Source organism: Scardinius erythrophthalmus (genome assembly GCF_964197995.2).
Source record: "Scardinius erythrophthalmus genome assembly, chromosome: 8".
Taxonomy (NCBI): Eukaryota; Metazoa; Chordata; class Actinopteri; order Cypriniformes; family Leuciscidae; genus Scardinius; species Scardinius erythrophthalmus.
Genome location: NC_138228.1, coordinates 16,598,038 through 16,670,126, shown reverse-complemented (window position 1 = coordinate 16,670,126; position 72,089 = coordinate 16,598,038). Strand labels below are relative to the sequence as shown.

At 38.3% G+C, this 72,089-nt stretch overlaps 2 protein-coding genes across 3 annotated transcripts in view; one reads left to right on the top strand and one right to left on the bottom strand.

Moving 5' to 3' along the window:
- Positions 1 to 10,652, top strand: part of elapor2a (endosome-lysosome associated apoptosis and autophagy regulator family member 2a) — a 26,291-nt gene extending 15,639 nt beyond the window's left edge. Inside the window, exons 17-22 of the mRNA XM_081373153.1 lie at positions 1,699 to 1,795; positions 1,957 to 2,058; positions 2,566 to 2,692; positions 3,677 to 3,855; positions 3,953 to 4,127; positions 10,006 to 10,652. Coding sequence (XP_081229279.1) covers positions 1,699 to 1,795; positions 1,957 to 2,058; positions 2,566 to 2,692; positions 3,677 to 3,855; positions 3,953 to 4,127; positions 10,006 to 10,071 — 746 coding nt within the window. The 3' untranslated portion in view covers positions 10,072 to 10,652. The remainder of the gene's footprint in view (positions 1 to 1,698; positions 1,796 to 1,956; positions 2,059 to 2,565; positions 2,693 to 3,676; positions 3,856 to 3,952; positions 4,128 to 10,005) is intronic.
- Positions 10,653 to 19,324: 8,672 nt separating this feature from the next.
- Positions 19,325 to 42,928, bottom strand: grm3 (glutamate receptor, metabotropic 3; the record flags this gene model as incomplete). Of its 2 annotated transcripts, none has more annotated exons than XM_081372327.1 (5): positions 19,325 to 19,401; positions 23,270 to 23,477; positions 25,558 to 26,633; positions 38,492 to 39,365; positions 42,473 to 42,928. In XM_081372327.1, 5 exons carry the CDS (start codon positions 42,926 to 42,928, stop codon positions 19,325 to 19,327), a joined length of 2,691 nt encoding a protein of 896 aa, XP_081228453.1. The 2 variants fall into 2 exon arrangements, with proteins under 2 accessions (XP_081228453.1, XP_081228454.1); XM_081372328.1 differs by having other exon boundaries at positions 23,300 to 23,477.
- Between the last annotated feature and the right edge of the window lie 29,161 nt (positions 42,929 to 72,089).

Below are 72,089 nucleotides of genomic sequence, written 5' to 3'. Positions count from 1 at the left end.
CTGGTTAGGTTTGTTGAGGTTCATGTATTGACTGCATGTTAGAAATATCAAAAGAATTGTCCAAAAAATTTAGAAGATCTCATCGCCCTTCATGAACAAGGAACAGGATACAAAAAGATAGCTAAGGCACTAAATGTTTCTAGAGACACCATTGGAAGCATAGTTCGCAAGTTCAAATTCAAAGGAAAAGTGGTTACACTACCTGGAAGGGGCAGAAAAAGGAAGATATCAGTGGCTGCTACCAGATTTCTGAGAAGGCAGGTTCAGAAAAACCCACAAGTGACTGCAAAATACCTGCAGCAAGACTTGGTGGCCGCAGGCACTGAGGTTTCAGCTTGCAGCACCGTAAGGCTCATACCAAATGCATGCCAGAACTCCAAGACGTACACAACTACTGACCCAAAAGCACTAAAAAGTCAGCTACAATTTGCTCAAAATCATATAAATAAGCCACAGAAGGTTTGGGATTCTGTGGAGTGGTCAAACAAAACTGGAAACTTTTCGGCTTTATGGATCAGCGGTATGTCTGGAGGAAGAAGAATGAAGCATATGCTGGAAAGAACACTGCCTACAGTTAAGCATGGTGGTGCTCAGTGATGCTCTGGGGCTGCTTTACATCCTCTGGGACTGGAAACCTGAAGTGTGTGGAAGGCAAGATGGATTAATTGAAGTATCAGGAAATCCTAGGAGAAAACCTCATGCCATCAGCGAGGAAGCTGAAGCTTGGGCGTCACTGGACCTTCCAACAGGACAATGATTCCAAGCATACCTCTAATTCCATCAAGACTTGGTTGCAGAAGAAGTCCTGGAAGATTCTTCAGTGAACATCACCTGACATGAACCCCATAGAAAATCTCTGGTGGGATTTGATTTGAAGGCGGTTGCAACACGCAAACCCAAGAATATGACTGAACTGAAGGCCATTGCTCATGAGGAATGGGCTAAGATTCCTCAGAAACGCTGCCAGAAGCTGGTGCCTGGTTATTCATCTCATTTGCAGCAGGTCATAACAACAAAAGGGTGTTCTACTAAGTACTAAAGATGCTTGCCATGAAGGGGTTGAATAATTTTGAGTCTGCAGAACTCATTAAAAGTTGCATTTTCAGTTGAATTTGGGGAAACGACTTGAAACATTTGTTGTGTTGAGCTATTTCAATTACTTTTTGTTTGATTTGTTCATTGCAAACAGCTGAAAGTCTACATTATGCCAATAAACCTAATTTGCAATGGGGTTGAATACACTTTTTACAATTGATTACAACTGTATGGTTTCCATTACAACTATGCTTTCAACCTTTCAGTGAAGGGTTATCAGCACCTAGATGGAATACAGTATTTATATAAAAGCACTGTTATATGGTCTTTGTACGATTCAAAAGTGAATACATTTTTTCGTTTAAATATCATAAAGTCCTGACACTTGGAAAATTCTCTTTTCATAACCTATAATATTAGATGAGCATTAGATAAAATGTGTTTTAGATTTGTTGTTTTAGAATAATTCTACAGTGTTTTAATTCACACTCTTAGTTATAAAACTCAGCGTATCTAAAACAGGCCTTTTGTTTAGTGATAAACATGATTAATTACTCAAATGTAAGGTTGGACTGTGGAACTAAGGAACTATGCACTTCCTGCTGTTCTGTCACCCACATGTGTCCTCTTAAGACTTAAGTTGTGCGTGTGTTTGTGCCACAGGAGCCACAGTGGAGAAATCACTTAACGGAATAAACGCCAGACCAGAACTATTTCCATCTCCACCCAAGAGAATCCCAGATGTCCACTTCTTCTATCGGTACTGGCAGTTACGCCATCAAACTTAAAGTGCTTCTTAAAGTTCCTCTCACAGATGGTTGTCTAGGGTTTTAGTTTTAGGGGTTTTGTAATAAGGTGTGTGGTTTGTCCTTTTCCCTCTATCATCCATTGTGTATAATGGTGTTTTTGTTATTCGTAAAGATCTCCACAGGTCACAACGTCATGTAAGAAAGGCAGAAATGCAGTGGTTTCACTTCGCTGTAACCTGGAGAGAACTGCGAGGGGAGACATATCCGTGCCCAGGTGTACACACAAAGACAAAACACACACAAGCACACTGCTGTCAATTCAGTCTAAATTTGACACTGGACATCTCCAATCATGACATATCAATTGTATTTTCTAGACTATATTAATATTATAGTAATCAAATTATTATTGTTATATAATTATTAAATATCTCATATCATATCATATACTCACACACACATTACAATAATAATTATTAAAATTACTATAATACAAATTATGAAGACACCTAACTTGAGAATTATTTTCGATTATTCTATTCTTATTTTTAAATCTTTCCATTATTGCAGAAATGCAATAAATATTAGGTGAAATGTTAATTTAAAAAGTTAACTTCCTTGGAGGTCTTTTTAATTTTTTTTTACATTTTTTTTGTTTTGTTTTGGCTTTTAGATCCATAACCGTTGCTTTTAATTAACCTTTTGAGCCAAATTCTTTCTGCTACAGCGAGAGAGAGCATACTAAGATGTGTTTAGTTGAACTTTTTCTGTCCTGTGTCAGTAAGTGTCCTTCTGGGACTTGTGACGGGTGCTCGTTCTACTTCCTGTGGGAGAGCTCTAGTGCTTGTCCACGCTGCACTAATGTCGACTACCACGCCATTGAAGGAGCTTGTAAGGGAGGAGTGCAGGTACTCTTTCATTATTCTATTATATATATTATTGACCGAAAAATGTGTTATAATAAATGTGAGTATGCAGGCATCAAATGTCATTAAAAATGGGCTTAAGCAAGGAACTGCAAAGTAATACATGGTTTAAAACAAATAGTAAGAGTAATAATCTGATCCTCGCTGGTGTAAGTAATATAATAAAAGCTATTAAATTCAATCTACTAAAGAAAAGCATCTGTCATGACTTGTGCGACTGCTGATTTATCATCAGAAATCTATCTAGGGTAAGTTTGTTTTCTCCAGAACTCCATGTGGATTATTCCTCACCTTAAGCCACCTAAACAAAAATGATAAAAAAAAGCATAGTGTGTGTTCACATATTTGTGACAGGTGCAGTTTGAGAGTTGAAGACTAGCTTGAATATGATGGTTTGAGTGACACAAATGACTCGCTCCGTTTTTTCCTTTTATGTTTGTAATAAATTGCTGTTCAAAAGTTTGGGGTCAGTAAGATATTTTTTGTTTTTGAAAGAAATTAATACTTTTATTCAGCGAGGCATTAATAAAGTCATTTATAATGTTACAAAAGATTTATATTTCAATAAATGCTGTTTTCTCTATTAATTTCAAGAATCCTAAAAAGTATTCAATAAAATAAATGTTTCTTGAGCAGCAAATCAGCATATTAGATTGATTTCTGAAGGATCATGTGACACTGAAGACTGGAGTGATTATGCTGTACATTCAGCTTTGCCATCACATGAATAAATTACGTTTTAAAAATATTTTAAAATGCAAAACCGTTATTATAAATTATAATCATTTCACAATACTACTGTTTTTACTGCTTAAATAAATGCTGGCTTGGTGAGCATAAGCGACTCTTTAAAAAATTAAGAAGAGTTTTGGTAAGAAATATTTGTCATTTTTCTTAGTTCACTCTCCACTGACATCTGTGATTTAAATGACAATTTTGTATAAATTATGTGATTTTCATTCTAAGGACACGGTGTATATGTGGACTGAACCTCGGCTGTGTTCTGGCGGACTGACTCTCCCGCTGAAGAGAACGTCTCCATGTGAGGTGATTGATATCTGGCTGAAGATGGTCACTGGGTTTGGAGTGTTCTGTGCTGCTCTGCTTGTTTCATTGACCTGCTACTTTTGGAAGAAAAACAAAAAGTATGATTCCTGTGACTTTTAAAGTATTTGGAAACACAACATTTCTCTTTATTTATGCTAATATGGCTCATGCTTCTTTGTCTTTGTGTTCTGATAGACTGGAGTATAAATATTCCAAACTCGTGATGACGGCCAATAAAGAGTGTGAATTGCCGGCGGCGGACAGCTGCGGCATTATGGAAGGAGAAGGGGAGGAGAATGTGGAAGAGGATGAAGTGGTTTATGCCAACAATACTTCTCTTTTGGCTAAGCTAAAAGCTATCACTACCAAGGTTAGCGAAACCAGAGTAGGTGTAAATGTTTTTCTTAAAATGAGCTTCACAAGTTAGTAGGGCTTGCACGATTTGGGGAAATTTTTAAATGGCAATTTTCTTTCCTTTCTGTTGAAAATTGCATTTAAAATATGATAAAAAAATGCTGTGCTTATTTGAAAGGCCGCACAGTTAGGCAATTTTCTTTTGTATATTAATATGGCTATATAAGAATAAGAAATATAGCTGCATGCAGCAGTTATCGGGGCCAAGCACAAAGAACACGATAAGTAATTTACATTTTAATCATTTAGCGCAGACTCTTTAATCCAAAGTGACTTACAAATTAGGAGAGCAATAGAAGTAGTTATGCCAACTGTAATGCCAAAATGGCTGGTAGTGTCAGACCAAATGCAACAACTGACAATTAAAAACATATTGAGATGATTTTAGTCAAAATGGCTGAAAAAAATCAAATACAGTCACTAGTACTATGATTTAATGGTTTATCACTTTCGACCAATAAGTGGTTCTGTTACAAAATTGATGTGGTGTGGTCAGAGTTAAGTGTCAATAACACGTGCAAAGTTTGGTGTCAGTATAACAAAGCAGAGACACAGCCTAGGAGTCATTTTGGCGTAATGCTATAAATTTTGTCGTGGTAATCTTTAATCAAAATCTGAAAAGTTACTTCCGGTCTGGAATGGCATTCCTTTTCTGATGAAGTCAGTTTGACGGCTTAGGTTGAAAACGCTTAACCACTCCCCTCAAACCGTTAGTCTGCTATGAGTGAGAGATGGAGAGGAGGAGCGCTAAAGTAAAACCCTGCCCTCTGTTCAATATTCCGTTTCACTTGAAAATACGCCACAACACTGGAGAAAAGTCATTTGCAACTTCCGGTTCACAGGGACTTTAAGATAGATTCGTTGTTCATTACAATAGGTTAAGTTATTTGCATTTTTGGAAATTTCATAAGATTTTGACCATAGCATTTTAAAATGGCCATTAAGGGAAAACTGGGTATCGTTCGACTAGGCATGCTGCACCGAATCTAAAGAATTTTGTTATTTTTGGCCAAATCTTTCAGTAGTTAAAAGCAAAAATGTAAATTTCATATCACCTGACTACTAGGTGGCACTGTGCCAAAACTGTGCAGGGAACCTCAGGTCATGGTTGTCATAACACAAAAAGTTTGGTCAGAATACGCTAAAGCATTGCGGAGATATAGCTTCAAGTTAATTTTGGTGTGCTCTTCGTCGAATTCGTTGCGCGTTATTTGAAAACTACTTGAATTTCTATAAATTTGTCGCCATGGTCTGAAGATGACCTGCTTAAATTAAGTTAAAGTAGTTTTTAAAAAAAAGTAGGTTTTTTGGAAAATTCAAAATGGCGGAAAATTTAGGAAAAAAGTTAGGAAAATGTTTAAGTCAAGCCTGATGCCTTTCACATCATTTTGTATTTGGTATTTAGTTACCAAAAAACATTTGGTAACTAAATAGAATTTTATGAAGTTTAGTGACAACATGTTACAATGTTTACATTGTACAATGACTGGTAGGATACAGTTTTTATTATTGCTTGACAAAAATTTAAAGATTTCAATTCCATTCTTGTGATTTGATTCCGATTTTGATTCAATATTGACTCATTTGGATACATGTTTATTTTAAATTTTATTTAAAAAAATAATCTCACCTAATGCTGTAAACATAGAAGGCGTAATCTGCTGGTATTATTAAAGGTTAAAAATAACAAATTAAATATAATGCAGTTTTTGTTATAATAACAATTATTTAATGGCATAAGTAAAAATATAATAAATATGTAATATAGTGCTCAGCAAAATCTCCTCTCTAGCTATTATTTCTATTCAATTAACATGGTCATTAAATGGCTTTCCTGAGGTAAATGTAATGTTATGTGACATAATTGTTCTCCTGCTGTTATATATTGACCTCTTTCAGTGGTTGAAAAATCCACGAGTGGTCGATATTATTATGTATACTTTCGGTAAGTTGTACTGTATCTTTAAATAAAAAAGTAACAGATGATCGATTCACGTGCATTTGAACTGAGGCGCTCAGCGATCTGCCACGTCACATTTACAAGCGCCAAACGTATTTTTGTCTGAATTTCGTAATAAAATTGACGGAATCTAAGAGCTGAGAATTAGTTTTAATATTAAAAGTACCCCTTTGCTCTGCAATTTTTCTGTGGGTGAGAAAATGGATGTGTGGCGTGAGAGCGTGTGAAAAGTGTCAATTGCGTGAGTCTCACGCTCAATGCGTGAGAGTTGGCAGCCCTGGATAGTGTATATAGTAAAAATAATATTAGTTAATAATTGTTATTATTACTTAATGAAACTGTCTTCATTTCTTAATTTTCAAACATTAAACCATCCAACTTTCATTTTGATGGAAAGTTGTTCATGTGGAGCATTTACTGCAAAGCAAGTTGCTCAGAGATGCTGCAACAGTGTCACGCTTAACTCTGAAACACGTAGTACATTAAATCACAGCCTTTGCGATTTGATAATCACACTGTCATCTCATGATTTTGGCTTTATTTAAAAAAAAATTGTGAAGCCTTAGCAGTTAGCACGTATGCTAGCAATCTTTCCTTAGTTTCTAGTGTCACTCCGTCTCTTTATTACACAAAAATAGTAAAAAGAAAATAGCTAATTCTGAAACTTACACATTATCACCACTGAACTTCATAGCCATACAGCTTTTTAAAAAATGGTGCAGTGTTACGTTTCTGTGCCACTAGCATCACCAAGCAGAACTGCAAAGATAATGACTTATTTATTTTGTTTGAGCTTTCCTGTGGCTCAAACAGTAGTGCTTGCCACTAGCAAGGCCAAGGTCATGAGTTCAATTCCCAGGGAAAGCAAGAACCGATAAAATGCGGACCTTGAATGCTTTTTATAAAAGCGTCTACCAAATGCATAAATGTATTTAGTGACCTCTACTGGTCATTCACAGAAGTGTTTTTGAAAATACGCTTCAAGTTCTTAATAATTCTCCCTTCAAGCGTCTACCAAATGCATAAATGTATTTAGTGACCTCTACTGGTCATTCACAGAAGTGTTTTTGAAAATACGCTTCAAGTTCTTAATAATTCTCCCTTCCACGGACTGCAGTTTCTTCATAGCCTTTCAGTTGAAATGACCTCAGCTCAACCCTCCCTGTACTCCCGGTTTTATTTATTTATTTTTTATTTTTTTGTCTTTCCCTCTAGCAGCGACTGCATTCAGAAATTTTAGCTGAGAGTTTGCTTGAGGGTGGGTGTGTATATGCCTTGATGTTTAACTCAGGGCAGTTGAAGGAGCCGCTGAGGGACTCCTAGCAACATCTGTAAGATTAAAGACTGTTGAGCTGCATTGGCATATGCGGTGTGTCGCACTGTGTTCACAGCCAATTAGAAGGGAGTTTGAGAGGAAGAGAGTTGTATTCAAGCGTCATTCTTCAGAATTTCCATTGTCACTTAAAGTCTCAAGCGTTTTCTCCAGGAAGATGCCGTACGAGCTCCCGTGGGAACGTGCTCAGATTTCCTGCGGTATACGGAGTCAGTTTTGGTCCTGCAATTTTCATGGAAGTTAATTAAGAGAATCCAAATTGAGAGGAATTAATCAATCATGTTCCTAGTGACTGGTTTGCTTTAGATAAACCCTGCTGAATAATAATTAGAAAATGCTGGCCTCCCAGCCTGGTTTTAGAGGTGGCAACCAGCTTAAACACCAGCTTGGCCAGTTTGAGAAAACCGCTTAAACCAGCTATATAAAAAAATAACAGTTAGTATCTGGTGTGGCCAGCAGCTGCTTTAAGTTTTACAGAGCATCTCATCCTCATGGACTGAGGCAGATTTGCGTGCTCATGCTGTGAATTGTTACCCCACTCATCCACCAAGGCACTTGCAAGTTCTCGCACACGTCTAAGGGGACATATGGTTACATGTGGTCTGGCACTATAAGGACTATCAGCTGTCCTCCTCGTCTCCCTGTTGCTCTGTCTTACGCATCTTACATTAGACATTGCAGTTTATTGCTTTGGCCACATCTGGAGTCCACATGCCTCCTGCTGCAGGACTATGGCATGTTCACACCGGGTGATCAGGGACCCTGGGCATCTTTCTTCTGGTGTTTTTCTTTAAGTTATTGGAACTGCGACATTAATTTTCTTTCGCCTGTAAACTGTTAGTGTCTTACGGACTGTTCCACAGGTGGATGTGTGATAATTTTTTATGGTTCAGTGAACAAATATGCAAAACTTTCCAATAATATTCCAATAATTCCAATAATCTTTAAAACACAATATTCTCACAAAAAATGGGACGTTTCTCTTTTATGACACGTGAACATTGTAAAAAAAATAAATAAATAAAATAATTCAAATACATTTGTGCGCTGAATTTGTTTAAAAAAAAACTTTTACTTAGGGTTGCTAAATTTCGGCATTATTTTTAAAACCCAAAGTGCCCAGCATTGCAATTTTTCAGTGTTTTCCCAAATTATCCCCCAATGCAAATTTTGTCTAAGACAAAAATAATAATGAATATAATAAAATGGGTGGTTTAAGTGTTTTTTTTAATTTATTTTATTTTTTTTAACTCTTTTCACGCAGTGATAAAAAAAAAAAAAAAGTTGACAGCCACCGCCAGCGTTTTTGATCATTTTTACCAAATTGTCATGGCCCCCATAATATTTTCTTGTTTGAATGTCTGAACATGCAATATATGAAAGAAGACCCCCTGCTTTAGCTTTGTGCTTTTATCAACACGTTAATGTGGGTGAGTTTCATTAAAAAAACATTTTAAGCAAAAAGCGGAGAAAATCTGGATCGGATTCAGAACGATGATAAAAAATGAGATCGAGTCCATCAACACCACTAATGCCTGCACAGTCCTATAGCTCTTCCTGGGTCGACATTTCATTCAGTAACATTATAGGCAGTTTTGATTAATATTGATGATCACGTTTTTTCACATTTGCATAATTTGCATGATTACACACAAGATCGCTTGTTTCTGCATCATCTTCGCAAGTTTTTTTTGATCAGGAGATTCAGTACTCTTTCACAAGATGTCATAGCTCGCCCCACCATATAACAGTGAAAACCCGGAAAGCCGGAAATTTCGGTCAGTGGCGGGGAAGTGTTTTTTCACACATGACAGAAATGTTCATCAATGGTGGGGGAAAGAGTTAAAGTGAATATATTTGGTAGTGAAATCGTTTCGAGTTAAAGTTATGATGTGGTTTTAAAATTCAAAGAGATTATTTTTTTGTTAAATGTTCAAATGAATAATTTACAGTAAGACCAGGAATGTGTATTCATAAAGTAAAAAGGGTCAATTTTGATATTACATTTGTTGACTCACGCCACACAAGTTAGCATGTTGCTACGCTAACAACACAATAATAAATAGGCTTTAAAAAAAAAGAAATGTGTTTGCATTCTCTGTTTGTTTTTGCCAAAAACAAAATGTCTTAAAGGCAGAATAATGTTGCTGGCTAACGTACCTTTTAGAGCATCCTTTGCATAGGGAGCGTGCCTATGATGCACTAAAATACTTTCTATGTAGGCAACTAAGGTTTTGTGACCAGGCTTCTGTGTTTCTTTAGCGTTCCTGAAATCCGTACCGAGGCAGTTGCAGGTCATTTGTCTTTCTGTTTAACAGGCCTAGCTTACCGCAACTCGCTGTTTGATTTGCACACTGGTTGTCCTAGCAACGTGCAGTGTCCGTGGACAGTCCTTGGCCTTCGCAGGGCAGGCTTTTCAAAGGGAGGCGACCTTGACGAGGAGGGCGATTCTGCACTCTGTTTGTGTACATTTGTCGCGCCTGCGTTCAGTGATTTGTTCCCGTTTTGGCTGCGTTATCAAAACCGTGTTTCTGTTTCTAGGGCAACAAGAGCGACGAAGCCGTCCAACTGAAATTCTCCAATACAGAGAAGTCTGTGTGGGGATAGAGGAAGAGTGAAGAGGGGTAATGAAAAGAAAGGGATGAACTGAAGTTCCCTTCTCTTCGATATCACACGCAGTGGCCTTTAAAAAAAGGAATATAGGGTTGAACAAGCCTGCGACCCCTCAGGAACTCGGACGGATATGCTCATTGAATATTTCTGTCAAGATGTGTCACTATGCAGTGTATGTGTTTATGTGTGTGTGTGTGTGTTTCCTATTGTAAATGTGTACCAATCTCCTCCCTCTCCAGTCCAGAAGCTTTTTGGAGCGTCAGCCACGACTTTACATGAGTCTTGCTTGTCAGAGCGAATGTAGCCAAGGGTCAGGGTGAACACACAAATACACTCAGACGTTAAGCCTCACTGACAGGCGCTTCCAATCCCAGCTAAACAGCGTTGGAAAGCCATGTAAAGTGTGTTTGTGTTCGAGTATGGCCAAAATAGCCTTCTTTTTTTTACTTAAGTAACCTATTTGACTGTGATGGTGACATTCCAAATGAAATATGACATGAATAAAGTCTATGAATAAAGAGATTACAGCAAAGCAGGAGTCATTTTTGTACAGCTATTTTTATGATTTTTTTTTTACATACCTCTGCGTCATTCTACTTGGCTTACAGTATTAAGACAAACACAAGAGATTAAGGAGAAACGGTATTCCTTCAGAACAGCAACGGCAGACTGAGGTGATGAAACTTTCTCTAGATTTGCCATCTAATTAAAGAACTTAATGAACTGCCGGTGGGGTTTTATTCATGAAATTTTAAGACCCATCGACGTGAAATCTGGGTAAATGATCTGAATCCCATATTGATTCTGAATGAGGTGTAAACCTACAGTTACTGTGCCGCTGGGATTTAGTTGTTTTGTTTGGTCCACTGTTACTCTGAAGTGTTAGATGTTGGCAATATTTCTCTCTCTCTCTCTCTCTCTCTCTCTCTCTCTCTCTCTCTCTCTCTCTCTCTCTCTCTCTCTCTCTCTCTCTCTCTCTCTCTCTCTCTCTCTCTCTCTCTCTCTCTCTCTCTCTCTCTCTCTCTCTCTCTCTCTCTCTCTCTCTCTCTCTCTCTCTCTCTCTCTCTCTCTCTCTCTCTCTCTCTCTCTCTCTCTCTCTCTCTCTCTCTCTCTCTCTCTCTCTCTCTCTCTCTCTCTCTCTCTCTCTCTCTCTCTCTCTCTCTCTCTCTCTCTCTCTCTCTCTCTCTCTCTCTCTCTCGATATGTATTTTTTTTTATATGTAGGCTATAATAAATTGTTTGCACTCTCAAATGTCTTGAATTTAAGCACAAAACGCACCAACAACTCCAATATTCTGCAATATGATCAGGACTATTATTTTAGTATTATTCATATACTGTTATAGTATAATTCATATTTCAAATTGGCTTTTATTTATATATCTTCAGTTTTTATTCTTATTTTAATTTTATATTCTCTTTGTTTTATATATTATATAAAATTTGAGTTATTTTAACATTTCTATTTAGCTTTTAGTTAGTTTTATTCAGCTTAATAGCTGAATTGAACTTTACAGTTATTGATCCTATTGAATCAACACTGAACTGAATCAAAGAATTCAGCTGAATAATAACTGTTTGCTGATGTGTTTTTAGACAGAATTGAATTCTGTTTGCATTATTGAATCGTTATTTTACTGTTTATCACTGCAAAGCTGCTTTGAAACAATCTGTATCGTATAAAGCTATATATTAATAAATGTGGCTTTACTTGACTTAATTTTAGTGCTTCAACTTATTTCCTGTGTTCTCAACTAGGGTTTTTGTATGTTTGAATATTTTGTAATAATCCAATACAGTTCAATGATTTATACATGCACAAGTTTTATATTGTGATGCCATGGCTGATTATAGATTACATCATTTGCAGTGCTTCATGGGACGAGTAGTTCATGGCAAGTTTTGCATGATTATGCCTTGTTTGATTTATTTTTAAAATAAATATAATTTTCTTCCAATCAAATGCTGAAATATTGTGAATTTGGTTGTCTTTGAAGTTTTACTTATTTTGGAAATTAATGAACAACACCGCAAGAAGGAGGAAACTGGATGAAACAGCGGATAAAAAGGACGAAGACAAAAAAACGCCGTAAGTCCATACGTTTTTAGTTTTTTTTCTTAAAAGTTGGATTGTTTTTGGGTGGATTAATTATTTTAAAAATAAATGAAAAATAGTCTACAGCAAGGTAGTTGATAAAATGGGCAGACAAGCAAAATAACAGAATTTGATCCATACTGTATGTTTTGTGCACTCTTTTCATTGTCTTCTAAAGTCTTCATTTGTCATTGCAATATTGCATTTTGTATCCATTTAAATTAAAATCTTTAAATCTTTTCCTCACACGAAGCACATTACAGTATTTCATTTTTGTTTGTTTTTGAATGTGCTCAATATGAATATGACAAGCTGAGTAAAGATTCTTCGCTAAAGATTCTGGGCCCTATTTTAACGATCTGAAATGCGAGTAACTTTGTGGGCAGATATCGGAAATCTAAAATGGGTTGGTCTGAAGTAGCTTCATTATTCATAGGTGTGGTTTAGGGCATATAACGTGAAATAAACCAATCAGAGCAACATCTCTGATTCTTTCCCTTTAAGAGCAGGCGCACTTGTTCCATGGCGGATTGCTATTATAACGGCGGATTTGCCAGGCGTGCGCCAGGAGCGGTTCACAGCCGAGGAGACCGACGTTCTCATCAGGGCCGTAAAAGACAGAGAAGTTACACTGTATGGGGATGGGAGAAACCCACCCAAAATCGCTTCGGTTAAACAGGCGTATAATAATTTGGGTAAATGTGTAAGCTAGATTTATGCCTATTTTTTCACATCTTCATGGACTCCACAATGATTTCCCTCGTGTGGAATATTTATCCTTGTAATTATGTATGGTTTGCAAATATGGAAACTGCTGGGTCTGTGTGTAGATGAGAGAAGCAAAGTGTATGTGCGTTTTGCACACGCTACATTATGACCAAGCATGAGCCCTTAAAATAGCATCTGAATAACGCGCCACTGACTTTAGACTAGGTATTTCCTGGTCTGTTGCGGATTTTTTTTCTGAAACTGCAAAATAGCACCAGGGAACGTTTGCGCTGGAACGCCGCCTCATTTCACTGAACCGCCCCCGGGAGCGCAAGTTCATTCCCGAATTTACCAACGTGCGTCTGTCGAGGGAAAAGTCTGCTGTGCAAAATAGGAATGATATGCGTCGGTGTACAAAGTCAATTGTGCTGGGTGCAAGATAGGGCCCTCTGTGTTCACATCATCATGACAGTGATTCACAGTCATTTTTGGGTGAACTATCGCTTAAAGTAATGCTGCAGCGGTGCAGCAAACGCTTTGTACGTTCCTCATTAGTTTTCTCACTGTATCCGAATGTCACATCTCACTTTCTTTTATTCTGACTCTCCCTCATTCCTGTGATTCGTCGTCTCCCAGGGCTTCAGAAAAATTGTGTTGTAGTTGGAAGAGTTTCTGTCTAACCTGGAAAAGTGCAGCGGTTCTGATATCTCCCATAAAAGCCTTGACTCTAGCCACAGCCATTAGAATTCCACAGGGGACAGAAGAAGGGTGATGTGTACAATTCACCAAAAAAACTCTCACTATCTCTATCCCTCAGCCATCACTTTACCTCCCGTTCTCACGCTCTCATTCATGCAGTTCTCTCTCTCTTTCTCTCACCTGTCCTCTCTCTCCTCAGGCGAACTTATGTGGCTGATAAAAGGAAGGGTTTTCAAAGGCTTCAGCACTTCAGCACTTCCGATGTATTATTCTGGCCAGAAAATCCCTGGCAAAAATTGCATTCCATTTTCCCTACTCATAATCTCTTCTGCTTCATCCTCTTTAGAAAGCCAGAAGCCAGCTGATTGGATGTCAGCAGAATAATTTAGTAGAAGAGAGAACACGCGGGGACGTTTTTTTTTCTTCTTTTTTTGTCAGTGAGGAAATTCTCGTCTTTGTGAGACATCTGAATCCATCAGTCACCGAGACAGAAAGTGTTGAGAAGGTATTTCAGTGTGTGTTTGTGTATGTCTGAAGTGTGATAAAGATTTACTGTCATCCCACAACCCCAAAATGAGGAAGAACAAAGACAATTCATCATTTAGTTGATTTATTGTGATGTCATAATGTCATTTTTTTATTGCACACTGCACCGTGGGTACTGTTCTATTGCTTTGTGTTCAAACCAAAAAGTTCAGTGCCTTCCTGAAGTACGTTATACCTCTTTTACAGATCTGAAGGAGATTTTTTTTTAGTGAGAAATCTTTTTAACCCTTACATACAACTTTGAAATCACCCCAAATTGTTCTTGATACATCCAATGAACATGCTGTTTCAGAAAAACAGTTTGAAAAAAAGTATATGGGATTGACAAATGTACTGTTTTTACTAACAGATTTTAACCTCTACATAAAACAGAAAACAAAACCAATCCCATTCTCAAACTCTCAGGCCCGCGTGGAAGCAGTTCCGTGGATTTTCACAGAATTGGAACGCCTGTCCTTCATAAAGTAATACACACTCCTCCTGTGTTCATTCAATAAATATTTGGGCTAATTTGATGATACTTCAGCTTACGATAAGACAGAATGCCTAATACAGCTTTGTTTAACACAATTTTGCAAAAAGTACAGAAAATATGGGGAAAAAATGTGCAGATACCATTTGGACCTGGCCTTGAGTCTTGCCTATAACCTTAGTGACAAATAACCATAGTAAACATCAAGATTTGTCTGTATTATGTATGTATTATTTGGATTTAGTTTTTATTCTAAATATATTCTATATAAAATATTTTCGCAACTACTCCCCACAGTTTCGATCCTCTGTGTTTCACAGAAGAAAGATAGCATACAGGTTTGGAAAGACATGAGTAAATGATGACAGAATTTTCATTTCTGGGTGAACTATCCATTTAACAGGCGTTTTGTAGCTCTCTGATCACATGCTACACCCTTCGCTAGTTACTGATTTGTAGTTCTGCTCACACATCAATTGAACTCGCTCTTAAAATTCAGATGTGACTCCTGTAAGAGTCAAGTAGTCAATTTGATTGCCTAACCTGATTTAACCAAGTGCAACATGTTCCTGGATCAACATTACAATCAACCAATCAGATTTGAAGGACAAGTTTACAGTTTGTGTAAAGTTTAGGCTTACAGTAAGGGTTTGATGTCTTGTTCACCTCTGATTTTGGGGATAACTTAGGGGTAGGGGTAGGGTTAGGTTGAGGGGTAGGGATATGGTTAGGACTAAATTTTCGGACAGGAATGTCAAAATATGTTGACCCAGGAATGCGTCTAACTCGACTAGTTATAGGTTGTCTGTTTCTTTCACAACCAAACTGTTTATAAACCTCACCAAACAGGACTGACAAGCGTATTCTGCTGTGGTGTGTGAAGATTTTATGTCAAACATGAACATTTATATTAAAGTTTTCTTTAAACTTTTCCACCCAGTGACTCGTTTAGACACAGCTGGCTGATTCTGCAGTAAGACTCTCGATCTCCACTCTGACTTGAATGAAATTGCTGCAGTGGGTGAGGGAGGCTCTCTCTCGATTTGTGTTTATGCGCAGACTGCAGTCTCGCCTCCCTTCTAAACCATATCTAAGCCACTCAGATGAAACCGCACATTTGACTTTTTCCCTCTTCTCTCAAAAACATTCTTAAAGAGACTAAGGCTGGAATGAGGACCCCTAGCAACTTAACGTGTGGAAAGAGGATGTGTGCAGATTTTGGGGTGGTGTTGCCTCGCCACAAAAGCACAGAGTTGCTGAGTATCATGCTGGAGTTTATGGGGCAGCAAACTGCTTTACATAACTCCATGATGTTTTTCTCCCTACATTCACTTACTTGTTAACTTTCTTTGCTTGTTTTGTAGGAGCAAAGTATTGTAAGAATTTATACTGTAGATCTTGCCTGTGTAAAAGTGACCACCACAGTACTGGTTTCCAGGGTTTTGCTTTGAAGACTAAGGAGTTCTAAGTTGTTTTTAGCATGTTACTTACTATGCAGGTTCTAGGGTGTTTTGGGTGGTTTTTAGAATGTCATTGTGCTAGGATGTTGTAGGTGGTTTCCAGGGTGTTGCTATGCGGTTGCTAATGTGTTCTAAGTGTTTTTTTAGCATGTTACTTACTTTGCAGGTTCTAGGGTTTTCTGAGTGGTTTTCAGAATGTCATTGTGCTAGGGTGTTGCTAGGGTGTTGTAGGTGGTTTCCAGGGTGTTGCTATGCAGTTGCTTAGGTGTTCTAAGTGGTTTTTAGCATGTTACTTACTATGCAGATTTTTAGAATGTTCTGGGTGGTTTATAAAATGTAATTGTTCTAGGGTGTTGTAGGTGGTTTCCAGGGTGTTGCTATGCAGTTGCTAATGTGTTTTTTAGCATGTTGCTAAGCAATTGCTTTACTGCGTGTTTAACTCATGTTAGGGGCTGATCACACCTGACGCGTTTTTTGCAGTGAGAGGCGCCTATTTTCAATTGGTTTCCTATGGCAGCGAGCGTTCTGCGCGCTGCTTATGCGCCTGCTGCGCCTTGCGTTTTTGAAGTTGAAAAAAAAGCAACTCCGAGCAGAAAAAGCGCCCGACGTCATCACGTTTTTTTCCACTGTCCAATCGAGTGAATGGAGAGGCGGGCCTTCCGTTTTAGTGATGAAAGCTACAGTTGCATGAACGGCCGGAGAGTGCGGTGATGGAGGATAAACTTGTGGTGCTCTCGCGGGTTACCAGGAGCTTAACGACTTAACGAACCGTAACTACCACGATGTTAACAGAAAGTAAATAAAGTGAATAAAAGGCTGATTTGACGTTTACTTGACTGACAGGACAGCTGATTCAGTGGTTGCCTAGCAACATAAAAAACGCAGCGCACTGCTCGTTCTGTGTGATGGTGCTGTGCACCTCGCGTTTTCGAACCTGAAAAACGCGTTAGGTGTGATCGGCCCCTTACTGGGCAGATGCAAGGGTGTTCTGAGTGGTTTTTATCATTACTCTGCAGTTGCTAGGATGTTATAATCAGTTTCCAGGACATTGCTATGCAGTTGCTAAGGTGGTCTGAGAGTTGTTTCCCCATGTTACTAGGGTGTTTTGGCTGGTTTCCAAGGCTTTGCTGTCTGGGTAGTCCATATCTATTCTGATCCATGTAGATATTGCTTTAATTCCTGCTTCAATGCTAGTCCAATGGATGTTTACAAGACTTAATAATTTGTCAGGCACAAATTGTTGATTTTAATTACATAACGTCATTTACTTAGGGTTAGGAATTTCAACAAACCTAATCCTACTTTTCAGCAGTATTAATCACTAATTAGTGAGTAAAAAGGGGAAAAACTGAGGAGTGAGGAAGCATATATATATAGTAGCCTATATATATATATGGGTTTGGCTGCATTTTGATTGTATGTGTCTTGAAAGACTAAATCTGTCATCGATTGGCTGTTTTTCTGTTATCTGATTTTATCGCTCCTGCTGTGCATGTTCACCTCGTGGTACTGTTAACTGACACACAAATGTTTCCTTTGCTTCCATACTGATGAATTATGAATGTTGAGAGCTTTAGCATTTCTAGGTTACTGTTACATATTTGTTTACTATATCTCTTCATGATGGGCCAAGAATGGATGATCCTTAAATTACATGATACAGTTTGACACTTGCATTAGGTAACATGATATTTTACAGAATCCCTTGAGGCCAAGCGATGGCCGCGAGCTAAAAACATTAAAACTTTTAAAATTTTAGTGCTCCATAAATCGTCAGCTTGTCGAAGAACCCGAGCGTCCCTCTTTCTTCCAAACGAACCAACAGAAAAACATAGAAATGTATAAAACTTCTGAAATGTAAAAAAAGATGTCTGTAAAAAAAATGGCCCAGTTCCCTCTCACCAAAAGGCTCTGAGGAACCTCTCATATTAAAACTATAGGACAAATGATAAGGCACAACAAGCCGATATCGAACAACAGAATACATTTTACATTCACTGCATCACAAAGCATTTCCCACGTCAGAAACGTAACCGATAATCTATTTTTCCACTTGAATAGTGCCGGTGCCAGAGTTGGTTTAGCAACATAATAATAGGTCATAATTGAGCAGCAAATTAGCATATTGGAATGATTTCTGAAGGATCATGTGGCACTGAAGACTGGAGTAATGATGCTGAAAATTCAGATTTGCCAGTGCAGAAATAAATTACATTCAAAACAGTTCTTTTAAATTATAAATGCTGTTTTTACTGTATTTTTGATCAAATATGTATATTTTCAAATGTATCACAGTTTATGTTTTTGTGGTTTTGAAAACAGTTTTTGGAGAGGACATTAACCTATTGTTTGCCCTTGGACAGTACTGTTTCCTGGTTTGTAACAAGCCGGTTCAAGGGGCTTTTCTTTAGCAAATCAACTTTTATCCAATCCAAAAGTGCAGGACGGCAACAGCACCATGATGGCAGAAAAGAGGTAAGTGTCAACTTTGTAAGATTCACTTTACCTCACATGCTCATGTTCCAGACTTCCCATCCCTGAAGGCTACTCGTCACAGGCAGTGTAAACATATATAAGGAGACTGCATATCTGTGCTGCAACATAAACATGCATCACAGCCATCTCAGCGTAATGCTTATGAGATGCAGTTAATGTAATATGCTTTCAGATGTCATGACACTTTACTAAAATGGTGTTGTAACCTCTGGTATCAAGCCACTGCCTGTAATGAGACGACGTGAAGTTTGAGGCGGGAGCGCTCACTCGATGGTTTTCCTGCTCTGGACCTCATGACCAGCGTAATACTGTCGTCGTGTGCTGTTAAAACCATCGGTTAAGATTCTGTACAAAATGTACAACATAGAAATACACACAGTTTAGATTATTACAATGAGGCCTACAAAAGAAAACGACCACAAATTGTGTCCAGTATTGCAGGCGGAGCCATTTCTGTCAGTCTCTACTGTGGCCCAATCAAAAACTGGTTTGAGTTTTACATCATCACATCATGGCTGTTTACAACATACATAATAAAGCTATCAAAACAACAGTTTCCAAAATCTCTCTATAAAGGATTTTTTTGTTCTTTTGTTTCTCTACAACAATGTCAGTTAATATTTACAACAAGCCCTAAAAATAATTTAATAATAAATCATAATCATACACACTTTCTACACATTGTAGGCAGACCTAGTTCTTGGGCAGAGCACAATGTGTGCTGATTGGCTAACAGTCGCTAAGGAGCAGGAGTCTGGAGGAGGGGGCGGGGTCACAGAGAGGAAGTGGTGGAGTCAACAATCTCTCTTCCGTTGCACACCGTCGGAACGAAGTTGGCGCTCACGGATGCTTAAGGAAGGAAGAAAGAGCGAAAGGAGAATTAGACGAATGCAAAGAAGGTAAGGAAAAAGGCATGTAAAAGCGGTGGGACATAATATGAAGTAATTTTATATCAAGGTAAAGCTATACAGTAGTGGCTAAAAGCGATGTCCGGAGGGGATAATTGTTTTTAATGACCCTACAAGTTCAAAAAAAACATCAAAATATGAGGAAAATATTTTAAATATGAGGGAAGAACAAAATACTAAACTTGGTTAGGCTTTTAAAAATGCCTGCAAACTACAGCTACAGGTTTTATTTTAATATGCAAAAAAAGCTTACAGGAAAAAGCATACATTGACTACAACATAATCAGTTATTAATACTTTGTTGATTCTCTCGTTTATGCATGTGTTCATAATTTCTTTCTATGACAGCTAGGCCAAAATATAACAAATAACTCAAAGCATAACTGTGCAATATGCTTACAATTATTTTATTTTTTTTATATAATATTTGAACAAAGGGTGAAGATGTCAATTTTCTTAGGCCGGACATCACTTTTGGCCTCTCCGGTATATATCATAATGTAGTTATGTTTGCAAGAAATTGAATCCATATTGGTTGGTGATATTAAAGTCCTGTTTGTGGCACATTAGTATATGTGAGGGGGCAAACTCCTCAAGATGGGTGGTGACCATGGTGGCCATTTAGAAGTCGGCCATCTTGGATACAACTTTTGTTTTTTCAATAGGAAGAGGGCCATGTGACACATCAAACTTATTGGTAATGTCACAAGAAAAACAATGGTGTGCTTGGTTTCAACGTAACTTTATTCGTTCATGAGTTATTTACAAGTTTCTGACCACTTATAAAATGTGTTCAATGTGCTGCCCATTGTGTTGGATTGTCAATGCAACCCTGTTCTCCCACTCTTCACACACTGATAGCAACACCGCAGGAGAAATGCCAGCACAGGCATCCAGTATCCGTAGTTTCAGGTGCTGCACATCTCGTATCTTCACACCATAGACAATTGCCTTCAGATGACCCCAAAGATAAAAGTCTAAGGGGGTCAGATCGGGAGACCTTGGGGGCCATTCAGTGTGTGAAGAGTGGGAGAACAGGGTTGCATTGACAATCCAACACAATGGGCAGCACATTGAACACATTTTATAAGTGGTCAGAAACCTGTAAATAACTCATGAACGAATAAAGTTACGTAGAAACCAAGCACACCATTGTTTTTCTTGTGACATTACCAATAAGTTTGATGTGTCACATGGCCCTCTTCCTATTGAAAAAACAAAAGTTGTATCCAAGATGGCCGACTTCTAAATGGCCACCATATGGTCACCACCCATCTTGAGGAGTTTGCCCCCTCACATATACTAATGTGCCACAAACAGGACTTTAATATCACCAACCATTCCCATGTTATTACGGTGTATCCATATAAATGGCCCACCCTGTATTATATAACCATGCAGTAATGCATATTTTTTGATTAGCCAGTTCTTTTACATTTATTTATCTATTCATTTCTGTTATATACTGCAAATTTGACATATGGTAAATAGTAGGTCATCACTTAACAAGGTATTCCATGCATAATACAAATTTGCATACTGTGTGTGCATGCCATATACCGCAGCAAAAGTGATAGTATGTTAGAATGCGACTCTGATGGCCAACTTCAAAAAGGCACCACAAAAACTTTTTTTCACAAAGTTTACCGACAACTTTTCCCCCATTTGATTCTCCTCTCATCACCTCCCTCCCCCTCTTTTCCCTCCTAGCGTGTGACTGTATGTGATCTCTGCTCTGCACTCCGCAGCGTCTTCTCTTCTTTGCAGTGTCTGTCATGTTATTTATTAGACGAATGAAATGTAAATAAAGATGAAACTGTTTACCTGATCTGTTTTTGTGCTTGTGAATAATGCATCAGAGCAGAAGTTGTTGTCTGTGCACACATGGGCTTATTACCCACCATTAGGCGACAGAACGGCCTCTCCCTACCGCACCTTTCCTCTGTGCTCTTACACAACCGCTCTGTGTGACAATGCTGACATTAAAATCCTCAGTGTAAATTGGCATATCAAAGGGCTGTAATCACTACAAACCGCCTGTGTAAGCACTGCAGAAAGTTCAACATTGACAACCAGTTGTATTTAGAGCACAAATAAATTTCTTCGCAGCATTTTCTCAATTTATGCCATTTCTGTGGTTTTTTTTTTTTTGGGTCGTGTCATCATGGTTGCAATTCTGCATGCTTGTGTATGTTATACATATCACATTAGGCACATAATGCCATAACCATGGTGCAAAATCCACAGTAGCAAAACTGTGGTTGCTAAAGTTTCTGAGAGGTTGCTATGGCATTGCTTGGGTGTTTTGAATTGTTGTTAGTGTTCTAAGCATAGATATGTATACGTAGATTCCACATTCGACCGCTCCAGACACGCCATTGGTCACATCTGCAGAAGTATATTGCAGATGTTCATACATGCGTCTAAGTACGGTTGCAGACGTACAGTAGACTTGTGTCTCAAATGCAGCCATATCACCCTGTAGCCCAAGACTGGTTGCCCACTGAAGCTAAGCAGGGCTGAGCCTGGTTAGTACCTGGATGGGAGAAATCGCATTATGAAATAAATGTTTTTCTCCAAAACACGTTGGCCACAATTATTGACACCCCTAGAATTTTTCTACGAGTAAAAAAACCCCTATTAATATTTACCTTTTTTTTTTTTTTTAAGCACACCAGGGTGACTAGGAACATGAAATTGTCTAGCTATGACTTCTTGTTTCACAGGAGTATAAATATGAGGGAACACAAAGGCCAAATTCCCTTATCATTCGTCACAGTTAGTAAAACCAAAGAATATAGTTCTAATGTGAAGCAAAATATTGTTGAGCTTCAAAAAATAGTGTGTCTGTAAGAAAATAGCTAAAGAATTGAAAATCCCCATTTTGACCATCAGGGCAATAATTAAGAAGTTCCAATCAACTAAAGATGTGATGAATCTGCCAGGAAGAGGACGTGTGTATTGTCTTAATGCACGGCGAGGAGGAGAGTTTGAGTGGCCAAAGACTCTCCAAGGATCACAGATGGAGAATTGCAGAGATTACTTGAGTCTTGGGGTCAGAAAGCCTAAAAAAATATATCAAACAACCCCTATATCACCACATGTTGTTTTGGAGGGTTTGGAGAAAAATCCTCCTCGCTCCTCCAAAAACAGACTCCAGCATATTCAGTTGTCAGACATGACTGGAACTTCAAAAGAGACCGGATTCTGTGGTCAGATGAAACAAAAAAAGGGCTTTTTGGCAGCAAACCCACCTGATGCGTTTGGTGCAAACAGGGATAAAAAGTACCCCATGCCCACGGTTAAATATCCTGCTGGATCTTTAATGTTGTGGGCCTATTTTTTTTTGCTGGAGGTCCTGGACATCTTTTTCAGATACATGGTATTATGGATTTTAGCAAATACCAAGAGATAAAACATCTAAACCTGGCGGCCTCTGCTAGAAATCTTACAGAGATTCTGTTCTCCAAACTCATCAGGCATTATAGAAGAAAACACAGAGCTGTTATTTTGGCAAAAGGAGGTTGAAAAAAGTATTTAATAACAGGGAGCCAATAATTATGGCAAGTGTCAGGGAGGTAACGAGGGCAAGTAAATCGAGTTACCACTTCTGCTAGTTTTACTTTTCGAATTGGCCATTATTATTACAGATGTCCTGAGGTAAAATTACATTACTCCATCTACCCTTGTTAAGCTAATCCCGTCCGAATAGGGCTTAAGTCACACAATTTGCTGTATTTGTCCATGGCATAAATGTAAAGTAAAGGCAATACTTAAAGTCAGTGTTCAAATGTTTCTATCTAATATACAGTATCTGTTTGTTTGTGAGTAGATCTCACCATGGGACGCGTAGCTTGTGGCCGGCCCGCTTACACTGAACCGGTTCATGTTTAACCGATGACTGGTGACGTTCTTCTGAGGCTGGAACATGATGATGTGGACTTTGGGGGCAAACATGCAGCCCAGCACCACAAATCCGCTCAGACTGACAGATATACACATGGTTGTGGTTTGGACCTGAAAGAGAGAGGACAAACACAATTTATTTCTCACCCATCATTGTCTCTACGGTGACTCATTTATTCCGATAATCAGAAGCTATTAGTTGTGACTATCAAGAACCCCTTGGCTAATAAAGAGGTAGAGCACGGGGGTATAATAACAGTGACATTTAGCAAAGTGCTGCGTAAATAGCATTTGATTAGAAGTAGTTGAATGTCTCCCATTAGCAACAATTTTCCTCCCAGTTTTAGATCTTCGTGTTGTTCCCCGCAGTCCCCCGTCAAGGCGCACCGCTGTGAGTGAAGGGATAAGACGATGGATATAACACTAAACTGAACAGGGATCTCTCAACCCCAGGGGAACACAACGCTGTTCCGCTTAAGGAACAATTTCACAGGGAGCTAAATGAATGGTATGATCTGTTTCAGTTAGACCTTTATCTCAATATGAATTATCAGTGGGTTTAAATACTGCAAGTTCCCTATTCGCATACGTTCATGTCCTAAAAATACGCAAACCGATTAGATGTTCTATTAGTCTTGCTCATATTTTCTGCAGTGTTATCAGCATGAGCCATCTACAAAGCTGTCCTTATTCTGTTGTGTTGTACTCGGTTGATTGGTGGCTCTGATCATGCGGCTGCATGCATTTGCACTCGGGTTTCTGTATCTTTCAACTATCCTGTGCTTCCACAGGCATCAGCATTGTGGGCGAATAGTCTCTGAGGGCCATGTCTCTTGAGCAAAGAGCCTCTCTTCGCACTTCATTGACTACGGCCTAGTAAGACCCATTTTTGTCCTGCTCCCTGCAAGAAATCCTCCTTGCGTCAGCAGGCCATCTACGTCTGGCAATTCTGTTTGGGTACTTCAAGTTTCTATTGGATTCACTCGGTGTGGTGAATGACAAGCTCAGTTATAGACCCGCTCAGACACTGTCACACTGAATCACTCTATATGTTATATATTTGTTGCATCAACGAGCTATTGAGAAGTTTTCTGTTGAGGCTACGTGTTTGCTGAGGATTTAAATTTGTCAACAGATTTCTATCTGACAGATCTTCTTGCTTGGTGTAATTCCTAATACACGTAACAGCTATCTGAACAGCAGGCATCTTGCAGTCCCACAAGCACGGGTACAAGACAACATTGTCTGTTTTGCATGTTAATTGATTTTTTTTTCTGGTTCCACTTTTCAGCTCAGATCAGTTTGATTCATTCTCACAAAATTAGATTAAATCTAGCTTTGTTCAGTTAGCTTCAGGTACTTTAATTTGATTTGAGCAGAGTTTCTGCTTATGTCAGACAGGACAAGGCAAAGTAGTTATGCTAAGAATTGGTTACTTTTAAATTCATGAGTTGGAATTTTAATTTATTTGTCCAGACCCCAAAGGAGAGTTGAATTCATTTAGAATTGTAACAAATATGGTTGTAATTTAAGTGAAAAATTGAAGAACAAACCCTCAGAATTGGGACAGAAGGTCCCAAATGGCATTTCGTTGCTGGTGTTTTTATTTATATAATAATCTTTAACATTAATAGTTATTATTCATTTACTCCAAGAATTAGATTTGGCATATAGAAGGCATATAGATTTTTCAACATTTATTTTGTGTTTCATAGAAGAAAATAAGGCCCTGTTCCAAATGGCACACTCATACACTTTCGGTCTTGTGGACTTACAATGGCTGCTGCATGCGCGTGTCCGTTAAGTCCATGAGACTGTAGGGCGTCCCATTTGTCATTTTAGGTTTCAGAAGGGTGCTCAAGAGTGCCCCCTTTGCGGTCGATATGCGCCCTCGATGCACACTTTTGCCGAACCCACACTAATGCGAGCTCTGCAGCAGACTTCTTCCCAACAGTCAAAGCGCCGTTACATCACGAAAGTGCGGACTCAGAGGAATACTTCTAGTGTTTAGGGTGCTATTTGGGACAGGGCCTAAGTCATACAAGTTTGACACAATGTGAGTAAAGGGTGACCGAATTTAAAATTTTGGGTGTCTTACCCTTTAAAAGTCACTCTTATTGCAATTAGATGTTGGATGTTTCTTTGAATTTCAGTTAATTAGAATTTTACAGAATGTTAGGGTCAGACGTACCCTGTAGTCACTGGAGGTGACGTAGAAGATGGGCAGGAAGGCCAGCCAGATGATGCAGGTGGTGTACATGGTGAATCCTATGAACTTGGCCTCATTGAAGTTCTCCGGACATTTGCGGGTCTTGAAGGCATAGACCGTGCAGAGGACCACCAGAACCACGTTGTAGCTTAGCGAGAGCAGCATGCTAGAGTCCCGTACGTTACACTTCAAAATGACAGTCTGACGTTTCTCCGGCGTGGTGAACCGCCGCGTACCGGGAACTTCCAGCAGTAGCCAGACGGACACTAACAAGAGCTGCACTGAGATCAGCGACAGGCAGATGAACACCTGCGAGCTGGGACTGATGAAGCGCGGTCGCTGAGCCCCACCCTCCTTCACGCCGCTGAAGATGCGAGCGATTCGATTGGTCTTCGTGAGCAAGGCGGAGTAGCACACTGCGAACGAGGTACCGAGGCCTAACCGCCGCAGTGTGCACACGATAGGTGACGGTTTCGCGATGAATATGAAAGTCATGACGTACGACATGAAGACACCAAGCAGCAGGATGTAACACAGCTCGCGACCGGACGCTTTGACCAGCGGTGTGTCATTGTGCCGAATGAAAACGATGAAGACCATTATGGTACAGATGAAGCCAACGCATGCAATTGAGATGGGCCCGATGGCCCAAGCATCCTCCCACATGATGTAGTCCTCAGGAAGGTCGTAGCATCCGATCAGGTCAGGGCGGGGCCACTGGCCAGGTGCGCAGGGCATGCATGTGAACTCATCTGGCAGATATTCATAGGGCTCGCAGGGAGTGCAAATCCAGCAGCAGTATTCACCCGCTTGCATCTTCTTCATCTCATTAGGAGCGCAAGGGTCACTGCACTGAGACGTGGGTACGTCCGCTCCTCTTGGCCAGCCGATCAAGCCCTCGTTCAGAGAAAGAATCTCCGCCCACTCTCCGATCTGGATATAAGTGAACTTGTCGCTGCCTGGCACTCTCTGGTAGTTGAAGATGTTGTAGCGACCCATTCCGTCACCATATGCGTCAAATTTTACTTGGTTCTCCAAGCCGACAGGGGAAAATGGAGCTAGACAGAGAGTATGAGAAAGAGGGGGAGAAGTTATTTCACACATATTAAGTGGGATGAAACACATTAACTCAAGAACAGATAGTTCCCTTTATGACTGTCTTTGGTTATTATCAGTAAGTACGTAAACGGCTGCAGGCTCATGAAGCAGGCGAAGAAAAGTATCATCGAATCTCTAAACAAAATGACTACACAATGCCATCCGACTTCAAGCAGAGAACATATCAGGGGTTTGAGGAGGAATCGGGCTGTTTTCTGTCAGGGTTTATGTGCTAGGTATTGGTTTTATCACTCATATGAAGTCTCCCACACACCTCTGTACTGTAGCTCGGGGCTCTGGGAGGAAGCGTCCTTGGTCAGCACATTGCAAAATAAGACATGGGCAAATGAGCACAGAGGAGCTGATGCTTCTGTCTCGAGTTTTGGCCTCAGGGAAAATGATATATTGTGAACCGAAAGAGAAGACGAGCAGAAAATGTCCCTCAAGGGATGATGGTGAAACTGTCACTACTGATTGTACAAGTGATTATTTTTCTATAGTGGCAAGAAAGAAAAAAAAGAGAAGAGAATTGAAGTTGTGGAGATCTATCTATCTATCTATCTATCTATCTATCTATCTATCTATCTATCTATCTATCTATCTATCTATCTATCTATCTATCTATCTATCTATCTATCTATCTATCTATCTATCTATCTATCTATCTGTCTGTTGATCTATCGTTCTACATGTATCTATCAATCTATTGTTCTGTCCATCTAAAAAATAATAGTAATACCATGTTATTTATTTATTTATTTACTTTTTCCCCCTTCATTTTAATTATATGTAAACACAAATAGTTGCCTACAGCCACACCTGGTGCAGTATGTTTTCTCTGCATGGTGTAATTGCTCAGAGGGTCTCTGGAAGCTTTCTGCTGGATGATGATTCATCAGATAAGGAAAACAGGTTAGAAGTTATGAACCCCATCATTCACAAAGATAACGTCAAAATCAACTGCAACACCCATGCACTCACAGACCCCCCACTCACACATGCAGCTGAGGTGCAATGAAATCCACAAACATCTTGCTGTATTCGAGAACTTCATCGTGCGCTGGATCAAATTAACCTTCTGTGGCCCATAGTTCATTTCTTCGTTGCTCATCTGTTCATTCCACGATTTAATGGCAGGCGACTGACCCCGATAATGTGTAATCATCCGTCATTGGTGGCAGATGCCGAGCACACCCCAGTATTAAATAATCAACATATGGTAACAGGATAACTATAATATAATTAACTGTTACAAACACTAATTGTAGTTAATTATCTTGTGCTGAGCCTCCAAGGATATGGACACCGTTTGTGGAACAAATACATTTGATATAGGATTCATAGAGACAGTCTGATGGATGGATGGATGGACATAGGGGTATGATTGAAATCTATCTATCTATCTATCTATCTATCTATCTATCTATCTATCTATCTATCTATCTATCTATCTATCTATCTATCTATCTATCTATCTATCTATCTATCTATCTATCTATCTATCTATCTATCTGTCTGTCTGTCTGTCTGTCTGTCTGTCTGTCTGTCTAGGTCAGAAAGAAGTTTTTTATTGTACATCTTGAGCTTTTGATGCCTTGTCTCACTTTTAACTAAAGTTTAACACAAACTTTTACTTAACTTTACTTTTACCGTAGACAAAAAAAAAAAAAAAAAAAAAACAGTAGGTAATGTGTTTCTCTGCTACAACATTAAATAACTATGGCTCATCAGTGTCGATCACAAAATGTGTGTATTCCTGACAGATGTTTGCATGTTTTGTCATGGGATGCTTTTGACACAGATGCAGTAAATCCACAAATCAGGCTTGTAGTCTGATGGTCTCTTATAATAGCTCGATTGATCTGAACAGATTGCACAAGACCGGCAAGAGCAGTTTAACCTGTGATTCTGTATTATTGCTCGACACAAATCACTCAGACTGCTCATGGAGCGTGGGGAAATAACCTAACTGAGGATGAACATGAATTTATAATTTACCGTAGGGAATTTACAAAGTTGTTTACAGTTGTTTTGACACATTAAAAGGGTCGTCGGATGCCCATTTTCCACAAGTTGGTATGATTCTTTAGGGTCTTCATGTAAAGTTTGTAACATACTTTGGTTAAATTTCCTCAGTGTTTGTGTAAAACCCTTTGTACCTCCTCAAAAACAGCTCTGTTCACAGCGACCCGTTTCGGTGCATGTCTCTTTAAATGATGATGAGCAACTGCTCACCCCACCCCTCTCTTCCATGAGGGGGTGTCGACACAAGACACGTAAAGTGCTGCCATGACAACCTGCCTTGGTGGACAGTATACAAATGACTGAGGGCGGAAATATGCTAATACGGGACAGTCCGTCAGCAGTCGGGGGCGAAGCATGAGCAATATGACATATTGCTCAGCTAATCCAAACAGCTTGATTATTGAGTGTTTAGACTTTTTGAGGATTAAAAAAATGTGAATTGATTTTTTTCATTGTATGGTGGTTGTGTCCACACTCTGCAAAGACACATTTATATGCAAACATCATATAAAAGTGAATTTTGCATATAGATCATCATAGGCATAAAATAAACCTGTATCAATCAATGTAGTTGAAAAGAGTGTGGTTGATATCAGGTGTCATGCACTTATTTTTTTCAAGGAGAATAATATTTTAGTACCTTAATAGTCTTATATGTAAGAAATTGTTCTGATTGTCTGTGTTTGCGTGTTCCAGATGAATGGGGATTATTCAATAGCTGTTTCTGCAGGTTATGCCAGTGGGTGGCAAGTGACTGTCTTTATGAGTGAATCAATCATTTGACACCTGTTTTTTTTTTTTTTTTCTTGTGGCGTTTTTGCCTTTGTTATGACAGGACAGTTAGTTGACAGGAAGCGAAGTTGGAGAGTGAGAGAGGGACGGGATCGGGAAAGATCCAGAAGCCGGGACTCGAACTGAAACACAACTGTGCTATATGTCAGTGCGCTGCCCACGAGGCTATTGGCACCGACAGACGACACCTTTTTGAAAATTTGGTGCTAGAGGTAGATGAAATGAAAATAAAAGGGACAGGTACACACAGTTATACACACCAAAATGTTCTTTGCATTCAGAATGCGTTTCAATAGATTTGAATAGGCCTAGATTTCAGCCTAATAATCAGGGCTTGACATTACCTTTTTTTGCTCACCAGCCACTGTCGCTATAGTGGTTTTCTAAAGTTACTAACCACTCAGCATTTTCACTGGCATCGATACCATGGGCAAAAACTACCATATAGATATTTTAAATGTTATCTCATAATTTGGCAGCAGGTATATTAGACTGTTGTCACTTTAAGACCTGATGCATTATGGCCATTTTTACATTATTTTGTATGGTTGGCTGTGTAAGCACAAAAATAAAAACTCCATACTACTGATAGGCGGCTTCACTTTGGGTGTGAGCACAAAATCTGCGGGAATGAGTAAAATGATGCGCAATACATACAATCCCACGACGGAATTCAAGCCCTGTAACACCAACAGTATTCATCCGGAGCAAATGAAACGAGTGAGTAAGAGGAGGCGAGTTTGTGTCTCAACTCGATGTCTGAGAGATGAGAGAGCTAGAAAGTGCAGCTGCTATTGTGTATCTATTCTGTGGAAAATGAGTATTGGAAGCGTTTCAGATATTTCAGTACCGATATGTATTGAGAAATCTATATTTTTGACAAAACTACTTAGTTTGCACTTAGTTTATTATTTCAGAGGCCTTTTTAAAAGACTACAATTGAAAAATGTAGATATATAAAATTCAACCTGCCACTGCTAGTCCACCAGCATTTGGCGGCTTAGTGGGTGTTAATGTCAAGACCTGCTAATAATGACACTTCACTGAATGGCGAATTTCATTTTAAAAATACAAAATCCTGTATTTGTATTTAAATAATTTTTCCCCAATACAGAATTTAGTATTTTATTTTGATACATTTAAACTGAGGATTTTGTATTTTTATTTTAAACACATTTTCATGTATTTATGCCCATCTCTGATTGTATTCAACAAAAAAACTGCTGCTATAGCTTTATTTTATTTTCTGTCTCTTTCTGTCTCTCAGGTAATACACGCATGCCAGTTATTTTTTTAAGCTCCATGGTAACGTTATTTTCCGTTTTGACAGAGACACAGAAAACTGGCAATGTGACATCACCACTGAGCATGATCCGCTTGACTCTCAGGTAACACAACATGTCAGTCTGGCATCTGAGACGTTTCCAAAATTCAAGGTTTAAAAACAACATATCTCTGCCATGCATAACTATGCAACTGACAGTCGCCATTCAGACACAGCATCCCTGGCGAGGACACACATCCGTAGAGCTGAGTTTGACAGTTTGAAGAGCTTCTTCACAGAGAAAGAGAGAGCAGAAAGATATGATAAAGAGGTGTGTTGTGAGTTGATAGCAGTAGTGGAAGACTACAGTTATTTTACTCAAGTTGCACATTTAAGGATTTGTGACTAGCTTGACTAAATAAAGAAAATGACTTGGATTAATGACTCAGGACTCTACTTGGACTTGTAAATGACTCAATGTTATGAAAATAAAATATTTTACAAAATGATAGTCACAGAACCACTAGCACCGCTCATCAGAGTCTACAAAGTGCATAAACATGCAGAATCCTGCCATTTATTGAGTTTCTTTTTCACCAACAATATCCGTTTATTTAACTAAATTAAATGTAAGACTTTTTAAATTTTAAAGGAGAACTCGGCAACTCTAGCGAACTCTAGTCACTTCTTCGCTGATTTTCCCTTTTGATGTCGCATGTTTTCCACACGAGCTCCCCCTACAGCTGTGGGGGGGCGTATATTTCACAACACGGTCGTAAAAAACTCACTTGCGGCAGCCTCCTCCCCCTCTCTACCGCTGCTCATGTGCGTTTGTTTTGATCGGAGCAAGCCAACTGAATCGTGTGGAGCTTTGTCTACCGAGGTGGGTAATCTGGTAATACATCATACTTGCGTGTGTGTTTATGTTGAATTGCCGTAAAGCGATTCGTGTTTCGCGCTCGTTCTCGTTCTCGCTTCTCACGAGACTTCCAATTTCTATTTTGCCGGGACGCTAGTCCCCAAGTTGCAAGGTTGGTTTTCCGCCTGGGAACGCTGGGGGGAGCGGGGAAAGTCACCAGTATCACCAGAACAGGTTGTTTAACCATCCAAATGATTTCTAGACAGTTTTATTAAGTTAAAAAAGTTACCAAGTTCTCCTTTAAATGTTTGTATTTTTAACTCAATTTATGCATACAGAGTCCAAATGAAAAAGTGTTACCCATTATGCATTTGATTTGAGTGAATAACTACTGTTCATTGTACAAAGTTATCATATCACTACTTAAGATTTACATTAAACTGCTGGAGTTATATGGATTGCTTTTTGTGCTACCTTTATGTCCTTTTTTGACCTGGAATGTGTTGAAACTGATTGACTTTTATTGTACTGACAAATAAAAAAATGTGTGGTCCGAGAAGATTTTTTTAGTAATTTATGCTATTATGCTCACCAAGACTGCATTTTTAAAATAAAAATACAGTAAAAACAGTAACGTTGTAACCGATAAGAATTTAAAATGTTTTCTGTTTAAATACATTTAAAAATGTAATTCATTCCTTTGATGGCATTTATAAAAAAAAAAAAAAAAAAAAAAAAAAAAATATATATATATATATATATCATGAGTACTTTCTAAATTTTCCTTAATCTGAAGGGTTAATATTTTGAGATATACTGACTGTTAATATAATATGAGATATACTGCTTCCTTGTAACAGTTATCTACAGCTGATAGAATCAGTTTTAGATGTAGATGCATGTAAATATATAGTATGTACTGTATATGTAAATATATTTTTCTTCTCAGATACTTGTAATTCATAAACCAGAAAGTTAATTTCCAAGAGGGAAATAAGTAATATAAGGCACTTTTTTGTACCATTACTTGATTCTTAGCAGGACAGATTGCACAAGGTGAGCCTCTGACTTGACATTTGTGTGAACTGCAGACTCAAGACTTGCTTATGGTTTAGTCATAAACACATCCACAACTTTTTCCAGCTATATACTGTAAATGTACAGCAGTTTGGACACCGTGTTGTGAGTACAGAGATGCTATCCGTACTGTTTACATGACAATAAATCTTCCATAGAACAATACACAAGCTCTTCTTTCTGTTGTGCCTATTCAGTGTGTGTGTGTGTGTGTGTGTGTGTGTCTGTGTTAATGGTGGGTGGATGAGCGATGGCTTTGTTTTATGTTGTTGTGTGTGTGTGTGTGTGTGTGTGTGTGTGTGTGTGTGTGTGTGTGTGTGTTCAGAATGTAAGCAAGGTAAAAACTCTTCTGTATCTTCTGAGTGTAAAATGATTTCGCTGCTCTGAAAATACACCATTGATAAAATAATAATCTATTGTTGTGAGGCATGATAAATATTTACTCCAGATCTGTGAATTTGAGAGGCGGCTAATTAGTTGTAAGTGATCTAGTGGCTACAGATGGAGGTGATGGTTAAATCTCAGCATACAATGTGTGTGTGTGTGTTTGTATGAGTTTTGTGTGGTGATGGTGGGCGGACGAGCGATTGTTTTGTTTCATGGTGTGTGGGTTGAAAGTGTCTGAGAAAAGGAAAAACACAAATATCCTATCCTATTGTGTCTGTGTGTGCTTGTGTGTGTCTCATCAGCTCTTTTCCTAATTCTAGTGAGCTGCCTACTTAGAGCATTTTAAGCATCATAGGAGTTCCTGACAAGAAGACTGCTCCAAAAGGTTAGTAGCAGAATAATGCTGCCCTCTATATACCTGTGGTACCATGTTTTTTTTTTCATCACCAACAAATTAAATTGATCAAAAGTGATAGTAAAGACTTATTCTGTTACAAAATATTTCTATTTCCAATAAAAAATGCTGTTCTTGTGAACTTTGTTCATCAAAGAAAAAATAATATACACACACACACACACACACACACACACACACACACACACACACACACACACACACACACACACACACACACACACACACACGTGGTCAGAATTATTGGCACCCCTGGTAAATATGATCAAAGATGGCTGTAAAAATAAATCTGCATTGTTTATCCTTTTGATCTTTCATTCAAAAAATTCACACAACTCACATAGAAGTAAAATAATTTAAAGTGGGGGCAAATCACATTCTGAAATTGTTTATCATACTAACTATGACTTGGAGTATAAATATGAGAAAACACAAAGGCCAAATTCCCTTAATCATCCGTCACAGTGAGTAAAACCAAAGAATATAATTCTGATGTACAGCAAAGGATTGTTGAGCTTCACAAAATTGAAAGTAGCTGTAAGAAAATAGCTAAAGAATTGAAAATTCCCATTTCCACCATCAGGGTAAAAATTAAGAACTTCCAATCAACTAAAGATGTTACAAATCTGCCTGTGATTTGGCAGATGTATGTCTATAGTATCTTAATCCACGGCGAGGAGGAGAGTTTGAGTGGCCAAAGACTCTCCAAGAATCAAAGATGGAGAATTGCAAAGATTAGTTGAGTCTTGGGTTCAGAAAGCCTAAAAAAACAAACATCCCCTATATCACCACATGTTGTTTGGGAGGGTTTCAAGAAAAATCCTCCTCGCTCCTCCAAAAACAGACTCCAGCATATTCAGTTGTCAGACATGACTGGAACTTCAAAAGAGACCGGATTCTGTGGTCAGATGAAACTAAAAAAGGGCTTTTTGGCAGCAAACCCACCTGATGCGTTTGGTGCAAACAGGGATAAAAAGTACCCCATGCCCACGGTTAAATATCCTGCTGAATGTTTAATGTTGTGGGCCATTTTTTTTTGCTGGAGGTCCTGGACATCTTGTTCAGATACATGGTATTATGGATTCTAGCAAATACCAACAAATAAAAAAAACAGAACCTGACGGCCTCTGCTAAATCTTATCATGGGCCGTAGTTGGATCTTCCATCAGGACAACAATCCAAAACAAACGTCAACATCACCACACAAATGTGTCACTGAGCACAAAACTAAGCTTCTGCCATGACCATCCCAGTTCCCTAAACTGAACCCTATACAAAATGAGTGGGGTGAACTGAAGAGAATATGTACCAACATGAATCTGGGAATCTGAAGGATCTGGAGAGATTCTGTATGAAGGAATGGTCTCTGATCTCTTGTCAGGTGTTCTCCAAACTCATCAGGCATTATAGAAGAAAACACAGAGCTGTTATCTTGGCAAAAGGAGGTTGAAAAAAGTATTTAATAAAAGGGTGCCAATAATTATGGCCAACCTGTTTTGGAGAAAAGCATTTATTTCATAATGTGATTTCAATTATTTTACTCCAATAAAAGGTTAAAGTTTTGCGATTTTTTTTTTTTTTTTTTGGAATGAAAGATCAAAAGGATAAACAATGCAGATTCATTTTTACAGCCATCTTTGATCATGTTTACCAGGGGTGCCAATAATCCCAACCACAACTGTACACATTTTTGCATCCTGGTGTTAGTGTTTTGTGCTTTCAAAAAATAGAAAGCCAGTTTTCAAAGTGGCCAGTAATACTTTTAGCAATAGTGATTTTTAACTTACCCAGCAGAAAACAGCATATGCCAGTATTGCAAGCAGGTGTTGTGCAGAACTGTCAGTACTGAACTCTTCAATATGTGACGCTTTCAAAACTGCCATTTAAAAAAAAAAATCATTACAAAAAAAGTGTTCAAGAATACAATATAAGCTAAAACTTAATTTTGATGATTTGACTGAACGGCTCACCAGTAGCCAGCGCTATTTCTGTGGTGCGTACAGTTTCTTTAGTCTTCCAGATATATCACTTATTAGATACAATTTCAGATAGGATGTTACTTTAAAAGGTAGTAGAAACTTAGAAAGCAAGGCAGATCTTGCGATTTTGGAATAGTCTATAATAAGGCTAATATCTAGGCTAATACTGGTAGGCTAATATCTACAAGTGTGTGTTTGTGCTTAGTGTCTAAATGAGTGTGACTCAAGCACTGCATCTCTCTATCTTGCTTTCTTTTTCTCTCTGTTGACAGAACACCCCCCTGTAACCCTACTGGATTACCTCACCACTTGATGCCATGTGGCGACCTAATTGCTATAGCAACGGCATGTTGCCACAGTGTGTTAGGGTATTCGAGGAGTCGGGCTCTTGGAGATGTGACAGGCTCCTCGCAGCACAGAAATGCTCTGACGCAGAGGCTGAGGTTTTTACACAACACCACTGACAAGAGGAGCTGTCTGTGAATAGCACTTTGTGACATCCAGCTAACCGCTTCTAACACTTTTAACATGCAATAAACCATAAACAGTTCCTGCTGGAGGAAGGTTCCAGAAGGTGGTGGAATATTCCTCTAGGTAAACCTGGTATTAACATCCATCTTTAGGTGATTACCTGAGATGGTTGCCAGTTACACACTGAGACATTTCTCAAAATACTATCGTTTATGTTTCACAGAACAGTGTTATTTTAGCATCACTGTTTAATGTCATCATAGTTTCTATTATTTTTTTAAATATTTTTTATTTTTTAGAATTTCTAATTAATTTTAAAGTTGTAGTAATTTCGTTTTTGTCATTTTTATTCGTTTTTTAAATGTCTATTATCATTTGTACATTTTTATTTGTTTCAGTTATTTTAGTACATTAACTTAAACTAAATGTTTAACTATATATATATGATATATGTGTATATATATATATATATATATATATATATATATATATATATATGTGTGATATATAAAATGCATAGCACTCAAAAATACTGAGTAAAATAATCCATATATAAATGAATTGTTTTATGCCATATTTATGTGTGCTATGCATACTGATGCTTAAGAGAACGGTGCCATCAAAAAAATATTCTTTTGTGTTCCACTGAAGAAAGCCATACAGGTTTACAATGACATGAGGTTGAGTAAATGCGTGAGATATCCTTTTAATGAACAGACTCTATTCCAAACTCCCATATCAATAGGTTTTGGAACAGAGCAAATGTTAATATCAAGTGTAAACGGGCTGCCACTGGTCATACAAAATAGCAAAAGCATCCTAGTTCTGAAAACCAACCAAACCATTGACAAACAGAATTTGGAATGCACCAAAAGCTCTAGTGTGAAAGCACCCTCACTGACTCTCCACAGAAAGAAAGAAAGCTATAGAGAAGGGCCAGCTGTGTGAACTTTGTGAGTCAGAATGCTAGGAAGCGCAGAGGGACTTAATTCTTAACCATAGGGAGGAGAATGTGAACTGTAAATCCTTTTGGGCTTCTCTCTCATCTCTTCCGTCTTCCATCCGTCCATCCATACCAACATCCTTCTTTTGATTCCAAGCACATCTACAATCATTCTCACTCCTCCATTCTGTCTTTTCTGTCTCTCTCTCTACCTCCTTCTCCTCTGTCTGCATGATGATGATGATGATGTTTTTTCCTCCTTTTCTCCTGCATGGCTTGCCTCCTGCCTCCCTCTCAATCGCCCCAGACAGCAAACCCCACACGTCTTTGATTCTGCGCTTGAAAAATGAAGATGGTGAACTTCAAAGAGAATGTTCTTCTGCTGATGCGTACCAGCCCACTCAACCTCTCTCCCGTCATTTTATCTGCCCGATCTTTCTCTTTCTCTCTCACTCACTCTCTCCATCTGTCTTTGTGTGTTTCTCTCTGTTCTGTGTGTGAAACTAGCGCTACCTCCCTCTCTTGCTCTGCCTTTCATATATACAAATGCACATATATGTACTGTACTTACAAAAAGTACAGTGGCGGTATAGAGATAGTATCAGATGGTAATACCATGGTATTTTGATATATACTGTACCATGTAGGTTTTGTTGCACTATTTTTCATGTAGTTTTTTTTTTCTTCCCATTATCTTAGCATCCAACTCTGACTGAACTGCCTTAATAGCAGGACGTTGTCTGTTTGATTCGTGCGCAAATTAATGTGTTGATATGTGAGGTTCACTTTGATATATATATATATATATATATTACCATCTGCTACTGCCATTGTACCATAGTATCACCATTGTACTCTTTTGTAAGGGTATGCTCTGCTATATAACATGGTATACATCACGCAGCCTCTCTTTTCTCACATTATGAAATTTCAACTCAAATGAATATTTAATGTACATTTATTTGGTAAGTGTTCGTGTCATCAACAAAATTATGCATGGTCTGCTGGTAATTATTGCCAACTCCTTCATGATGATATAAGACCACTCTTTTTCAAGTGTGGGTCCTGATTACCCTATCAAGGTTTATTTTGCGTCTCTACATTAATTCTTATATATTTGTTATGCGCTGCTTATGTACAATGTAATTGTGCTGTTGTAACTATTAGTTCCTATCTTCTCTGTTTGGCGTCATCAAATTCTCTGCATCTTTTCCTCCCCAAACTTCTAGCTACCGTTTGCTCTCTCCCTCTGAGAGTTTGTCTTTAATGTGTTTGTGCATAGCCACAGATAAGTGTGGCATAATCCCATCTATACTTGCCACGCCAACCTGAGCATGCTGAGCACTTTTACATAGTTTATTTTTACCTGCCTCTCTCTCCTTCAGCTGTCAGTCAAAGCCGAGCTCTCAGTAATGCTGACAGAAGATGCTCGACTCCTGCCTCATTCTCCCAGTCACAATCAAGACACACACTGTCTCTAATTACAGAGCCTGTAAACCTGTTATTTCAGAACCACAGTGTGACACAGATACGCGGCGGATGTCGTAAACTCTTACAGTACTAGTCAGTGAGAAACTTCTTGGAGAAAAAAAGCAAAGCAGGTTACCTCTAAAGTTGACGTGAAGCAGAAAGTCCCGGTAGAGTTTCCTGCCATCGAGACTGCGCATGGCATCGCACAAGCGCGTGGTGTTGGTGCAAAGAGTACGTTGCATGCGGTGCAAAGCGTGCGCCATGGCGTACACGGCGTTTACGACAAACATAATCTTTGATTCTGGCTCAAAATTTGAGCTGTCCACAGCCAATTCTGGGTCACAAGGTGGCTTTTGGGTTCCCGCCCCTGCTGCCGAAACCCAACCCAATAAACACTGAAACTTTTGCTCCCAGAAGTCTTTGAACCATGGGTTGCGATGATTATTAAGGGGTGTAAGGGTCTGGAAGTAGCGGTTGAAATCTGGTAAAGGATGAGCCGCTAGCTCCAGCGTGATCGCCCCATCCGCCGTGAATTCGTTCCCTTTGACGATGCTCTCTTGCGCCCCCCAGCCGTCGCTTGCTACCCAGAGGAAAGATGCATTGAGGCGGCCGGCGGCCGCGATGAGTTCTCGAGCGTCGTCGCTACGCAGAAAAAGCACGGCCACACGGGCTGTGGGCTTCTGTAGGAGCTGACGAACCACCGCCTCGTAAGAAGACCGTTTTGCGCTTGATCGCCCCACTTTTTCCGAAGTAGCGATGCAGATGTTTCTCAAACGGGCTTGCTGCTCAAAGGCTTCGATCCCGGTCTCTCCGTAGTCACCCTCGGAGGCAACAGTTGAAACGTAGGTCCAGTTGAAGGCACGCAGGATCTCTGCCATGGCCTTGGCCTGGTAGAAGTCTGGAGGGACGGTGCGTGCGAAATAGTCGTAGCGGGTTTTGTCGCTGAGTTTGGCACTGGTACTGGCGTAGCTGATCTGAGGGATCTGAAATAGCCGGAGCAAGTTGGCAACCTGGGAGAAACACACACACACACAAAATACAGCATTGCATTACAAACCCTTTCGATCAATAAGTCAGCACCTTATGAATTAATTATCCAAAGTCTATGATACATAAAATATTCTTTTTTTAGTCATTTGATTAGATCAAGCCACATTAGCCCAATTAAGAGGCTGCAGACAGTCTCAGCAGGGCTGAGCATCTTGGAAATGTTTTTCTTTGGTGAGACTCAGCTTGTCTCTTCCATATCACACACCCCATTCTAAATGTGCAGAAATGCACAGGATAATGTCTCCTTTCCTGCATAACAATGGCATGATTCAAATCTCTGCATCAAAGCCAGAACAAGAATCAGTTGCAGTTCAGTCCTGCTGTATGCAGTGAGTTGTTTTGTGTGTGTTTTGGGATGCTAACAGATATGTTCAACATTTGAACGTAATGAATATTTGCTAAACGCTCAAAAAAAGAGTTGCTGTCACTTTGTTGGTTTTCAGGTGTAAGTAGAGGTTAAAGTCAACATGAAATCCATATTGATTGATAAATTACGTTTTATGTCAGCATGATTAGAACATAATGCATTTTTTTTCTTATTTTGGACAATTAGAATTGTCCCTGACCATCGGCTGTTTTTAAACAATCGGCCGATGCGATAGCTTAAACCGATACTGATTATTGGCCCATATATTGAAAAAAATAAAGTATAAAAAAAAGTCATGTCCCCGATAAATTTTGTTGTATGAATATCTGAACATGCAATATATCAAAAGAAAGAACAGAGCCTCTGCTTTTAAAGCTTTATGCATTGTTTTTTAACCAGCACTTGAATTTGGGTAATTTTCATTAAAAAAAAATATCTACATTTTAAAAATCTTGTTTTTTTCAATGAATACAATGTGCATAACCAATGTTTTTATCACTTGTTTCTGCTTTTTTTTTTGCATGTGTTTTGATGTGCTTCTCTTACAGAAGATCCGTATTTGCACTGCTCACCGTATAACAGTGAAAACATGGAAAGCTGAAAAATTCCTTTAATGGTGGGGATCCTTTAATGGTGGAGAGATCTCATAAATGACAGAAAAATCTGTCAATGGTGGAGAAAGAGTTAATATCTCAGGATGTAAAGAAAAAGCAATGTTTGAACTTTGTTTACTGGGAGGAATCCCCCCAAAAGAAAAAAAAATACCGTTTTTTTTCAGTTCATTGGAAAGTAACCCTATTTTATCCCTTTGAACTAAAAAAAATAATGTAACTTAAAAGAATATAGAGGAATAAGGAATTGTATACAGAATCTCAAGAGAGAGTCTGCCAGAATGAGGGAAGGCGGGATGTCAAACAACAGCCAGTGTCGTGAGAAAAAAACAATGCCCAGTCGTTGGCGATGAAAGGAGAGCAATGGATAACAATGGTTTTCTAAAGAGAGACCACTGTGAGGTCACAATTCTCCTAGCTCTTTGCCAGAAACAGAGCAACATCGCTAAATAAAACTGCAGGGAGATGGGGGAAAAAGAGTGACAGAGAACAAGAAAAAAACAGAGAGAGGGAACAAGAAGAAAGGAGGGTTAGACAGATTACGGATTTTGGAACTGATAGAGGAAGTCAGCTTTTACTGAGCCACAAATGGGGAGAGGGTTATGCAAAATTATGCAAATTCCCATGGCTCTGTCACCAGTGATACTAGAAAGCAACAACGCACAACACACACAATAGCATAGCTGCAGTGCTAATCCGTACACGTACACGAGGAAAGGAAAGAGCAAACTGGATTTACAGGGGCGAAGAATGGAAACGGGGGTGGCGCAGAGTTTTATTTGAGGGCGGCCCTTTAAATAATGGATTGGGTTCTTTATAGTTGGTCAGGAAAAAGAGCTGTGTTGTTTTGCCAAGTGGGTTTCTGGAGGGTAAAGAACAAATTTGTGATTCACAAAGCCGAACGCACAAATAATTCAGTAAAAGTAATGAATTCATCCAAACTTTACACAAATAAAAGAGGTTTATTTAGGTGACTGTACTCAAAAAGTGAACTTGAAGATCTTAAGGGAGGTTATGCTACAAAGACTGGATTTTCTGCAACTTGTTCAATTAAAATAAGCTAATTAAACATTTTGTTGCTATCATTTAAAATTTATAAAATAGAAATGTATTTAATCCATTTGTTTTAGACTATATTGACTATATGGAAAGCAATATGTGACCCTGGATCACAAAACCAGTCACAAGTTGCACGGGTATATTTGTGGCAATAGCCAACAATACATTGTTTGGTTTAAAATTATCGATAATTATAATTTTTTTCACCCTCAGGTTCCAGATTTTCAATAGTTGTATCTCGGCCAAATATTCCTATACTAATAATAGTCCTATAACAAATCAATGGAAAGCTTATTTATTCAGCTTTCATGTGATGTATAAATCTCAGTTTTAAAAAATTTACCAATATGACTGGTTTTGTGTTCCAGGGTCACATATAAATAATTTTTAGAAACAAATTTAAAAAAATAATGAAATAGATCATGATTTTAAAAACTGTCTATGTTTATTTAATTTAATTCTATTTCAATTCAATTTAATTTAAAAATAGGGTTGTATTTATTGTTGAATTCCATAATGTATTTAATCAAGGAACAATTTATTATGTTTAATTCATTCAAGTACACTTTTAAGATTTTCAATTCTATAGTAAAATTCCATCAAATTGAATTTAATAATCCTTACATATTATTCATGTTATGAATTGAGAAGAATTTTAAACGAGTAAACATGTTGTATAAATCTTAATGGGACAAAGGAATGGACCATTTTGTTTATGTGATTTGTATTCATAAAAAAAAAAATAATTCAAATATGTTTAAATTTATGAACTAATTATGAATGAGTTTTATCTTGTATAACTGCTCATTACTATTGTTAAAGTAAAGTAAAATATATGTTAGTGTATATTTTAATATTTTACTATACTATATAGGCTGATGCATGTGGTCTGATAAGCATGTGCAAATATGTTACAACAAATAATTGTTTTGGTTTAGTTAAATCTAGTAGAGCTTTTCTCATTACCTATTATTTTTAACTTTTTGTGTATTCTTCATGACTATTTTAGATCAAATTGACTGGTTCTAACCTGTATGGAGACGCTGCTAAAAGATCCCCCAATGACACCAGTTATGGCCAGCGGACTGTCTTCCTGAAGTGCGTAGGAACCATCGGGGCAGATGAACTCTGTATCATCCACTTTTGTAAGCGAGGCCCTGACGAACTCCAGTGCCTGTTCCAGAGCGTAGGTGTCCCTCGAGCACGTGTCCAAGATGTGGACGCCCAAAGTCACGCCCGGCAGCAGTCCTACGTCCTGGTTGATCTGATCTATGGCAAAGAGCATTGCCTCAAGCCGCTGGATGCCACGGTCTTCGTTGATCCGGCCACATTCGTCCATGCCCATGCCCTTCTCATGAATGGGGAAGAGGCCTCCCAGAACCAGGTCCCCATCAATCTTAATTTCCCTGCGGGGAGTGTCTCCGCTGGAAAGCAGGATCTCGGCACCCAGCATCACCAGGAGCAGAGCACGGACCGCGGACCACATCATTTAAGGGAAGAAGATTGAGGAGGTGTTACGGTCAGGTGGGGAGATAGAGGGTGAAAGGTGGGTGTCAAGGAACTGACAGAGGCATGAAGGGGCAGCAGGGAGCTCTGTCTGGTTACTCATGGAGATCCACAGCAATGGGTTCAGCCTTTGAACTGCTGACAAACAGACAGAGAGAAGGAGACACTATTAGGCTAGGAGAAAGCATTGAAATATAAATGTGAGAAATCATAATTTTCAATATGGCGACGGTAGGACACCCCTCCTTTCAGTAAAAAAAAAAAAAGAAGAAATTGCTATTTTGATAGTTTGTTTACGGAAAGCACAAAAACTCGACCAGACTGAAAAATACAGGTGGTTGTTAGCCTAATTTGAACTAAAGAAGCAAAATATGTAAGTGACATGTAATCATGACAAACACTTTTGGAGATTTCAGTTATTTATTTATTCATTAATTTGGATTTTTGGATGGAAATCCATAGGGAAGCCAAGGGTCAAAAATGCAAATTCTCTTCAAGGTTTTTGGACTACCATCTGAACAGCTCTACCTGTATAGAATATCAATCTGAGGCTCATACTTTAACGTTAGACATTTCAGGGCTTTCCTGTGCTTTGCAGGGTCAGTTACAGTAGTTCTCTGTAATCACAGTGTTCTGTTGAAAGAAGATTGTCTGCAAAAGCAACTTGCCAAATATACAACAGGCGCACAAAACAAACCTCAACAAATTCACCCAACGCCAACTCCTCCACGCCTTCCGTACCCTTATGAACAGATTTGTCAAAATAGATTCTCAAGGATGGAAATCACATAAGAGAAATATAAATTAATCAGCACAGAAGCTCAGACAGAAGATCCAACTGTTGAGCTGATTGAAAAAAACCCCATTGTGTCCGTAGATAGTGCTGTTTATTATTTATTTAAATTGGTATAAAATTGGTATAAAATTATATATTGTTAATTATTTAAATTGGTATAAAATGATATATTGTTTTTACCCCTCGAATCACTAAAGGAATTATGCTATTCAGCTGATGACGTTAACATTCTCAAAACTTTTTTTAATGAATAACATGATCAACAGCAAACATACACAGGTGTCTCTTTTGAACAGATTTCCAAATAGTCAATTGCACCCAAAAAGTATATTTTGCTGCTTGTTAAATTTACTTTATAAATGGCATAAAGCATCAACGTTTTTGAATATCACTCTTAATTTTGTCAATTAGAACTAAACATTATGAAATTAAATTGTGTTGCTTTAATAATGAATTAACAGTCAGATTACATTTTATGTAATGTAGCAAATTAGCTCTAAAGAAATATTAATAATCAATAGTAACTTGTTATAGTTGATTATGAATATTTGGATCAGTCAATAGAATTAACTTAATGTAGTAAAATTAATATTACAATCAATTAACCTGTTTGTGCCATAAACAGTGTTAATTGTTTATTAATTCTAAGAAATGTACATTTCCGGGGCATGGGAAATGTCTGTCTTACTTTACAGTACTACTAAGAGCAAGTAGTCAAAATCTGCATGATTAGGGACTCCAGTATATAATGAGCTTGAAACTCTGACAACTTTACATGTGACATGAACAAGATTTTATTTACTAGACTAAACACTTAAACTACTCTCACATACACATGCATACATGCATACAGTTTACCAAGGGAAAGAGAGCTGAAGCAGAATACAGGAAAGCAAGAAGTTATAGCATTGTTTGAAATTCAGCAGATCAACAGCCTTGAGCAAACCATCAGTTTAGTTCTAACACGCCATTCTTAAAAAGGGGTAAGGATACTTAAAGTATCAAATAATGATACTAAGTTTGATACTTGCACGTCTCGCCCATTTGAATTAAACTGTCCTGATGCAATTTGTTGAGGCTCCAGTTGATCTTTGCTGATGTCTTCTTGATGAGAGAGAACCAGTTTGAGTCAGAGGATCTTTGGTGAATGGAAAGACAAGGCCGCAGCCTGGCACAAGCTTGGGGGTCCTTAGAAAACTTCTAGTTCAGCATAATCTTCACATTAGGATTTCAGAAAGGGACTAAGAGGCGTGATCTTGTGATCAATGATTTTTAAAGCGTGAAGATGTCACACCCTCTGGATGGTTGTGAGCCAATAAGAAGTTGTTCCGTTTGGAGGGAATTTCTTATACGACCCTTTGTTCAAGCAGGCCTATGAACATGTAATTTGATTGGATGTTTTACAAAAGAATCTTCAAGATTCTTATAATACTAATGAGTCACAAAGTTAGCAAAATGTAATGTAAATTAACAAATGGGGGACGAGGATTGGATTTTTTAGAAACATGCCACACATATGATATTGGTTAACCATAGTATGCTAGTCTGAAACATAAACCCAAAAGAGTTTAAATAGGCCAAACCACAATAAAGGAAAATCATGAGATGGGAAAATTAGATAATGTTTATACATTTCTCAAGTGGTTATATATAGAATATGATTAAAAGGGTTTATTTCTCCTTCTCAAAAAGAATTAAAGGTGCTGTATGTAGCTTTTCAACCAAAATGAATCTTTTTTTTATTGCCTGTGTGTGAAGGGGTTGTAATCTCACATTAAAATTATCCACTTTGCAGGTTTTGCTATTACCTCTGAAAGCAAGTATTCTTATTTGTATGTGAAGGTCCCGGGTCGGATTTACCGCCAGTGACGTCACCTGCATGCGCGCTCCCGAGCCTCTCGCCTCGTCTAGCTTACTGACTTTGCACTCAACAGCGACGACACTGCAACTTATGACATGGACTTATGACTTATGCAACTTATGACGTCTGATAACACTAAGAAACGACCTGCACCCAGCAAAACACAGACTCCAACACAAACTCCACATATTGATAAAAAACGACAAAAAAAAACACGTTTTTTTCTGCTGAAGCTCGTACGGCCCGTCGTGAATCGGATGAACTTCGGGTAAAAAACACGGATCAACATTGGCAGGGCATTTGAATAATGGAGAAACCTTATCTACAAACCTAGAATGTACATTTCCTGAAGAAAATGTGAAGTGGTGCTTGCAGTGACAGAATTCGGCACGGTTGATAGGGTTCCATACTTATCATGGTACGAGCATGGAGCATTAGTTCAACGTCAAGCTGATAAAAGTAGCCTATTACTGTAACGTTGCAGTGGGAGTTTACCTGCATTTCCAGCATGTTGTGGGATGCTTTGTGTGTTACGTCCGGTTGCGTCTCAGTCTGGCCGGTACCCACAGTGCTCGCTCATAAATTCGAGCACGCGTAAGAGCACGCGCTTATAAACGTATTGGTTGCAATCTGAAACATCACTGCTAGAGGCCGCTAAAAACTACATACAGCACCTTTAAGTTAGATTCACAACTCTCTGCAAATTCCTTTTGGGGTCATAAAAAGTCTTATCAGTCTTAATGTGTCCTGTAACAGGACACCGGGTTCTGCCAGTGTGTTAGCTTCATTTGTGATGTTAGTTTTGGGGGAAGTTTCATAGACCTTTGTTGGGAGAGTGAGTTTGCTGGATTATTCATTAAATATAATGAATAATTTGTGTGTGTCTGATTGGTCCAGATGCTACAGTAATCTAAATTAAAGTATTTTTTTCCCCCTCAGTTTGCCTGGATTAAGTTCAAATAAATCCATTCAACTGTGCGGAATAATTTTATGACGTTTAAGACCAGTGCAGATAGTGCCTGGTTCTGAATTTGTGAGTTGTCAGTGAATAAAATGAAGGTTTTTGCTTCATCTTTCCTAATTAAATCCTGCACCTACAACTTTTAGAAAATGTTACAAATGTAGCCGCCCAATAAATAGCTTCTCAGAGAGCAAAGCGGAAAGCACTAATTGTCAAATCTGATGCCGGGTATGTGCATCTCTCCATTTGAAGTAAAGTTCTGAAACTGAGCAAAAGGCAGCCTTGATATCTAAGCCTGGGTTTTGATCTTAGGGCTTGGGGAAAAAAACGTCCCTAATCTGATTTCCTCTTCCACGTTTCCTTGCAGATGGGTGGGCGAGCGCAGGCGGCGGCGGTTGCGATGGGGGGCAGATTTATGAGGTGTGTGAGATGGCTTGCTGGGTTTCCACGGCTCTGGCAGCTACACAAAGCCTCACAGCCTGGCCAGGAGATGGCTCAAAGGCTGGAAAACACTCAACTGCAATGATGCTATCTCCACCGTGCAATGCAACACAAAGCAAAACACGCAGGCCTCTGGCAGCATCACACTAACGGCAGCTTTCCTCATTATCTTCTTCCACCGTGATTCAGTCTGCCAGCCAAACGGCAACAATGGTGCTCTCGCTGGGCAAAAGCTACGCTGCCGCCACCGGTTTAAAGCATCTCCACTTGCTTGAGTTCTTCCTCTCTCTCCTGAGAGGTCAGTGGGAGATCTTGAGGGCCGGAGGAGAGGGGAGGGTGAGTGCTTTCTGCTTTGATGACAGACTCTTGGACTCTTTAGAAGTGGACTGGTGTTGTTTTAGCACACTGAGTCTCTGTGGCCACATCGGGTGAGAGGAAATTCAAGCCGCTTCCCCCCTCACACCGTCACAAAGTGAGTGAGAATGCGAGGAGAATGTGTGAGCGGCCCTGTCAGACATCATCCACTTGTTGAAATGTGGCGAATGGCACGCACTGTGTATCCAGCAGGGTTGCACTTTCTATCCATCCATCCATACATACATCCATCCATCCAACCATGACTTTGACTTTGACAAACCCTTGACTTTAAAGGTTTTAAACATGTCAAAAAGTTTAAACAAGGCTTTGTTGTGTACATTTACGTTTGTCAAACTTTTCTAGTTAAATATTACAGTTGAATCTCTTTGCATTTTAATTCAACTTTCTTACATTCATTAAGAATTGTAATTTAAAACGCATTCTCAGTTCAATTCTGTATGGCGAATGAGAAAATAAGGAGGTCTCTTTCTATGTCTGTGATAATTTCATATTTAAAATGCTGAGGAAATAATTGGGATTTCTTTTTAAAAACTCAATCAAATGGAACAAAGATGCTTGAAGTTATGCACGATTCATCAGTGCACATTATTTCAAAGAAAAACATCAAAATTTAATAACTTTCTCTGCCTCTGAAAAGATATTCCTTTTTGTTTGACGTCAGGTTTTTTTTCAGCTTCTTTCCACCGACCACCTGTCATATAGAGAGCAGTTTTCATGTTCCAATCAATTCCCGATGGATAAACGTCCAGCATTATTTTCTTGCTGGATATCCTGCTTCTCTCAGAAATGAGGTATGGGTTGAAAACATTATTTTTTGATGATTTTAAACATATTAAAAAATCAGAGCACAAAAACGTAACCATGATTATATATTTCTCTGTAAACATGTCTTAAATCAGTGGAAAAATAATAACCAGCTGTATGTTACTGTACACAAAGGGAGCCCCTGTGCATAATTTGTGCTAATGAATTATTTACATTCTCTGCTAAGCTGGATTCTAATTTTAAGAACAGGTGTTGGCATGTAAAAAAAGTTCTCAGAGTAGGCAATTATGCATTTCATAACCATCTGAATTTTAAAGAGAAAATCTTAAGAGTTTTGCTCATTGAAAACCAAATTGTCTATAGTGCATCACTTGGGTCATTTTCTCATGAGTGACGTAACTCAGTACAGAGGCAGAAAAAGTGAACCACAACAAAATCTGCGGTCAAACTAATCCTTGAACATCTTAAAATTAGTCAACAGGTCTGAACAATATCAAACAGGTCTGATTTGGTCATAGTTCCCCCGACTGCATTAACTTCTCGGCAGTGGGAAGTTGAATGCAATTTCGTTCCTTCCCTCAAACACCTACTGTAGCCTATCTTTAAGCAGTTCCTCTTGGCTAATCATGTTAATTAGTTAAAGGGGGAAGGACAGAAGAGTGGTACGGGGCGTTTTTTGGGTGCAGAGAGGCTCAGGATTTAATTGGATTTTGCTCGCAGGCAGTTCCTTAACAGCATGCTTAAATCAAACAGTCAGCTCGAAAAAATCAATTCCAAATTCCTGTGCCAAAAAAAGGAATGGAAAAAATACTAACGTTATCCTTTTTCATAACAATGCTTGTCCTCATCCATGAAAACTATGAAATTTGTTTTGCTTGCTTCAAGAGACACAGAGAATATAGTGAGTGTGTTGCAACGTGTTTTAAAGAAGAACTCTTTTGTAGTGGTGCAATTATGTGGAAATAGTCTTTATTGGAGAGAGTCTGGATCCTCCTGGGACAGCATACTTTCTATTAAATTGCATACGTGTGCTTGTATAAGAATTCAGAAATAACAGCAGGGCTCAACAGAAAGGACGACCCGGGGCGAGTGTGAGAGCGTTTCAGACCGGTTGACAGAACTGTCACTTGTCGTCGTCACTGTGTTTTAAGTTTGTTGATCATGTGCATGTGTTTTTATGCCTTTCAAACTTAAACATTTGCTTTTCTGTGATGTATTGTAGCATTGTTACTGTAAATTAAATATGTCACCAAAAACATTATGTAGCTGGCTTACACAGATGAGGCATTGTTGAAATTGGGAGAATGATTTATGGTACCATGGATAGTGGAAGCATCAGTTAGAATGGGTTGAAAATGATAAAGTATATTGTAAGCCATTGTTTTCCAGCAAAGCTGTGTTTATAAATATATAAATATAAAATGATTACTTGCTAAGAGTTATATTAACCCTCTGTGGTCTGAGGGGTGTTTTGGGCCCTGGAGATGTTTTGACATGCCCTGACATTTGTGCTTAATGAGCTCAGATGGGAAAGATTGTATCTCTCGTTGATTTCATACAGATTACATAATCAGACAATAATTGTTGTTCTTTTTTGTTCTTTCATTTAAAAGTAGACATTTCTAGCTTTCTATAGAAAAGTTTCTCATGTCTGTGTGGGAAGTATTCGCTGAGTTTAAGAAAGAATTTCACGGAGACTGAGATGACAGAAAGCGCAGCAAAGCAAGCAAATACCATTTTAGTGCAGCAAAATGAGAGCTCATGATTGGCCGAGACATTTGACATCTTCCAATCATCTGTCAGGACTCGCATTTGTAATGTTGTAATGTGCATCAGAGGCTTTGATGACTTTCTGTGAGTAACTCCTCTGATGATGAAACGCACCAAAAGAGGCACCGGAGAGTCTTAACCAGCATGCCAATCGATTCATCTGCCAATCAGCAAAGCAGATCAAGGGAGGACATTACCACTGCGCACTACATTAAGCCAGCGCATGGTTTTAGAAATGAAGAGGAAGACAAATTACGCATGGAGGACGTATCACTCACTGATGTGTCTGATACCAGATACAGCTCATTAAGAACCTTTGTTGTCATCTAAATCTCTTTAAAGTCACTGTGTGTTGATCTAGTTGAGGTCATGAACAATTCGTCTGTTAGGTCTGTTGTTTTTAGAAAAGATCTGGGTTGATACTGAATTGTCCAAAATGTACTTTGGCCGTCCACTGTCCGTGTGAGGTCATTTTAGTCATCAGGAGGGTCCGCGGACATCCGCACACCCCGTCCGTGTGCAGCCGCATGGACGGTGCGCATACAACAGTGCATGTGCGAGTGACTTGAGCGCTTGAAAACAAAATCTACTAGATAGTGCGCACGCACCGAACGCGTCTTTCCATGCTCACAGCCAAAGGAGTATAACTGAAATGAACGCGAGACGGAGTGGAACGCAGAAATTGAAGGTAACCTGAGCCTTTATGGCAGACACTTGACTTCAGGCTCACCTTTGACCTGTAATGGGGTGAGTGGTGCTTGCTCGTCCAAAATCTTGCTGCTACAGTGTTAGGGTTTTCTGGGTGGTTGACAAGACATTGCCATGCAGTTGTTGAGGTGTTCAGAGTCAGGGAATTTGGCAGACATTTTTTTCACAAAGCGACATTATTATATTTTCCTAGTGTTAGTACCGCTCAATTATCTGCACGCATACATTGGATTTGGCACAGGCGACAGTGCAACCCACTGAGCCACCGTGCCGCCCTTCTCAAAAGCAAGTGGTTGCTATGGTGTTAAGTGGTTGTTAGATTGTTGCTATGCAGTTGCTAAGGTATTCTAAATCATTTTTAGCTTGTTGCTATGGTGTTGTCTGTTATTGCTACAACATAGTAGGTGGTTCCTAGGGTGTTATGGGTGGTTGCTTTTTTGCCAAATGTTCCCGAAATATCTCCTTGTTTAACACAAAGTTGTACAAAAATATTTAAATACAACAATGGGTGTTCTGGGTGGTTGTTAGGTGGTTGCTTACTGAGAACAGTCTCTATGATATTCTGGTGTCTACATGATTGCTAGCACTTTAGTTGGTTGTTGCTATGTTGCATAGCATCCACCAACTAATGCACTACCAATCATATGTAGAAACCAGAATGTTATAGAGACTGTTTACTGTTGCTAGGGTGTTGCTCTGCAGTTACTAAGGTGTTCTGAGTCATTTTTAGCACATTGCTATGTGGTTTATATGTTAGCAGTAGGTGGTTGCTAGGGTGGGGTGTTGCTATGCAGTTGCTAATTTGTTGTGAGATTTTTATTTTTTTTTTGCCAAATGTATTTATTGAAATGTTTGTCTAGTTTAAAAAAAAAAATCCAATCCAATATTACAATCCTAAAATATTATCCAAATATTACATTATATTATCCACAATTTGAGTCATTTTAGCATGTTGCTGTAGTTGCTATGCTTTTATATGATAATTGCTATAGGCCATTAGTAGGTGGTTGCTATGTTCTGGGTAGCTGTATTTTGCTTGCGTCTGAATGACTGTTTGGGAAGACTTTAAAATGTGAAAGTCAACCGTCTCTATGACATTTTGGTGTCTACAAATGGTCTATAATTTTTTTTCACCTGTCTTATCATTCTCCAAGAAAAAGTCTGAGCAGTAAACCATGTAGGATTGTACACAGAATTACACACAGAGGTTTAATAATTAAGGTTAGGTTCAAAGTATTTGCTATGTCTCTGCATGTATGTTATAAGAGTTTCTGTAGGAATGCATTCCCACTATTGAAGCGAATCGTTAAGAAGGACTAAAAGATCCACTTGAGTTCTTCATAGAGGGGGGTGGTACTAAGCTTGAAACCTGGCACCACAACACACTCACATGCCCGATGGACCATGACCATCAACTCCCGCTAAAGGAAATAGCTTTTCAGAGCCAGAGAGCTCTTCATTTGTTTCCCATGCTTAAACACAATCTCTGTTGTGTTTATGATGTTTGTAGCTTAATGGTTCTGGTGTGCTTATTAAAAGACTGTAGGTTCAATCTCAAATCACTTGAAGATGCTGCCTAAATTGTTCTGCAAAAAGGTCTCTGAAATGTATTGTAAATTGTTTGAGTTTTGTATAGTGCTAAATGCCAAAAGCTAGTGCTAAAGCAACTTTAAGGTAAAGGGTTTGTTCAAATCCCTAATCAGTATGACCAATAATGACGCTTGCTTTAGGAAATTACAGTTTGGAGTGTAAAAAGTCCTGCTTTGTTCATACAGCAGACATGAATGATACCTCAAATGATAGCTTTTCCCGATATGAGGGTGAGTAATGACAGAAATTTCATTTTTGGGTGAAATAAATGAGTGAATGAAACTTAACTAAACATTAGCTCGTTCAACAATCACATCAAGCTTTGTGCTTTGTTACTTTAAAAAATATATAAAACTATTTCAGCTTTCGAATTGTGTCATTTTTATCAAGAAATGTAAAGAATAAATACCGTTTTGGCGCTTCTTGATGTGTCGTGATGGATCGCATCAGTTCAAGCGACAACACAGGGCGCACGTGCACATATGGCCACTTCCACTTTACTTCTAGCCTATAGAACGAAACACGAATGAACACAAGGTATGTTGAAAGATAAAGTACAACTTACTGAAATGTATCATCTCTCATGTATTCATGTTTCAACCGCGGAAAGACAATAAAGCAGCTTGTAAAAACGTCATACTGTTACATTTACCTCAGGAAAGCCATTCAGTGGCAGTCAGTTAGCTAAACTCTAGAGAGGAGCATTTGTGTACTATCGACTAATGTATATGTTCACTATATCCATTATTTACCTGTTAAGGTAATGTATGTTTGTACAAATCTATCTGTCATTAAAACAAGTTTTCACGACTGACACCACTTAAATGTTTATATTTCACTGAACTGAAGAAGAAAGAAAAAAAAACACATGGAAGATTGATATAAAAACTGGCTTATGTGCAAATTTGTATAGCTACAACTTTGAGTGCTGAATATTAAATCAAATATATATTATATGTATATAGTACTAAAACATTTTAATGCATATCAATTGAATTTAGTTTGTGCTCTGTTAATTTTTACCTTTAATATTAAAGTAATGCAAACGAGAGGGTTTCCTGTAGTTTATAGCTAACTTTAAAGTAAAAGATTTTTTTTACCCTTAATAAGTACTGACACATTTTATAACTTTTTCCAAATGTATCTATAATGAATCAAGTGATGAAATCTGTCTCAAAAGTGCAAGCATTCCTTAAAGCTGGATTGAAACAATCTGTATTGTATAAAGCGCTATAAATAAAGTTGGCTTGACTTGATTCAAAATTTACTTTACAAATTGTAAAATTCCAGTTTAATATGTTGATTGTTTTGATGACACATAGTATTTATATTATATTATATTATATTGCTGAATCCTGTTGTTAGATGCCTTAGGGGAGGGACACAATTAAATATTAAAAGTGCTCTTCTAACAGCTGTAAGGCCACTGATCCATAAACCTGACATTGGGTATAGCCGGGAAAAACTCCAAACGCAGCAAATCCAGAGAGCCGTGCACAGGGACAAGTCCTGCAAGACAGAGTGACCTACATAATGTGTTTTATTAAGACTTTTGCATGATCTGAAAGCAAACCACATTTCCTGAGATACAAAATGGTGTTGAGTGAGTTTGCTATTAATCACATTCTATGGATTAAGATATTCAGAGAAGCCGGAGAGAGCAGAGAGATAAAGTGTATGTCAGGATGTTGTGACTCAGCGGGGAAAGTGGCCCTGCAGTGGCGACTTAGAGAAGCGCTGTCAGGAACCATAGACTGAAGCTGATAAAACACATCATTTATTTAGACACATACACACACAAAATAGATCAATCTTCTGAAACAATCATCAGTAGACTCCTAAAAAAGTAGTTAGTTTCATTTTGGGCTACATGCCCAAACTTTTTCCAGTCAAATTGTGATCTCTCCTGCCAAGCTGTCGCTGTCAGTAATTACTATCATTAGAAAGTCTTCATTCCAGTCTAGGAGAGATGTGTGTTACGCTATGTTTAACATCTCGTTTCAGATGTAGTCTGCTTCAGTCACTCAACATGCGCTCAAAGGGAATTTTAAGGCAGATTCCGAATCCCCTGTTCATTACTACCCCAAAACTGAACTATATGCTGTATGTACTAGGGCTTTTCCAGTAAATAAGCGGTAACACATTAGTTTACAAGATTGAATTGCTTTTCACAAGAATATGTACTGCTTTTCTTGTTTTGAAATGTGATCTGGACATTTCAGCATTGGAAAATGACATGAGCCACCTTCGCAACTCAGGATGTTCATATACTGTAAGTGCCACAGCGCAATGTATCAGCGCGGGTGTTCATTGGTCATGTAAGTATATTTCCAGGAAATAATTATAGGACAATATGTTGCATCCATACACCTCCATGAGTTGACCATAAATATCAGCTAGCGTTGTGCTGCAGTATATCTTGACTCTGCATATCCTAGTCTTTTCGTTTTCCATTGTTTCAACCTTCTTGAAATTTACTGTACTGCACCAGAAAGGATTCTGACATTATTTACAACTCACAACCATGAATTCAAAAACAGACATTTTAAAATATTTACTGGTATCTATCTCTTTAAAATTACAACTAGCTGGATCAGTCTGATTTGTGAATGAATCATTCAGATCGGTTTTCTGAACTGATTTATTAAAAAATCAGATATAATAATGAATTTTTTTTTTTTTATAAAAAGTACATGTCACATGGGCCACTTTTATTATACTTTTATGGTATTTATTTGTCATTTTGGAGCTTGACAGCTTGACACTTTCATTATAGTCAAAACGTGGCCAGGATATTCTTCAAGATTACATCTTTTGTGTTTTACGTAAGAACGAAATGTTCCCACACGAAAGGTTGTTACCTTTGTTGTTGTATTGCCCTTGTATCTTTTTCCTCCAAAATAATCTGTGGCTTAATTTAAGCCTAAACCTAATCGACATAATTGACACCCTCTACTGTTGAGCTGCACCAGGAAAAACCATTCAGTTCTTGAATATTTTTATCATAATAATGTGTTAGCATCTGGTTTGAGACTCAGTTTGCTTTGTAAATGTGAGATTGTAGATCTCCGTAGAGTGCAGAAGTGTTCTGCAGCAACGCTGCTCCTCCAAAACAGAAAAAAAAACTACAAAGCTGTTCTTTTTGCTCAGAAATGGATTCACTTGGCAGCGAGTGGGACTGCCAGACTGCTGAAATCTCTGCATATCACTATCACTTTCTCTCTGCATGCACACAGACAGACACACTCAAACATCTCTTTATTGATTTGATGCACGATTTATGCAACAGAATTGTTGTTTTGAAGGAGTCTGAAGAGGCTAGCCTACTTTATAAATCACTTTCAGCAGGAGCGCCACACTCTGGCACACACTCACACTGCATTTGCTCATTATGATCTAACGCTACTCTTTTGCTCGTTCACAAGGATGTCTTTCAAATTAAATGTAATATTCTAGCATGCAGAGAAGAGGGAAACAGTTTGGAATTGTGCGTTTGCATGCATGCATGTGCACCCGTGCAGCATATACCTGTGCTGTGTTTGTAAGAATATTACAGCGCAGTGATGACATCTTTAGTTTTCAGCTCCATACTCTTTCCATATTAATGAATATGAAGGCAAGGCTTTTGAAAGCTTGATGGGGCCTTGGAGTCTCTTACTAAAGCAGAATTTCTAACAGAGCTCTGCACCCATGGGCTTCGTCGCAGGGAAAAACGCAGTCTAACAAAGGTAGACTTCCTAAGCGGAGAGAGAACACATGCGTAGGAGGAAGAAAAATATAAGCACTCAGGATGTTTAACGCTTATGGAGATAAACAGCTTCTGCATCACTGAACTCACAAATACTTTAGCTGTGTTCACTGTGGTTTACATGGCTGCCATTTTTGGCCAGGACTTGTAATGCTGTTTGTTACATGTTTTGGGTTGTTCGAAAATGTTTTTGGTGTGATTCGAAGTGATCGCCCGAATGCAAAATATCCATAGCTACTTTGTTTACTTTGTCATCTCCTGGAAGTGATTTTTAATGCATTTGTAATAGAGTGAGATCTCAGTCTCATTTAAAGGGATAGTTCACTTTTAAATTAAATTTTGGTATGATTTAGCTTACCTTACAGGCATCCAAGATGTAGGTGTCTTTTTTTCCGCAGTAGTTTCGATTTTTATATTTTTAGGTCAAACCGTTCTTGTCTCTCAGTCATATAATGCAGGTCTATGGTCACTGTCTCAAAGAGCATGCACAGAGTCCAAATTAAAACAATTCCCCATCGTCCAAATTAAACAATTCCCCATCGTAAGTACACATTGATGGCCTAAGACACGAAACGAGCGGTTTGTGTGAGAAAACGAACAGTATTTATATAGTTTTTACCTCTTATACACAGCCACGTCCAAGTGATCTGAGGGCGTACGCGCATCCTGGTGTGTGACGAGTACGCAGACTGGTGCATAGATATATACACTAGATGTCGCCTTAAAGACATTCGTTCCAATGAACTGCCGTAGACAAGGCGACATCTAGTGTATATATCTAGGGATAGTTCAAAGTGAACTATCCCTTTAACACTCATCTAACTGACAGATAGCCAGCATATGTGCGAGTCTACTTATGCCTTACTGGGCTGTGGTAGAACTTGTTTAAATGCGCTGAAAGGACCACACTATTGAAAGGTTAATTATTACTGCACAGCAATTTACTGCATCATATTCAGTAAATTTAGCACAGTCGGGTCGCATACAAGGCCTTCCTGCATCTTACTCATTTAAACTCCCACACATACACGCGTATACAAAACTGCCCAATGCACAAACATGCATGCCGATGGAGAGAAGCTGGCTTGTGCACACATGCATAAAATCACACAAATCCCAACAGACATTTTGAATAACAACTTTGATGCATGCTAATTAGCAAACGCTATTGTGTGCACATGATCGTGCAGTTTTATTGTGAATTCCATGCACATACAGTATGCATGGTCATAGAACATATGCATTGTAATCTTTACACACAATACACTCTCAGGCATGTCAACACGGTGGTCCGGTGTATTCAAGGCCAGCTCCTTCAGTCCAATAACAATGATTTCTTTAGCACACCCACATTAACACACAAGCCACACATCCTCAACTGTTTTTCAGTCGTCACAAAATGTGTTGCAATGGTCGAAACTCTTGGTCACAGTGAAAAATAGAGACGTGTATATGTATATATATATAGTGTTTATTTATTTATTTGGTCTCTATTTTTATTTATTTGGTCTCTATTATATATATATATATATATAGTGTTATATATAGTAGTTTATTTATTATGTACATATTATGTACATAGTATACTATGTATATAGTAGTTTATTTATATATATATATAGTGTTTATTTATTTATTTGGTCTCTATTTTATATATATATATATATATATATATATATATATATATATATATATATATATATATATATAACAATATTTGTTATTTTTCCATTTTTAAATACTTTTTAGTATTCTTCTAAAAATTTATTTACAAAACATAGGTGCATGAAATGGGTACATCATTTATAGACCGTTAATGACTCACTCTCCAGTGCAGCCCCGGACGACACAGATATTCTTTGCTTTTATCAGTGGTTGAGTTGAAGTGAAAGTCCCTCCACATGCGTGCACTCTATCCGGTAGTGTTCTTCAGGTTAACTACTTGTGCTAATTATCATTCCAAACGAGTTAAAGCCACACCTGTGTTGCGTGCAGAATATCAGATCATCATTAGGCTTTACAACCTCACATCTCACTATAACATTCATTGCTCCAGCCTAACGCAACAGAGATATTAAAATTCAGCGCAGACCCCCGACGCAATAAATTATGAATCATCCTGGTCTTTTCTCTGGTTATCTTACAGATCCAGGTGAAGTCTAAAACACAGCTGCCACACTGCTGCTGAAGCTAACAGCATGGATGCAAAAAAGCGACTAATTGGAAGTGAGTCTATTATTTGATATTTATTATCCAAAGTGATTTACAGGTAAAGGGATGGGGACAGTCCTCCTGATGATACCAAAAATGTACTTGTTTTGATTAAGGTCACAATGATTCAAACCTGCAACCTTTCAGTCACTAGCAGCAACAAACCCCATAAGTTCAGAAAACCTTTACAATGTAAGGGTTTTAAATGGGATCTTTGAACAAAAGGCAACGCTATCACTTTTTTAGATATCTTAAACAACCACATGTAAATAAATATTTTTATAAAAATAAATGCAAGATCCAGAGGTCCTACAAAACTTCTGGACATTTTTTTTCAGGAGTATCCCCATCAGTTTCAACCTGCAATCTGCCATGCATTGGATCACTGTAGTATTTTCTTGATCAATTTGTGGCATGGCATTTTATTCATAATATTAAACAGATATATACCTATAAAACATTTTACCCAGTGTGCTTTGATTCACTTTGAAGTGCAAAGTGGTTAAAGACTTTTACGCATGGCATTTATGTGAACTAATACGCATCACTAAAAGACATGGTTGGGATGCGCTTAAGAGCATGCAAAGTTTTCTCTCACAATCCTGGTGTTGGAAAGTGTCGTTTTAAATGTTTTAAACCCCATATGTAATTTTGAAACATGTGCAAATATTGTTTTGCCCACATTTTTATGCATTACCGTATGACAATAAATGATATCAAATCAGCCCTGTTTTATGAAACCCAGCTCTGCACTTTGGCTTATCTACAACATCATTTATTTTTTATTTTTTGTATTATTTCCCATTCCATCTCTTCAGTATTATAAAACAGCAGCAAAGCTCATTTAAAATTCTATGTGAAAGAAAATGCCTTACCTCTGTTAAATATTCCTTTTCTTGGCAGTCTTGTATGTTTCCTCTTCTTTGCCGTATTTCAAACTGTTCCTTAACTCCGTTAGTGTGGGTCCGCACGCGGGAAGCGCAGCAGAGAGGCTGACAACACTGTCCTCACTCACCGGAGAGTTAGCAAGCGAGCGAGCGGGAGAGAGAGAAAGAGAGAGAGAGAGAGAGAGAGAGAGAGAGAGAGAGAGAGAGAGAGAGAGAGAAAGGGGAAACCGGGGAGAGAGAGAGAGAGAGAGAGAGAGAGAGAGAGAGAGAGAGAAATAGTGCCGTTGCTGTAGTAGAAAACACACACGTCTGGCGTTCGGGATGGTGCCTTGCCTCAGGATGCTTCTGTCTCCTAGCAACAACAATCGATCTGGAGAGGATGCATTTTTTATTGGCCAAAGAGATAAAACTCACCTTTAAACAATTAATACGAGTTGCACGCTCAAACGGATAAAGATCAGCTACCTAGATAATGCATTTGGGAGGGTGAGAGGTAAAGAGAGAGAGAGAGTTCAACAAAAATTTCCTACAAGAGCACATGGTCTGGGTCTCAGGTGTGCTATGATTCTGCCCGCAGTCATATTAGTCATAATTGGGCGTTAGTTATATTAATGCATAGATCAACATTATGAATTGCATATCTACGATTTTTCAGATCTATTAAATGCATGTTTAAATGCACCAAAACACTGATGGGTTATGAGTGGGGGTGTCAGCGACTCTGCGTGAAATGAGCTCAGCCCACCGACAGCAGTGCGCAGTGATGCTAGATATGCAGCCAGATCATTTTCATTCTGCATATAAACACATCTACGAGAGTATTTATCATGTGCAGAGAGACCATGGCCATTTCAATTTAAGGTAATTGTTTAGATAACCCATTTAACATATACAATCTGTCATCCTTATTGTGTGTTGCTACACTCCTGTCTCATTATGCTGACCCTATTGAGACGTCCGGACACTTGTAAACGCTTGAGCATTTTGTGCTTTACAGTGATAGTTGTGCAGTTAGATTCCTGTCCTTCAACACTAATCCATTCGGTCTGACGTGATGTCAACGAGGTCTGTCGGGTGTCATTAAAATGCAAGTTTTTAAGCCTGTGGTTCCCCTCGAATGGGCTGCAATTGGACGGGGCAAAGGCACATCATGCATGGCTGCACTTGTGTGTGTGGCACTCTGTTTTGTCCACACTTAACTGCATGAAAAATACAAAATGTTCTTTTTAGGTGGAAAGATGTAATAATTGATTCACTCCTAATTATTTATGCCTTTTTTTAATCAGTAAAGTGTGTAGGGAAATTCTGAAATGTGGATGTTTAATTTCTGTATTGTAAGAAACCACGTACTGATTGTGTGTGTGTGTGTGTGATGAACTAGTTGGCATGCACAGAGTGATGTTTAGCTAATGTTGTACAAGCGCTGATGTGTGCTAATAATGCACATGGATCACAAAATAAAAACCCATTTACTTAGCTAAATGCAGACATATGATGAATATGGGATGAATATACTGTAGTATCAAAATGATTAACACGTGCAAGCACTATAATTCATGAACTTGATAAAGGTTGCAGATATGTTTTACTACAACCAAATGTCTTTAAACTTGCGTGTGCAAAATTCTAAATTGAATGAATGTGTAGCAATTTGTACAAATAGAGACATTTTTGTGAATACAAATGTTTTCTTTTGTATTAGTGTATCATAATTTGCGCATGCAACAAAGAAGATGTGCGTTTGTGGATCAGGTGACATGCATGCATTCATTGACGTCTTTTCTGAATCAATCTCATTTGATTCATTTGGATTTTTGAGACTTTCTTTTTGCGGTTTTTAAGCATTTCACAACCCACACACAAACAACTTATTATTTGGAACAATAATTAATTGGCCTGGTGCTAATTATTAATGTGTGCACAACTACCCATTTATTTGACAAATTCACAAATTGTGTGTGCAAATTCCAGAAATGCATGAATGTGCAGCATTTTGTACAAATAGAGACATAGTTGTTGATACAAAACCTCGATTTTGTATTACTGTAGGTCAGAATATGTACATGCAACAAGTAAGATGTGCATTTGTGGATCATAAAGGAGAGGCAAACAGATTATGAACAACACCAATAGAACCACAAAGAAAACTGGAAGTACTTGGAAAGAAGTAGAATAAATGAACAGAATGTGTTTTTCCCCTTTTTGCTTATTACAAAATCTATTCTGTTTACTTGATTATTAATAATAATAATGATGATGTATATAGCACCTTCTGAACTGATACGTGTAAATAAAGAATATTAATCTTGTTACTGATGATGGTAATGATGAACCAATAACAGCCACGGAATGTGATGGATAAGACACATTTAAACTATTTTACAGATTGTTTGGGTCGATTTCCATCCTTTGCAATCAATATTTAAACGATTATAAATTGTAGGGTATAAAAATATCCTGAGAATAGAATTAGGTTCACAGCACCAGAGAGTATGACGGCAATCACAAGAAAATGGATAAGATGGCTACATAATCAAATTCACAAATATTACACCATTTAAACAATATTACAAATACATAGGCTACTGAGTTACTAAAACAATCTTTGTCAAAGATGTTACGAACCTTTGTTTTTAAAATGATCGTTGGAAAAGGGGTAAGCAGTGCAGTTTAAACATTTATTAGAAGGCTAGCCAGGATTCACCACTGCGTGCCTCATTCTGTTTAACACTCCGCTTGTATACTCAACAGGAGCCATTAGAGCAACGGGGGACAGGTGTGCAGGGGTGGAGCCTAATGGCGTGTTCACACCAAACGCGAATTTAATTATTTGCACGAGTAGATTACATACAAATTCAATGCAAAGACGCGAATAGACGCGAATTCGCGCCGGGTGGCGCGAATGACGCGAATTGGGCGACGCATTTGCCGCGAAAGCTCGATAATCGCCTCAATTGCATCTTCCGCGCAACTCGAGCAGAAAATTCGCGTGAAGACGGTGAAATTCACCGAGTTGAGTGCGCCTCTGGATGGTGCTGTGAACCCAGAGACGTCGGCGTTTGGCTTTCCTCCGTATTTGGGACTTCCACAACAAGTACAGAGCAGCAATAGCCTATCATTTATTTCAGACATGAGGAAAAATTATGGCAGAAAGAAATTGTGTTGTTGATGATGATGATGACACACTCCTTTTCGCGGGATGTTTTTATTCGCGAGTGACGCGAAAAACAAGAAAAACATCCCGCGAGTAATCTAGAGCGAGTAACGCGATGCGAATAAGGGCCTGTTCACATACCGCGTCTTTTGCGCGCTCAAGTTCGTTATTTCAAATGTAGGCGCGCGGTATGCGCGCTCATAATGGAAGCGACGCGGTCGCGTTGCGACGTGCTCGTTTTTTCCAAGCGCGTCCGCGCCGCATCGAGATAAAAACATCTCAACTTTTCAGAATGCTGCAAGCGCACTGTAGGACACGTGACAAGAACCAGTCAATCAGCTTCCTCACCTTTTCTGTTACTTTGAAACCTCAGCAGAAAAATGGAGGAGCAGCTCATCATTGCGGTCCAGGGATTTCCTGAACTTTATGACTTGACTTGGCTGATGGTTGCTTAGCAACGACAGACGCCTTCGGAGCGCAACCGCCCTGGCGCTTTGGAAAAAGGAGAACGCGGCGTGCCTAGCGTTTTCTATGCGTTTTTAGGCGCGATATGTGAACGGCGCCTAACAAGAGGAAGAAGAGAGAGAAACTAATCAGAGCACAGAAACAGATACACGCAAAATACAAATACAACACTCATAAGGCTTAGGCCATAACAAAGAATATACTTGTTTGTTCACAGTTTAAACGTTCTTGTTTCCATTTGTTTAATTTCAAGATCTGAGGTGAATTATCCATAGTTGCTTTTACAGCTACAAAGCTGGGAGCATTAAATGATATTCAAAGTCACATTGCATGCTTTTAACATTAAACAAAGCATATAAATCATTGCCACACTTTGTGTTTGTTGTTCCAGCGCAACGTCACCGAAAAATAGAAACCGTTTCTAAAATAGAATCGTGATTAACATGGAAAAGATACCTTTTATCGTGCGTCGCGGCATCGCGTGTAGTTAGGACACGGTGTAATATGACTTGGGACTACTGTTGTCTCAGAGAGTGATTTGTTAATTTTGTGTTGACCACGCATGCGCAACATCCAAAAGGTTCTGTACTGGAAACAGAAATGATTAGTTTATCTCTCGAGTCTTCGGGTCCGAGTCTTTCGTTCTCCCTGTCAGTCCCATAGAGGCTTTGCTGTCGGTACCGGAAAGATAAATGATTAGTTCACCTCTCGAGTCTTCGGATCTGATTATTCTGAGTCTTTTGTTCTTCTGTCATGTGATGAACGAATGACTCGAACCCGAAGTCGATAGACTCGAAACATGAACTAATCAATTCTGTATCCGGTACTACCGACTGCAAAGCTCAGTTTATGAGGATGTCACGGGATGAATGAACAGCTTCAGGAGGTGAGGTAGACTAACAGACTGCATAGCCTGAAGACCAAGATCAATTAATTAATCATTTCTGTTTCTCATAATTTGGCCTTTTCCTTTTTTTATGAATAAGAATTTTTTTTCTTATTCTAAATGCGATCAACATTTGATGTGTTTGAGGAATTTGGCAAACATGTAACATTTTAAATACATTCTGGTGAAATGAACGAAATGACTTGAAAAAAGATTCGTTCATTTTGATGAATGAGATTCAAAGATCCGAGTTCATAAAATGATCAGAATTTCCCACTACTAAACGAAGTATGCGTTAGCTTGACAAAACTAAGTGAACCGAACATGTCCCTTCCCGATGACCGTACAAAGCAACTCATAATGCAAGACTTGCTTTCTCGATCATTTTCATGCTGTTGAGCTGCTCCCCTCAGTTCATTCACAACATGTGGGAACTCTTCCTCAATCTCCTGAAACTCTTGTAATGACAGGGTGAAAAGGCTGCAGGTGGTCAGCGCAGAAACTGTGGCCAACTGCCTTCCACCAAACAGGAAGCTGATCTCTGCAGAAACACAAAACTTCTTAAAATGTTGAGTATGAGGCTGGTTGTTTAAAACACATTGGAGTTTCACAGCAAAGATTATCTGACTGACCAACTGATCAATACTGCACACAAAACTGGGAACATTTTCTTGATCTGGCAAGCTCTGTTTTTTTGAGCATTTTTTAGTGTAAAACTCATATAATTGACGCTGTCCTCTAGCTCTCACACCACACGTCTGTTTTCTCATGCAGTGAAGAACATTGCGGAGTAAAGAGGACACTGACAACGTAGCGACAGACAAGAGGTTCCTTTTGATATGCAACAAATTGCATTTAAAGCAAAAGTGTAAACACCCGCTCTAAGTGTGCATGTTTTGATGTCCAAATATTCTTGTTCTTAAATATTTCTTAAAAATTACATATTTTTTATATATATAATATGTATTAACATATATATAGTATATTACACATATCTATTATGTGTGTGTATGTATAAAAATCAGGCAGCTGAAACTATTTAAATAGTCTCAGGTGCCTGATTTTTTATTTCATTGCAAAATGTTATAACATTTTTGCCCAGCTCTTTATATAAGGTTGGATATTTAAGCATGTCCAACTTTATTCGCATTCATACAGTATCAGCATAATGTATACAGCAGATCTCAACTGCTTGATTGCTTGTATTGTTGCAAAATGTAAACTATATTATCGCCCAGCTCTAATCTGATAAATGTGACTATCAGAGGCATGCAGAAATTCAGATATTATAAACATTAACATGATTTTCTGTAAAGCTGCTTTGAAACAATGTGCATTTGAAAAGCACTAAATTTGACTTGACTAGCACTGCAATGTGGACCAGACCGTTACTAGACCGATTCTCATACATCACCTCCAAAGTGATCTCCATCAAACAGCTCCATCTGGAAAGCCTCGTTCTTCACAAGAACCCGTCCACAGTCAATGAAGAACATTTTGTCAGGTTGAGCACTCTGATGAATGATGATGTCACCAGCATTGAAGAACTCCTTGTCCAACTTCATCAAGATGGCTTCGGTGAATTCTTTGTTAAGCGACAAAAACAAGCCTTTGTTCAACAGGTTGGAGCATATTTCTGCCATGATATCCTTTGAAACAGAAAACATAGCACTATTGAAAATTATTTCTATAAAAAGATACTGTTTGAGCCAAATGATTGTTTGAACAGCAGAAAAACTTGTTGTGTGATATCTGAAGTTTATATTTATAAATCAATTAGAAACCTTTCTGAGCTGTTTTGACACGATGTCAAGGATGTTCTTCTTATCCCGGTGCCACTTGGCAGTGGTACGTTGGCGCAACACTCTGGGCAGCTTTTGGAACATTGTGGGGGATTATAGCTGGTTTATCTGAAATATTTATATATCATGGCATTATATCATCAGAGCCTCCTTGTACAGTATTTATTTGTTGAATAAACAAACAGCTTTAATTTTAACTCTTAAAATTCACCTTTACCTTGAATGCATTGCCAGTCGCAGACATGCTCCCAAATGCTGTGATCACCCAAGAAATAAATGCAGAACACATTACATATCCAATCACCATACTTACAATAGCTATCCACCGTTCATCCACACCTAAAAAAACAAACAAAAGGGAATCACTTTAGTTCAGTGTAAACTAATTATTATTATTTTTTTTTTTTACAGTTCTTCAGTGGTGTTTGCTCATGCAAAACCTTATGCCACAATGCTATGGTGCCATGGTAGGGCTAAGCCATTTTATGTTTTCATCTGGCAGATGGAAATCATATGTCTGATCACTTAAAAGTAACAGCACATCATAGATTAACTAACTTTGTATCACAGGTTTCCCAAATCAATCCCACAAAAAATCCCAAATCCTGATCTTAAAAGTGATGCTGTCCTTAGCAAACGCCACCGATTAAAGTGATTTCAGGAGACATTTTTCTGTACCAAAGACTGATTATCATTTCTCAAAAAATAATTAATGTGGAAAGAATGTTGTGCGCCGTACGTGTTGGTGAGTCAGTTAATCTCCAGACCATTTGAGAGAAAGCTCTGGAGGAAGCATAGAAGTATTTTTCCCCAATCGAGGTATTCTGCAAAATGTAACAGAAAGAAAGGAAGACATGTTGAACACATCATGTCAAACAAATGCCTGCATAAGCAATGAAAAATAAGACATACCTCAATTTTCTCTCTTACAACCCAGCAGTCTTGGGGAAACTCTTCAATTACAGATACGAAGTACTGAACGCAAGTGTTCCAGTGCCAAATGAGGACCATCATCAGGAAAACTGAGACAACCCTGAATAACTTCTTGACTTCAAGCTGTACATCAGACAACTAAAATGATAGATAATAAAACATAAAGTATCCATAGAACAGTAAGGGTGTACAAAATGCAACCAAAAATGTCCTGTTGCTTGCTGGTTTATCGTGTTATGGCAGAGGAGGAAAAATGTGAGAAAATACTACAAAAATGAAATAAATAAATCTTATTATTAAATACTATTTAGGCTGTTTGGGGTTCTTGAGTTGCTATATTATTTTTTATATTTTAGAACACAAAAGATGATATTTTGTATAATGCTGGTAACCAGACAGTTGACGGCACCCATTGATTCCCATAGTAGGAAAAAAAAATACTATGGAAGTCAATAGGTGCTGCCAACTGTCTGGTTACCAACATTCTTTAAAATATCTTCTTTTCTGTTCAACAGAAAAAAGAAACTCATACAGGTTTGGAACAACATGAGGGTGAGTAAATTTTAACAAGTTTTCCTTTTTGGGTGAACTATCCCTTTAAATGATCAGATCACAGATGGATTTCTGAAAACCTAGAGAATAACAAGTCCTTCATGGTATAACATTTAATATGACAGCCTTTTTATTGGAGCCTTTATTTTTTCGCATTTGTCAAGTCAAGCTTTGAAACAATGTAAAGTGCTACTGTACATAAATAATATCTTAAATTCCATATGTGATCATTTGGAAGTTGAGGTGACTCAAGCCAAAGGTGACTGTGGCAAGGAAAATTCACCTCTGGCTTGTACAGTGTGAACATATTGCCATTGAAAATTTCTTGCAGAAACATGACGGTGAGTTGTGCTGAAACGTACACTTTCCAATTCAAACCAGGATCTCAGAAGCTTTGGCACACGGAGTAAACAAATCATACTGAGAATCCTCACAAACATGAGTATCTGCACCAACTCCGAAGCCACCAGTGAAGTAGTGTCAGCGTGATCAAAATGCTCCTGTGGTGAATTGGTTGTACTGTAAGAAATATCTCTACAATTTGATCAGTGTGAGTGATATTAACTGATGAATACAATTACCACAATAATAAGGATAGTGTCGAGCGGAAATGCAGCCATCACATCAGGAACAAACCAAGACCTAAAATCCTTGAAAGTCTCAAAATCCAAATGAATCAAATAGTATTGACTCAGAAACGAGTCAATGAGTACACGCATGTCACCTGATCCACAAATGCACATCTTACTTGTTGCATGTACATATTCTGACCTACATAAATACAAAATCGAGGTTTTGTATTAACAACTATGTCTCTATTTGTACAAAATGCTGCACATTCATGCATTTCTGGATTTTGCACACACAAGTTGTATTGTATTATTTAAATGTAGTGACGCATATGTGTGAATTTGCCAAATAAATGGGTAGTTGTGCACACATTAATAATTAGCACCAGGCCTATTCATTTGTAGTTGTTTGTGTGTGTGTTGTGAAATGCTTAAAAACCGCAAAAAGAAAGTCTCAAAATCCAAATGAATCAAATGAGATTGACTCAGAAACGAGTCAATGAATGCACGTGTGTCACCTGATCCACAAACGCACATCTTCTTTGTTGCATGCGCAAATTATGATACACTAATACAAAAGAAAACATTTGTATTCACAAAAAAATGTCTCTATTTGTACAAACTGCTACACATTCATTCAATTTAGAATTTTGCACACGCAAGTTGAAAGACATTTGGTTGTAGTAAAACATATCTGCAACCTTTATCAAGTTAATGGATTATAGAGCTTGCACGTGTTAATCATTTTGATACTATATTCATCCCATATACATACTACAGACTTTTAAATAAATTAATGATTTAAATAAGTAATTAATTACATGTAACATTTATATTATACACACTATTTATATATAAATATGTATTTAAAACTCTTTGTCTCTGTCTCTCTCGCTTTCCCTTAACCTTAATCCTAAACAAAAGCCCTGGGTGCGTATCTGTATATACTGTGTGTATATATACTGTATATATATATATATATATATATACACAATATATCCAGCCACACACACACACACACACACACACACACACACACACACACACACAGAGAGAGAGAGAGATCAGCTGTTTTAGTCAGTCCATGTGAGCTTTAAATGAGTATATCTTTTTGTGAAGGTGTTTTTTGTTCAATGGTTTTTATTATGTTAGTGACATGCATTTGTAAATTATGTTTTACATTAGAGTTAATTTTGTGCAGTTTTACGTTATAAAAATAAGGTAACATTCCATGTGAGCTTTAAATGAGTATATCTTTATGTGAAAGTTTTTTTTTTTTTTGCTCAATGATTTTTTTTTCCATTATTGACATGATTTACATCTTTATATGTATTTGTAAATTATATTTTGCATTAGAGTAAATATTATGCATTATTACATAATAAAAAAGTGGTAAAGTGGTGGGATCCAATCTTGAAACAACCTTAATGCCATTTTAATGGTGACCTCCAATAATGTTTTTTTTTTTTTTTTTAGATGAGTAATATGCATCAAGGGAACGGGAATAGGCAGCATTTATTAATACTATGCCAGGTCTGCCACTAAACAAATAAGACTTGAGAGGAATTATTTGAGTAAGGACCCTCTGGGGTATGTTGTTCTTCTCTCTCTCTTTTGTTCTCTTGTTCTGTCCTCTAAAAGTGACAGATAATCTAACAGGCCGTTTACAGCTACATATGAGATTTACAAATGTGCCAGTGATATTGCATGGGGATACATGTTGTTGGGAATGAGTAGTGACTTCCAGATGGAAGACTTTTATTAGTCGCCTACCGATGTGAATTATGTAACCTCTCTGTCATTGCTTAATATCTCTATTGAGGTATGTAATCGCCAATTTTATAAGTCCTTGCCGGGTGTTCTGAGGTGGAATATGTTGTTTATACAAATGAATGTGTGGATACATGCATAATGATCTATAAATAGGTCTTTGAGCAAAGCATTATTAATAATACAGTGCATATTACTGTGACTAATGAACATGTTTCATCTCAGATCCCCATTATATAAAAACTGGAGTTTTGTAGCTTTTTAGTTAATGAATGTCTGTTAGTTTTGAGGTCTATTATGCTAGTGTACTGCTTAAAGTTAAAGTTGCGGTTTGAATGTAGTCGAAGAGTGTAAACAACAGAGAGAGAGAGAGAGAGAGAGAGAGAGAGAGAGAGAGAGAGAGAGAGAGAGAGAGAGAGGTCGTTGCTGTGGTCGGTGTGGGAAGTATCTGAACATCTCAACAAAGCGCAACAATCAGTGCTTAACTGGATTGCCCTTGACCTCCCTTCGCTTTATCTGAATAGAAGGGAGTGTTATGATCAGCCTGTCAATCAAAGCAGTTTCCCAGTGTAGTTTCTCAGAGCCCTGCTGCTGGTACTGCAGCTTTGATGGATGCCTCAAAAGCAACAGCCTCCTCTCCACACTGGGCCTCTGAAGAAAAGAGGCTTTGTACGTTTGCATGCATGTATGCTGGACAGAAGTGCTTTGTTTGGTCAAACTCCTCTCTCTCTTTCTCTCTCTCACACACACGCACAAATGTACACACAAACACCCACACACCGTAAAACCAGATCTTTTGTGCCGGGTGCCTATCCATATTGTCCAGCTGATTTGTTGGTAAATGACAGGAGGGAAAAGGAAGTAATGTGGAATTAGGAAAAGGAAGTGATTTATGGAATTAGAAACAGAGGGAGGAAGGGAATAGAGAAAAGAGTAGAAAAAAGGAAGTTGGAAAAGTGGAAATTTGGTAGGAAAAGGAATGGACAGATAAACAAAGGAAAAACAAGTAATAAAAACTCGGTGAGTGTTTTAGCACAATTTTCTCACCTCATGGGATCACAACACTAAGAGATAGTAAATCTTTTCCTGGATTTTTTTTGTGCGTTCCCGAGATTAGACCTTCCTTAACATAATGCCGAAAACCCGAAGTCGCTAGGTGGTCTGGTTGAGGAGTAGATAGAAGTGCAAGATTGGTGCGCACAGACGCACAGAACAGAAATCATGAGTTAACAATCGCAATTTGTCCGGTGGAAAATTGCGCTAAAAAACTACATAAAAAGGACAGGGAAGGAAGGATGGAAAAAGAGGGACAATGAGAGGAAGAAAGTGGGAGGAGAGAAAGAGAGGAAAGAGTATAGAGTATAGAAAAGGAAGTTGGAAAGGAAAGGTGGAAATTTGGTAAGAAAAGGAATGGACAGATGAAATAAAAAGAAAGGAAATGAAATGAAAGGAAAGGAAGGAAAACAACATAAAAAGATAAGTAAGGAGATAAGGAGAGGAAGAAAGTGGGAGAAGGGAAATAAAGGAAAGAGTAGAACAAGTTGGAAAGGAAAAGAGACGGGGAAGGAAAGAATAAATTGAAGGAAATATATGAAAAGAGGAGGAAGGAAAGCTAAGTTATGTAAAAGAAAGTTTCAATGGACTGACGAAAATGAAGGAAATGAAAAGGGAATTAATGTTCAACGTAATGAAAAAAGTAATGAATGACAGAAAGAAGCAAAAAGTTGGAGGAAAAGGAATGAATAAAAGATGAATGAAATAAATGAAGAAAAAGGAGGAGAAAGCAAGGTTAAAGAAAGGAAGAAATGACAAAAGGAAATGTAGGAAGCAAAAAGGGAGGAGGAAAAGAAAGGAAGTACATGAAAAAAGGAGGGAAGGAAGTACGTGAAAAAAGGAGAAAGCAAAGTTATGTAAAAGAAAGGAAGAAATAACAGAGAAGGAAGCAAAGGGGATGAGGCAAAAAATGGAGGAAAGGAAGAAACAAATTTAAGAAAGGAATTAAAAAATTAAAAAATGAAGGAAAACAAAGTTAAGTCTGTACTGTAAAGTTATGTAAAATAAAGAAAGTAGGGAATGGTGGATAAAAAAGGTACTGTAGGAAGCAAGAAAAGAAAAGAAAGGAAATTAAATGGAAAGAAAGGGGAAGGAGAAGCCCTTCCTCTCACACGTCTCCCCACAGACGTTTTCATGTGCAGAATTAGAGTCAGTGTGAAAGAGCATCAGAGAGAAAGAGAGCTAGACAGTGAAAGACAGAGTTTAACACTTCCCCCACATAGAGTGAGTCCATCTGTTCCCCTTCTGTAGACATGCATGGCCTTAATGTTCAGCGCAGTCCATGTATTAATACGATTATCAATGGCTCATTTATCAACTGCACAATGCCAGCTATGCTCCACTGATTGATTACTGTTCAGTGTATGCACACACATACACAGTCACTGAGGCCTTTCAGAGCATCAGATCCACCACAACCTAGAAGCTAAACCTAAAGGCTTTTGAACATGTTGACAAAATATTTAACTGTGTGCTGTTTATTTCAAGATATCCAAGTTACATGCCACCACTGACTGAAGAGATGACAAGATCAAGAGTCACCTTGACTTCACAAGATCTATAAAGTACTATTTCTGAAAACGTACACTATTTCAGTGTTGACTAACCTAATGTGTCTAATGTTCACAAAGGAACATCTTAATATCTTTAACTGAGTGGACACGATCTCTAGGCATCAAACATACACCTGTTGCTTGCTTTGTTTAGCTGTCTGTAGCCATAGATATCATATAAAGGCTAGATGTCTTAAGGCGGAATCACTTCCGGCATCACCGGCGGCCATCTTAGGACAGGGCTCTGTGAATTAAGGTGAGTGAGCAGCACGCACACAAATCCTCTTA